Source organism: Amphibalanus amphitrite, unplaced genomic scaffold (genome assembly GCF_019059575.1).
Source record: "Amphibalanus amphitrite isolate SeventyFive unplaced genomic scaffold, NRLGWU_Aamphi_draft 000843F_arrow, whole genome shotgun sequence".
Classification (NCBI taxonomy): Eukaryota; Metazoa; Arthropoda; class Thecostraca; order Balanomorpha; family Balanidae; genus Amphibalanus; species Amphibalanus amphitrite.
In genome coordinates, this window is record NW_024882337.1 from 3,826 (window position 1) to 75,290 (window position 71,465).

At 50.8% G+C, this 71,465-nt stretch overlaps 3 protein-coding genes across 7 annotated transcripts in view; 1 reads left to right on the top strand and 2 right to left on the bottom strand.

Moving 5' to 3' along the window:
- Window positions 1-1,399, bottom strand: part of LOC122366990 (transcription initiation factor TFIID subunit 1-like) — a 5,199-nt gene extending 3,800 nt beyond the window's left edge. The window contains exons 1-2 of the mRNA XM_043339725.1: window positions 1,369-1,399; window positions 921-1,061 (exon numbers count right to left, since the gene is read on the bottom strand). Coding sequence (XP_043195660.1) covers window positions 921-969 — 49 coding nt within the window. The 5' untranslated portion in view covers window positions 970-1,061; window positions 1,369-1,399. The remainder of the gene's footprint in view (window positions 1-920; window positions 1,062-1,368) is intronic.
- A 2,601-nt stretch (window positions 1,400-4,000) lies between these two features.
- On the top strand, window positions 4,001-26,477 carry LOC122366984 (glutamine--fructose-6-phosphate aminotransferase [isomerizing] 2-like). 5 transcript variants are annotated; one of them, XM_043339715.1, is made up of 18 exons: window positions 4,001-4,141; window positions 9,775-9,865; window positions 11,035-11,138; window positions 12,138-12,284; window positions 12,601-12,767; window positions 16,405-16,546; window positions 17,982-18,038; window positions 18,836-18,847; window positions 19,340-19,378; window positions 20,463-20,629; window positions 21,795-21,921; window positions 22,252-22,367; window positions 22,750-22,948; window positions 23,285-23,529; window positions 23,794-23,949; window positions 24,293-24,421; window positions 24,737-24,871; window positions 25,254-26,477. In XM_043339715.1, exons 1-18 carry the CDS (start codon window positions 4,135-4,137, stop codon window positions 25,362-25,364), a joined length of 2,151 nt encoding a protein of 716 aa, XP_043195650.1. In that variant the 5' UTR covers window positions 4,001-4,134; the 3' UTR covers window positions 25,365-26,477. The 5 variants fall into 5 exon arrangements, with proteins under 5 accessions (XP_043195650.1, XP_043195652.1, XP_043195651.1 ...); XM_043339717.1 differs by lacking the exon at window positions 17,982-18,038; XM_043339716.1 differs by lacking the exons at window positions 18,836-18,847; window positions 19,340-19,378.
- Window positions 26,478-26,689: 212 nt separating this feature from the next.
- Window positions 26,690-59,938, bottom strand: LOC122366989 (CRACD-like protein). The gene is made up of 2 exons (XM_043339724.1): window positions 59,546-59,938; window positions 26,690-30,693 (listed from the first exon to the last, which is right to left on the bottom strand). Exons 1-2 carry the CDS (start codon window positions 59,817-59,819, stop codon window positions 27,641-27,643), a joined length of 3,327 nt encoding a protein of 1,108 aa, XP_043195659.1. The 5' UTR covers window positions 59,820-59,938; the 3' UTR covers window positions 26,690-27,640.
- Between the last annotated feature and the right edge of the window lie 11,527 nt (window positions 59,939-71,465).

Genomic DNA, 71,465 nt, shown 5'->3' on the forward strand with positions numbered 1-71,465 from the left:
GCGGTCGAGGTTTTACACAGAGTAGTAATTTGATAGATATCTTAATATGGACCTGCCTGTCGCCCATCCTTGGATTTTCAGCACATAGCTCGAAATAGAAAAACAGCCGATAGAGTTGGATGTTGGCAGCGCAAATTATTTAGCGCATGGTATGATCTTTTCCATGTGAATTATCATTTTTCTAGAGGAAATAATGATACGCATATCGCATAATTTCAGTGACTACAACACAAATTCCATTTCTAATTACAAAGGTGGCCCCTAAAGAAGAAAAATGGAAAAAGGAAGAAGGCTCAAGATCGGAATAAACAAATTGTCTCACTCAAACTCTGAAGGCTCAAAAAAGGTCGGCCACGATAATTACTGTTCCAGGCTAAAACATGCAACGCTACCGCAACATTGACGGTCGGAGCGACACTTTCCAACACCGGAGAGTTTATTGGAAAATGAAGCCGCTAATGTGACGAGCTATGCATATTTTGTCGCTACTGAAGGTCAACGTCATAAAAATGACCACAACCATTCACATCGGCTCGGATCAGCGGAAACATTTGCGGTGCTGTCCAGCCTTTCACTCACGATATTACGTGATGTTATGACGGAAAGAACCATCGATACCGACCTATTTTAGTTACTCTTCTAGCGGGATGGCATAGAGGAAACACTTCACACCCTGCAGTATTCTCTTCATGCGCCTTTTGAAATAACCATCTTGACTACCAACGTTCTGGCGACCCATCCAGCGTGGGTTAAGATTAGGTCTCAATGCACCCCGCTCCCCCCTTGCACCCACCGTCGTCCCCGCCGGGTTCCATGTTCCACCGGGTGTCCCCAGGTGCACCCACCGTCGTCGCCGCCGGGTTCGGTGTTCCACCGGAGGTCCCCCGGGTGTACCCCCACCCCGTCCCCGTTGCACCCACCGTCGTCGCCGCCGGGTTCGGTGTTCCAGCGGAGGTCCTCCTCCGCCATCTCGGAGATGTCCCAGTAGTCGACTGCCGTGGCCGACGGCACCGGCGCCGGGGCGTCATCCTCCTCCTGGGCGTCACCGGACTCGGCAGCTCCTGAGGCAGCAGAGGGGGAGTGATGGCTGGTCACTGGACGAAGAAGGTAGGGGGTACATAACTCCGGGGTAAATTAGAAGTTGATTGTGATCGCTGAGATGCAGACAATTAAATCATACTGGGCACTGCTTGTTTCTTGCTTACACTTCTAGTAACAATGATGCAGCTGAATGGATGCTTCATTTGAATTTGCAAATAGTTTCTCATTTCTTTTCTAAATCAATAGACAGAAACAGCAGAAGCTATGGTAGGCAGCAACAATGAAAGGTAGCAACAGGAAGATAGCAACAATGAACACATTTCTCACCTTTTCCAGTGTTGCCGGTGGAGGCTTCGTCTCCGACATCTCGCAGCAGCTGGCCCAGACCGAGTTTGCTGAGTCCGCGCAGCTGGGCTCGCGCCTCTGCGTCCAGCACGTCAGTCTCCAGCTGGCCAGAGCTGTCTATGTTGCCGAACAGCACGGCCGTCAGGTCCATGCCGCCCCCACCGCCGGCCTCTCCTCCGCTGTCCGAGTCGCTGTCCGACATGGTGGCGACTGGCGGTCCTCCTCTTGCTGCAGCAGCATGGTGGTGATAGGATATTACAATGTTAGGCTAAAAGCGCCGGAAAAACCATCTTTTTCTCTAACCATCTACCTTCCTGGCCCCTGGGTCTAGGCCACTCGGCAGTGTGGCATACTCTTGCCAGTTGCCACCTATCCTGTTTAATGAACTGGGTGAAACAGTGCGCACTCCACAGTGCACACTGTTTGATTGACACTGCCACGTTTTACAGTCTGAGTCCGGCTCATTAAAGCGCACTAGCCGCTAGTGAGGCGAGCGGGCGCTCTGGGGCCTGCCGCGCCCTGCTGGCCGCCAATAACACCCATGGCTCGGGTGCCAGCGGCGCGAAAGGGAAACTGGTTAGTAACTCGACCAGAAGGTTCTGCATCAGCGTCGCCTGCGGTACGCTATTGTACTGCGGCCCGCACCACTCCGCCTGTAAAAATTGTATGTTAAGTTGCCAAGTGCTTACCTACCTACGGCCTTTACAACAAATATCTACCTGTCAAATATTGGTTTATATAAGTGTTTTAAAAATATAATTCTCCTGTACCAACTACCATGTGACCTTGCACACACAAATCCAAAAGCTCCCAATACTGCCTATAATAAAACTATAGAATACATGCAGGTTGAAAAAGACTAATGCCTGAAACAGACTGTTTCCGCAGTCAGGAAATCGCATGCGAGAGCCTATTCAAATACATGGAAGCACGCTCGCATCAATCGCACGCACCTCCCGCAAGCGATTGATGCGAGAAGAATTATAATATATTTGAATAGGCTCTCGCGTGCGATTTCCTTAACGTAGAAAGAGTCTGTTTCAGCCTTAAAAATGGCAATCTAAGCGTCCTTGAGAGTCACATGGTTACTAACGACTAGCCAGCCAAGCTAAGTCTTCTCAATATAACAGAAAATCTCAGTAGTACGGCCCAGCTCAGCGCGTAACACGTTTGAGTTTTGAGAAGATTCCATCTCCAAACACGGGGCTGATTAACCTGTGATCTTTTCTGTTGGATAGCCCATCCCTTTTGCTCCATAATTGACAACTCTTAGGTCACGTAGGAGAATATTGTGGTGGCAGTGGCCAGTGCCAAGTGAAAACTCAATGGCATTAAAGTTGTTCTGCTGAAGTAATACTTTTGAGAGACCTACATCTCAGGAACCGCTTGGGTGATTGGATTGCTTTTTTTGTAGGGCAGTTACTTGCAGCCTGATATCTTCTCCGACTCCCTATGCCTTCAAAATCACTAGTCAAAATTTTGGTCACATGATCTGCAAAAGAAAAGTTTAAGAATCTTTGATGTTGTTGTTGGGTTAGGGAGCGTAGCCACAAGACCCAAGCCCCCAACTCAAGAATCTTGATCAAAACACCCCAGGCACCTGTTTTCACCATCCACCATTCTTACACCTAGCATTTTACCAATTTGTTTATGTAGGCCACATCAGCAGCCGATCATAGGCTCAGGCTGATGGGCCCGAAACATTTTAATGAGCCGAGACTCTGAGTCAGCCTCAGTAAGCCTGAAGTCTGGACCTGTTAGTCATGTTAGTCAATAAGATGAAGAAATGTAAAGCATGTTGAAAGTGCCATGCACTGTGGAAAGGCTAGTAAAAAAAGTCACAACTGCTCACAGAAAACAGGGGAAAACTTACCAAAATTGGCTGATAGCTTCAACAAACTTGGGCAATAAACTCAAATAAATTCATACATTGTGTTGCAGCCTATACTATCGAAATGATCGAAATGTACCAACATGACAGTACAACCATGGCAGTGTATATACCAATTTTTACATAATTTTCACAGCAAAATCCAGCAAAATCTCACAGCGACTCTGCGCTGGATTTGCCGTTTTCGTAAACGCAGTATGGAGCAGTGGAGAAAAACTCTACTTTACCGAAATTCAATCAGAAATCCCAAATACTATTTTTGAAATAAAAATTTGTTTTGAAATATTTCTGCATCCAGTATTGCATCTAAAAATTACATTCATTACGACATATTCAAAATTAGGGAGATTTAAACAAAAATGAACTTAAATAGAGAAAGGATTTTCTAAATTGATAAAATATGGTAGCAATATCAGAAAACCTAAGACAAATACTGCGCACCTGCGTCAAAAATGTTTATACTTTTTGGTTCCGGTAATTGGAACGAAAGCCAATGACGTCATTCACATAGAAGCATTGATAGTTGACCAAGTTTCCGAAAAAATATTATTTTTGATGCATAAAACGTCATTTGAAAGGTCATCTTTTGCTTTTCAAGTCAACTGAGGAAAAACTGGTTGAAAGTCCTGAAATAGGAAAGACACTTTGGTAAAACCATGCCATTCCCTTCTGATAAAATGACGTCATATAAAACAGCAAAAGGAATGCTTTGAGGTCGGAAACCAGGGAGCAATAATAGATCATGAGACATGATACCGAGGTTTCGTGAATCCGGTCTCACGCTGAAGCCAGCAGTCGCAACCCGGGCTCCGTGAGGATATCCGCCCTCATTTCGCGCAGCATCGACGCCTGTCATCATGTGTGGTGAGTGCTAAGTCATATTTTCTACTACTTTGATTAATTTGCATTCTGCACACTAACTGTAACGGTGACTTCAGACCAAGGCCTTCAGACTACTTCCTTTCGGTTATCGGTTATCCTTACCTAACTAAGCAACAATTAGTGTTTCTACTTAATTTATTTTCTTCTGTGGAAAAAATATGTGGTGCCTTCAGTTCAAGAGCTGAACTCATTTAGGTATAATAGGTATCACTCTTAGACAAAGGTTCAGCATTGTGCGACACTTCTTTGATTGAAACCTATGATTTATGAAGTCAAATAGAAGAATTTTGGGCAATGCTGTAGGTATGTGCCACAAATGTATTGGCCAAACATGACCTTTTGGCCATGTGACCTTTTCTGAGTAAGCTGTCCTTAGAGCCTCTGATAATCAAAAAGAAAGTGGCAGTTTTAATTTCTTACATCCTAGGAAAAGTGTACTTTGGAAATTGGAATTACATTTTTTGCAAGCAGCACCAGAGTGAAGAAATTACATGCTTCCACATTAGAACCATCATTAATTAATGTGCCCATCTTTGCAGATTCTTTGCAGATTATTTACTGAATTTGTTTTATTTTCGGTTCCCCCCCCCATCATTCATTAAGGCTCATGCATAGATAATGTTAATTAATTTACCTACTATGTAATAAACCAATTATGCCTGAAAGTTATTTCAGCTTAACTGTCCCTTCATTTGCGTGAAAGTTAAATGCCTAGGCACTGTTCCCATTTAAGCCATAAAAATGTCACTTTTTATGATACTGGGATTAGGTTATTTGTACATACTCCCTTCTCACAATAATTTGCTTCAGTGTTTTTCCACCAGAGGATTATCAAGGTGAATTTCCCATTTTAAATGAAATTTTGGTTCAGGTTTCTGTTTTGTAGTGCCAATAAACCATGTCAAAACATTTTAAGATTCCATAAGTAATCATGGAAATTGAAAATGCCTTTTAGGTTTTCCAAAGGATTTTCCTTGATTCATCCAGTCAGCAATATAGATTATATGCCCCTAGATGCATGGTGCACGTCTCGGTGCCCTGGTCGATCCGGCTCGGTCAGCTCCAGCCAGCTCTGTTCCCGGGAATTCATGGCCCCTGGGCGTGGCCTCGGCACGCCCCCCCCCTCTCCCCCCCCCCCCCCCCCACCCTCCACCGGAGGGGAGGGGAGGTGGTCGTCTCCGCAGCGGCGGCCCGTGAAAGTACGCGGCGCCGGTCAGCCCGGGGCGGGGCCGGTTCGGTACGGTCGCCCTAGACGGGCACGCGGACGACCTTGTCCGTCCCTCCCCTTTCCTAGCCGATCGGCTCCCTGAGCCACCGTCTGCGCCTCTCTGACGGGATTTCACGGCAATCGCGCTGTCCCTACCGCTCATCCTTTCACAGAAACATTATCCCGCTGGTACATCTCCCTCTTTGGATTCCTACGGAGTATATGCACCGGTCTTTCTCTCGCCAGCGCCAGCGGTCGGCTTTGAGCTGTCTTGTACCGTGTGTTGAGCCGTCTCCGAAGCAGGAGGTTCACGTGTGTCGCCACCGGCGGTGCGCTGGTTGGATCTCTGTTTTGCATAGCTTCTCAAAAGGATGAAACACTGGTTTAGATGAGTGAGGACTAAATGATGTCTCCTGGCATACGGTGTGGAAAGCCACGTGTGTCCGACGATCTGTCAGAATCCTACGACTTATATAAAATAATCTCCTTACCCCTGCCTCCGAGGGCGGGACCTGCTCTCATTTAGGCAGGTGCAATCCCGTCCCCGCCTTCTTCCTTCCCCTCCCGTACTGACGGCAGCACAGGTGTAGGTATGCCTCCACCGTCTCTTCACTCGCGTCACAGTCCGTTTAGTGTCCACGGGGAGACAGGCGCGAAGAGGATTTGTACTACCATACGGCTTATGGATCCCTCTCGGGTTGCAGTGAAAGGAACATATTCCGATCTGTTTATGATTTGGGGCAAGATTCGACTGATAGTTGGGAAACGTTCAGCGTGGCTGTAGTTGGTTCTCGGAGTGTAAAGTGAGAAAGTTTGATTACAATGACGGCCTATGTCGGTTTTAATGGTGGTCTTGCTTTTAGTTTTTTTTGTTTTATTATTCCGCTCTAAGATGCATGCTACCATTCGTAGGATAGGCCTATTTCCGTCATCAAGAAATGGACGTAGGCTGACAATGGGTATTGGTAATGCTGAATGCTAGCACTCAATAAATTGATAAGCTATGATGCAAGTCGACCGAACTTTAACCTGTAACACCTGTAGCACCTGCTCGGTTTACTTTACGCTAATTAGGGCTCGTGTCATATACCTATTCTGAATCGATTTTAGTAAGAGCAGCTGCAATTGGGACCAGTAGGTGTATACTCATATTTCAGGATGTTTGTTGAATCCCAGGACTACCTCATTTCTCAGACTTCTAATATCCCAATCTCGTGGACATCCTTCTGAGTTATAGGAGGCCCATGGTCCCTAGGTGCACTTCCACTTCCACTCTCACTTGGTGCCGTGGTGTCGGCGCCGCCACATTGCAACAGTCAGACTGGAGGCATATTACGTCACTGTGGCAGCTCGTTGGGAAACATGGGCCGGGTCAAACCGGTCCGGCGCTCGCCTGAGATGAACGGACACCACGAAACGCCGTGGAGCGCGATAGGGAGCGTGGTTTGAGGCATGGACGCTTCAGTGTCGTTTGACTAAACGACTCGTTTAGAGGTTTTGAAGTTGAGTTCAGTACAAACGGACTGAAGTCATCGTCGCACCTGATTTGTTTTGTCATATCCGGATACGCGAGTGTGTGTACCTCGTACCGCGTGGGCCGCCACCACCCACGTAGCCGCTCTGAAGTCTGACGTCATAGAGCTTCATATCATCCACCGATCTACCGGTGATCAATGGTCAGTGACTACCGTCCCGGACCGATATTCTATCGTCTCACCGGTCCGCCGCAGGACCGAGTATCCCGGGCACCGCGCAAAGGCCCTATCTCCGTGGCCGACAGGTCAGACGGACCGTGCACGCCTCGGTTGGGTGATCGCTGATCGGACGCCGCGGTAGATTTGCTATCAGACTTCCGTCAGAGCCACCGGTGCGATAACGCTGCACTGATGGACCCGTGATTTGGTTTTAATCCCGGCGTCTATAGTTTAATGGCTGCGATTAGCTAATCCGTCCAATTTACCCCGGCGTCTTCATGCCTTTCCGGATACCCTTGAGTGGTACCGGTTGCAGTTCTGGGTAGGGGTATTGGTGAACTCCGTGACCCGGTGATGGTCGGTGCGCCACCCCTCCCACTCCACCCACTCCATCTAATCCTTGAAGTGGTATCCGACTCCTGTCTGCCGTCTCCTCCCCTATTTGTTATGATAGGTAGTTGTCAGTCCTGAGTGCTGTTGCCGGTTGATAACCGTGCCTTTATGTTGATAACTGTCGTAGGGATGGAGGCGGTGCTGGCTGCGTTCAACAGCCTAAGTAAACATCAACGGACTGGTTGTAAGGAGATGCTGACATGATATGTTTTAGCTCGAGTCTAAAGGCTTGTGATTCCGATTGGACCGTTAGGAACGTGAAAAGACATCAGCGACCCGCAATGTTCCATATGACTCGAACAAATGGCCCTGTTACCAATGACAGCTCATCACTTCGATTGCGGACGAGATGATGGACGAGGGTGTCTTTGTCTGGAGGAAGTCATGCTCTTAGTTTCACCCATGGATGATACACGTTCTTCATGGGGCATCGTCAATGTCCAGCATCGACCCCGCCCCGCAATATTTGACCGCTGAACATATGTACTGAGGGGCCTGCCCGACTATTTGAATGATATCACTGGATTGAATGAAGGCACGTGCACTGTGCAGTGGTAGCAGTGGTACTGGTTTGGATCATGCGACATAAACTGCGCATTTTAATATATTTTCGGGCATCGCTGGACCATATCACACCGGAGTTTCGCAGCGTCCATGCGTGTTGAAGCTCCAAATTGATTACGATATTAGTTGGATCATTAGGATAAATTTGACGGATGTTTTGCATAGCGCTTTGAAGGGTGCTTGAGAAGATTATTGTAAGTGGTAAACTGTAATTGGTTGTGACTTTGATAAGCATGTATTAGGTGCTTAAAATTGGGATGCATGTCTTTCGATTCTGGCTAATAAATTAGACGTTACCGTAAAAGTAGGTTAATAGCAACGAGTGACAAATACTTGCGCTTTTTATGTCAAGTGATGACCGTTCCTGTTTCTGTGATCGTACAAAAACTTGTTGAACTTCGTACCCGCGCCCTCAGATGCGGGTCAGGTCGCATTGCGCCCATGTAAACAAATGCGTCTAGGTATGACAAATGATGGGTGTCCGCCCCGCTGGCCCGGAATCCTTGGACCCAATATGGGTCTGGTTTTTGGCGTTCGTCGGCGCCTGGGCCCTACTAACCCCATATGGGATGTGCTCTGACCTTTGTTTGAGGTCAGCCGCTGGTGTCCGCGCCTAGAAACCAGATAGAGCAGCGTGTTTAATCTGTTCCTCGTTCTGTTAATGTTAATGTGAAGGTCGCCCAGTAGCTGGTCACTGTGCTGGGCTCGTCTTGGATCTTAATTAAAAGAACAATGGAGCTCTGATGCATGATTTAGCTTCCTCGGTGAACCGTTAGAACTTAGAAGGCTAAGTGCGGAATCTAACAGACTGCATTTACTAATTGCTCTACCCGTCATTTGGCGTATTCTTTTTTGCCCCTGTTTGCTTCCTTGTCTGGAAACAATTTCAACCATTCTTCAGAATCGTAACCCGTCATTTTTGGTGTATCCATAAAAACCAAAACGCGTTTTTGCCAACATACTTCCTTACCTATGCTATGCACCATAATCACATCTAGATCCTCAGGGTCGCCAGACAATTACAGTTCTGTCTGTATGTCTGTATACCCCAGTCTGAGTACCCTATTATCTGCGGGGCGTGGCTCTGGAGACGGTCTGCCGAGCGGCTTGTGTCTGGGGCGTGTCTGGTAGCGGATAGATCCGCCCCTCCCCAGATGCCCTCCGATGGACCGCTGGAGGCCGCAACTGGTGAGGCGTTTCCCCGCAAGGGCAGTAACGAAGGACGCGTGAATGACATTCACGTGAGAACTCCCAACTTTGTGTCTGAATGCTCGCCGAAAACCGTCGTGAGCGGGGTCCTAAAACAGCTCCGAGACCTTGAGTGCGGGGAGAAGCGTCGTTCGGCTCCGCTAGGACGGTGGCGAAAGTATCTGGTGTTGGGATAATCACAGACAAGGTCGTGGAACGGTCCTCCGACCTTGGCGGGGCTGTTTCCACCCAGCTGAGCGCCTGAAGAAACAGTGGATGGGGGGGGGGGTGGACCGTGGAGGGGATGGGAACGGGAGATTACCTGACAAAGAATGGTAGGGAATGTGACATGAAAGATGTGATGTGTCTGTTGGATAAAATGGCATTTACGAATAAGTGTCGGAAGGTTGACATTGAAGTGTGACATTGAGGGGCGGCTATGTTTATACCACTTGCGCTCCTGCAGCCGACATGGTGTTCGTTACTGCTAGTCATGGGTCCGCGCCAGATGTGTTTATTCCACAATTAAACTGTATTAAACTCATGTCGGGCGGCTCTGTGTGTTTCAGGAATTTTCGCCTATCTGAACCACCTGACTCCGAAGGATAGGAAGGAGGTGTTTCAGATTCTGATTCAGGGACTGCAGCGGCTGGAGTACCGGTGAGTAGCCTTACGTCGGCCTCTAACCCTGGTCCCTGATCCTGATTCTAATCCTGCTCCTGGCTCAGTGGCTGCGCTAGTTTTACTGTTTGACAAAACACCCCTGGCTGAACGATACGTCTACCGGTAATGTGGCTTTAGGCGTGGTCGGTTATCGGTTATGAAACCTTGGCGAGTGGATCATCTGTGACGAAGGCTAGGGTTATTATTTATTTAGCCAGCTAGAGGAATCTAAAGAGTAACGCAATCCGTTTCGGCCGCCCGAATGTCTATCCGTGAGAATGGATCAGTGGTCACGCCAAGTCAATGTGTTGGTCAATCTGAACGGACTCCGTCGTTCCCTTTCACTGCCGACTTTGTCGGACAGGACGATCCCAATTGAACACAGAATAGCTGCCATCACATTGAAAACGGAATAATGAGCGAGCCAGAAATTCCATCCTCAAATTCCCATTGTGCTTTGTATCGTACTCGTGTCCCGATACAGTCTCTGATTGCTTTGAGCACCGACCATAGTTTGGAGCATGACGTGAGCTCTCTGGATCTCTGCTACGGTCTGTATATTTGCATTCATCGATACCCATTACCGATCCACTCCTTCCTGGTATGGTTAGGTCGCCCTTATCGCATTCCTGCTTCATTGGCTGGCTACAAACCAAGTTTGTTTTTATTAGGCTATGAACTCCTCTTTCACCGGCACTGCACACTATAGTCAAGAAGTGATTCAATTGGTTATTGCTTCGAGTATTTGCTCTGCAAATGGACACGTTCGATTGGCTATTACTTGTTGAGATAGTGTGCTTTCATATCAATCACTTCGAGGACCGTGATAATAACGTATCATTATATTCTTTTTTTTTCGACTGTGCCATAGCGGTTCTCGTACTTGATACTCGTACTGTTACGATGAACGAGTTACCTGTTAAGGCCAGTACTCCCATTTCCGTCAATATAAGCCAAGGGTTTGGTAGAGCCATTGCAACTAATACACTTTCCATCGATGCTGATGAAAAGAAGACACATTCAACGGTAACTTCTCACCGTTTTGAAACGACTTCCCCGGACTTTACTGTGCGTTACCAGTCCTTACCATTTAGCCAACTATCCTCTGTCCCTTCTCACACCAGCCCCGCGTGCTAACTGCTAACCCACCCCTCCCCTCTGCGCAGTGGTTACGACTCGGCGGGCGTTGGAGTGGACGGAAAGGATGGCTCCATCGAGATCTACCGGGCCAAGGGCAAGGTCAAGAACCTCGAGGACCTCATCATGTCCGGTGAGTGCGAGCGCGCGGTCCCTAGTTTTATTTCGGAATTTTGTCTCTGGGTGAAGCTAACTTTGTCTCATGTGTATGCGAGGTTCGTGCCGCCCTTGTTCAGAAAATCTATTATCATTTCTCAAGTCAGTTCACCGTTATTCAAACAGGAGGGCTCACTCGACGGACATTTAGAAGGTTGAGCTACAGTTGACGAGTGGTGACGACGGTGATCTATATACTCTGGTGACGACCCAGAGCTGTCACCGGTCCGGAAGACTTTGTAGTGCTTTGCGATCTTTGAATGCTGTATGCCTGCCTGATATTTGTCTCATGTCTCGTGATCTCGCATCATTCTACATATTCATATCACGTTTATGTATATCACGTTTTCCATTGCACGAGAGGTTTAAAATCCATCGTCCTGGCCTGTGTCAGAGCACCCAGCTGGGGCCGTTCCTTCGCGGTAACCCGATCCGATGATGCCATGCCCCAGGCTCTGTTTATATGCCGCGTCAGATTATTGGGGGCGGACGCGTGGTGGTATCCAGACCAGATGGTTTACCCGTATACACCCGTGTGCTCATTCGATAGTGACCGCAATTACTGGCCTCTGTTGAATGTTTACTGGTGTGCTGTTTACAGTATAAAAATAACGGGGCATTAGGGAGAGCTTCATGACATCGCCCATGAACACCGGGATTTTTTTCACGTACCGTGACATCATCATTGACGCGGTTGACATGTGTATTGACAAGCTGCATATCAGTATCACAGATCGTGTCATTCTGACAAGACACAACCGTAACCCAAACAAACGCTTGCCAAAACACGGTTCTGAACGACAGTAGTGCATCAGGTCTTTGACACATTATTTACCAGTCGATGCGGGGGTAAAAACCTTACCGTGAGCCGGCACCGATGACCGGCTAGCTCTGGACGTCCCTACTTAACCCCAATCTCTCCTAGCTCCATTCTGACTATAACTTTACCTGACCTCACGCTTCATATACCCTGCAGAGGACAACAAGCAAGACATGAGTGAGATTCTCAAGACGCACGTCGGCATTTCGCACACGCGCTGGGCCACGCACGGCGTGCCGGCGCCCGTGAACGCGCATCCTCAGCCATCGGATGCCTCCAAACAGTTCATCTGTGTGCACAACGGTGAGTCGATCAGGGAGGCCGGGTAGATTGCGGCGTGCAAGGGTTTTTCAGTTGAGCTAGCCGATGAGCTGTCAGCTGAGCTTTGGTTTGACGATTTTGTTAGGATGCTCTGTTTTGCTCTGTTTATTAATGTGGATTTTTATCAGCTGGTAATATATGGTAAGATCAGGTTCAGATTTTGTGCTAGGTAATGGAATCAGGCATGTAGCTCGCTAGAGGTTCAAAGCTGACTGCTGAGTGCTGATCTAGAGGTGAAGCTAGAAGTGACGCCTTTTTCCAGTGGTAGTTGTTTAACTGTCCTGTGTCACCTGCGCAGGCATCATCACCAACTACAAGGACATCAAGCAGTTCCTGATTGCCAAGAACCACGTGTTCGAGTCTGAGACCGACACCGAGATCATCTCAAAGCTGACGCTGCACATGTACCGCGACCACCCGAACCACACGTTCCAGCAGATTGTGGAGCTCGTCATCCAGCAGCTGGTCAGTCACGCCGGGGAACGAGAAATGTAGACACTACGGACATTTGATCCAGTGGTCTTGCAAAACCTTTGCAAGACTACTGGATTGAGAATTGGGCATTGGGAAGACTACGAGAATTATGACTCTTAATGATTGGTTCATTTTCCGTGACTTGGACGTCCGGGTTTGACGGTGAACGTTGACGAGCGGTCATGCCCGATCGTCGGCCGTTCTCTTGCAGCTATGTATTACTCACCGTTAAGTGCAAGTGATAGTGAGGTTAGGTAGGAGCGCGGCACATACTGATTGGGGTGCTGGCCCTATCCCCGGCGGAGGGTTGGGTGTAAGGGCCGCCAGGGTAATGGACTAGCAGGGGTTATCGGTAGTGCCAGTGTGTACTCAGGCGGCTTCACTGGAGACGGAGATACGGAGACGCTGAGACGCTTCACATACGGAGACGCTGGGCGTTACCGACCGCATCGCATGCAAAGCCGCCAATCCGGGACATTAGCCGGTTGTGCTGCCGGAGAATTGGCTACCTCGGCCGGACATGGGTTATTCCACTCAATCCTCTTCTATCATCGGCGTCTTGCCAATCTCTGCCGCGTCTACCATCCCATTTGGAAATTATTTTTCCTTTTCTCTTAAATTTTTCTTATTTGCTGTTTCTTATCTGCTGTTTGCGTATTAATCTCTGCCGCGTCTACTACCCCTTTAAAAACGATTTTGCCTTTTCTCTAAAGTCTTTCTTATTTGCCGTTTCTAATCTTTTTCGTCTTCTCGTTCCCTTTCTCTTTCTGTTAGTACATCTCTTCTGCCTGTTTTACCACGTCCATCCTTCTTCCATCACGCTACCCGCAGAGTCGTCCCTTCATCGTCTTTTTATCACGGTATCCGTTCTTATCCTTCATCTCCCCGGTCCACGATGCCCCCGCCACCGCGACCTGCCAGCGGTCGGGGCGGCGCCACATCAGCTGATAGCTGCTGACCTTCGGTGGTCCGGTCACTTTCTCCCGGCCTCTTCCCGTCACTTTCCTGGGTCTCTGTCTCCCGGTGGTATCTCTGTGACCTCTCCCTCCGACCTTCACAGTCGCCCCATGGACCAACGGTTCTTGGTACTGGGAAACATCCTTGGCAGATAGTTGTAAATGCATGTTTAAGTGCTCACGCACGCACACACGCACGCACCGCGCATATTCGGAGCTCACGCAACTGCTGGAGCGGTGGGATGTCGGAAGATTTCATCTGCTCCCGCGTACGAATGGTAGCGTTACCGATAGGCCAAGGTCGCCCGGCCTGACCGGGTCTCATCAGACACGATTGGGGCGTCCAGTGGGCGCCCCCGGGGGCGTCCGTTTCCCATTCAGCGCCCCAGGGGGGTGTCGGGACATGGCCCAATCGGCCGCGGGTGCTTGAGCAATCGCTGACTCTCCGTGCATGGATGTGTTACTAAAGCTGGCTCTGTGATGACCAAAAATGGGACGGGACAGTGGTCTCTGACTAGCTCGGGGCCTGGACGTTTCCCGTTAATCTCTGGGGGTTGAGTTTCGTGGTGTAATCTGCTGGCTGCAGTATATCCCCAGCTCTCTGCCGACACTGCAAGTGTTAGCCTTTCATCGCCGTCTGATTGACATTGATATCTGTTTTCTGAGAACAGTTTTGCTGTTGATGAGGTACTCGGTATCTCGGGGATTTCTGTCCAATCGCTAGTACAGCTCTGTGTACAGTATACGGGACCATTCACGGCGGGCCTCTCGAGGTCACTGACCGGCATTCACCACCAGCCGTCTGCAGCTGGGGCCGCGGTCGGGGTATCATCTCACAGATCCCTGCAATCGGCCCACCGCGGACCTGCCGACACCGTCAACACACCGATAGCTTGTGTAGGAAATGTCTAAGCCGGGTGAGGGATGGTCGTCAGATGAACTTCGGCAGGGTATGAATATTGAATGCTGCTATTCGCGAACGTCGTCATTCGATCCGATCGACGTGGGAACCCGCGAATGTGTGCCTACTGTATGAAGCCAAGTTGCGCAGCTGAGTTGAAATTAGCCGTGGTGACTCCTGACTGTTTACTTAGGAACATGTCCAGGAACTGCGACTCTGGTCTGCGAACAACCGCAAGTCAAATTGTGTTGTAGAACGTGCTAGAAGTGCTTTTTTATCTTGGTAGCATAGGTAGACTCATTTGAGCTGAAGCTAATATCTTTTTTTTCTACCAATACATCGCTCAGGATGTTGCCCTGCCCTTTTGGCACGTTGTTGTGATGTTATATCCGATACCTACATAATCAAAACTAACCGATTTACCAAACCCCCAGCATTTTGAATTTCATTAAAGCACGCCATCCTTCGAATACAATGCTCTCTCTGGTTGCTGGCTTTGCCATATAATCTCCATTCCAGTCCCCCCGCCACACCGTTCGGCTGTACCCCGGCGACTTTCTCTTCTGAACGGGTGCCTCCGCGTCATGGACAGACCTGCCCGGCACACGGAGCTATTGTCTGGCCGCTTATCGGCCCCACCCGCTGGCACCGCGCCTGGCCTCCAGGCCGTTTTGCAATAACGATGAGGGTCCTACGTGGCGGGCGGGCTGCTTTCCTAATCACTCTTTCGCCTTTGATTCTTCCCGCCTTGGCATTGGTTTGTTCTGGCCTAATCGAACTTAGCCTGACCTGATCTAGTTTGACCGAGGAACGACCTGACATGACCCGATCAGACGCGGTCGCATCTGTTTCGTTGGTCTAGCTAGATCCTTTATAATCAATTTGGCCTGGTTTAGCACGTTTGACTCTGTTTTGCCCTGTCTAGCCGGCCCTAATGGTTTTGTAGCCTATTGCAGTATACCCCTTCGTACCCCCGCCCTTTCCTTCCCTCAGACCATTCCCCGTGCCCATCCCCTCCCCCGCCCTCCCCACCACCACCACCCAACCGTACTACCATGGATATATCGACGAGCGGCGGCCGGTCTGTGCGATCGTCGCACGTACTCGCGCCCCGTCGGCAGCGGTAGCAACAACCGACGACGGAGGGCCACCTGCGCGAGTGTGTCAGTTATGACGCAGTCGGGACTGCGGCCGACACCTGCTTGTCGATTGCGACGGAAAGTCCAGTGGGAGTGACGTTGAATTGACGTCGACGGGCTTAATGCTGAGTGGATGATTGACACCGAGCACTAATGTCTATAGTCTATCGTTTCTTACGCTATCACCGAATGGTTTTCCGTTGTCCTTGTTTGGACAGGGAGTGAATGCTGATCCCATTGACACCTTTATTACACGTTGTGCGTATTTTCTGGGAATGTGACGTGGTTTTCTGACGTAGCTGATTTTGTGATTGGAGGTCAATGCTGGTCGTAAAATGACGTAAAGAACAGTGTAGGCTACATACCGCGTTTATAGGGATATATGAGAGATATCAAGATTACACAGAGCACGACAATAATATGCGTGTGTCCTTGGTAGTAGGTATATCGATTAGGGGTTATGGCTTTATGACTGCTATGGCTGTTTGCTTAGTTGTTGGGAGTAAATGCCTGTTGTTTGTATGTGCGTGGTGGAACTCGCTGGCAGTATATGAAACCGCTTACATATCAAACAAAGTAAGCGATTTCTATGTATCTGTTCGCTAACCGGCTTACTCTATCTCCGTTTTCAGGAGGGTGCGTTCGCGCTGTGCTTCAAGTCTGTGCACTTCCCGAACCAGGTGGTGGCTGCCCGGCGCGGCTCGCCCCTGCTCGTGGCCATCAAGACCAAGGAGCACCTGGCCACCGACCATATCCCCATCATGTACAGCAAGGGTACGTACTGACGGGGTCTGGGGTGCCCACCCATAGGGTGGTAGGGTGAGGGAAAGGTGCTCGGGTATGAGCGGTGGAGACACTGTCCAGTGTCCACCGACCGGGTACGTTAGGTGGAGGAAGGCAGGTGTAGACCGGTACATCCACCTTTTACCGTCCACATTACACGACGGGTGGACGCTAGTGTGGACACTGGTGAACCCACAGTCAAAAGTACAGACACTTTGTGGGGCCGTGTGCGGTGCGGTAGAGCTTAGAGCGCCTTCACTGACCAGTAACACCGGTTTGTCGCGCGGGCTGTGAGGCCGAGAGAAAGCGCCTAACCCCAACTCACACCGTGGCATGAATTCACAATCCCCAGATCACTTTCGTCGAGAGACCAAAATCCACCAAATCCAGTTGTTTGACATTATGTTACACAATCTACGTCAGGGTCGGTATTACTCCAAGTGTTATCATTCCCCCATTCTGCGTAACATTGAGAATCCTGATTTATTACATCGACCCTGGTCCTACGCGCGGTTTACGGTAGCGGCGTATGACACCATTGAGCACTCTGGCGCTATCTGTCCGCGCCTGATCCGATGTCTCAGTGGTCGCTCAGCCGGCCGGCGCGCCGCCGTCACTATCAGATCGGTGGTAAATCGTTTTCACCGTCTGCGCCCCGGCGTCGGAGGGATTTGGCGATAGGGCGCCCGGCGGGGGGAGGGGTCAGGGGGTCTACTGCGCAGCTAAGGTAGCGTGCTCTGAGGTAGGGTCTTTGGAGAGGGGGAGGGGATGGTGGTTCCGTCTACGCATGTGGGGTCTGGTAACTGGTAGCACGTCGGTGGTTGGACCCGGGGTGTGACTTGTTGGTTGGACTCTGGGTTGGGTCCGTTGGTCGAACCCGGGGTATTGTACGTTGATTGGACCTAAGGCTGGTCCTTTCGTTGGATTGAGGGTGGTGTGTATTGGCAGCATGACATGTGCCAACCGTCGTGTGGTGATTGCGTACTAACATGCCTTTATTCCTCGCCAATCGATCTTACATGCGATCCCTGATTTTTCCCTGCCTTATTTTGTGAGGTATGCCGTACTTCTGCCATATACTTTCGATGTTTTATATTACATTTTTATAACTTGCTCGGACGATAGTATTCGTTAGCGTTTGTAATTTATCTAATAATCCTGCCCATCGGTAGCCTGTTGGCTGTTTATAGTTCGTGAACTAAACCCTTTAAGTACCTGTCTGCCTTTGGCATATTCTGATTACCTCATTAGCTTTACCTTCTCAGCTTATCTGACCTGTCCCAAGTCCCGGCGTCCCTCCATGTCATCCTATCGGCTGATCCCGTCCGGCTGGTGTAACGCCGTGTGACCACTAACCGCACGCCTACTGCCCACGGGTCCCCGCCTGGCTGCATGCTGTTTAACCGTGCCCGTCTCCGCACTGAAGGTATGGGCGAGTCCACGGAACCCGTCAACCTGCAGGGTCTCAGCCAGGGCGGTAGAGGTACGTGAGCGGTACCGCGGGGTACTGATCGGTACCTCGTGAGTACTGATAAGTACTCTGCTGCCGTATTACGGCGCTATTCAATTTCCAGTGCGGTATGTGGTAGTACCGCCACTATTTTCCGGTCTTGCATGAGCTGTATGGCTGCTGAAATCTAGTTACAGATGACTAAACAGGCGTGTGACGCTGGCCATTGCATGCTATTGGTTGACCAGTGTTACACACTTGGCATGCATGCGAAAACAGAACAGCATGTAGCATGAAAACTACTCAAGTTTTTAACTTGCATGTACTCCTGTATCTTATTTGACGTATGTATTTTATTGCACGTCCTAAACTGTGCGTTTGATGCGTTATTGATATTGTATTTTGGCCTCAATGAGGTGCTTGTCTCTAGGTGAGCATGTTGCTGTTTTGTGGTATTTTCTGTTTTATTTTCTGTTTATTCTCGATTTGTTTTCCGGTCTTGTGCCGGGACTATCGCTAACTCGCAGAAAGCAGTCACGTGATATGGTTTCAAAACCATTTTCTTTCTTCGATGCATCCATTTCCTTAATTTTCTGAAATTGACACTGCTCTGCGGGTTGGCGATGGTCAGGGTCGGCACGACTGCACATTAGCACGCGTGTGGCCGTCTCTCACGGTATCTCTCTCTGTTTCTCTCTCTCTCCCTCTCTCTCTCTCCGTCTCTCTGTCTCTGTTCTGTGGCCGGCTGTTGGGCGGTTCCGTTCGGTCGACCGTCTCCGCATGCCGCCCCGTTCGTCTCTGTGTCGGCGCCACCTCCGCCGCCGCCGCAGAGGATTTCAAAGGTACGCCGGACGGAGGACACGTGCCTGAACACCCAGGAAGGGTCTGGGTGCCGGGCAGGGCGGAAAGTCGGCGCCTCTGAGCCCAGTCATTTACCATTTCTGTCGTTTTTATAAGTTGTGTTTCATTAATTTATTCAAAGTTAATCCTGACTTGAGAGATCGTGACTTTATAACGTTTTGCATCGGGTTCTCGGGTTCCACTGACGCGTCTTCCCGGATTCTTGTTCAATGACTGTATTTTTGAGTCGTATGTAGACGATTCGGTCTTGTCTTTACTCGACATGCTTCAAGGAACTTCTGTCCCTAGTAGATTTTAGTTGCTCCGCTGTTTTACGTAGTTTTTCTTTGCTCCTTGGACTTTAATTTTGTTTTAGCACTCGTCTTGATTTGCTGGCATGCGCTTGCTGTGTTGAGACTAGCACGGCAGACACCGTAGCTGTTTTGTTTTCACAACCAGCATGTTCTGTACACTTTTTGTTTGCTATTTTCTAGGCGAGAACACCAAGTCGCGGAAGATCAGCCCGGCTGACGGTAAGTAGTCCCCGTTCTTGCCCGCTCAACTTTCTTCTTCGTTACAGGATGCGTGCCGCCTATGATTAGCATATCATTTGTGCACTATTAGCATCCTGCATGGCAGTTGACATGTGTCGTCGGGGTTTTAAGGGAAAGAAAGTACCGGTTTTCACTTGTGAGCAGTGGTCAGGCGATGGTAGATGCTGATCAAAGCACTGATAGTGCTGTATCGCATTGGTCTGTATCGCTTTTCACTCTGTCGTGAAAGTAAATTTATGCGTTCAATGACCAAGTCAATGTAATGTTCTGATGATGCTTTGATATGTCGTATGTGTGCTTTTAGGTTAACTTGTGTGCTCCCGAAACTCTCCTTTACTGTACCTACTGCACCCCTTCTATTGTCCCTCTGATTATGGAAGCTGGAGAGAGTTTCATCAGAGATATGTGATTGCTGTAAAAGATCCTTCACATAATTTTTACTGGTTGATGTAAAAAGAAGGGTCGAATCTGGCCTTGATGTTCAGATACATATTTTGGTCACACCGTTGCCTTCTTTTGAAAATATAAAATATGCATTTGACATGCCAGAGCGTTTGGCAATCATCCGTGCTGACTGCTGAGGTCGGGTAAAAGTTCTGTTTGACCGTCACAAATCGGCCTCCCTTGACTGCCACGCCCGTAAGACTAGCCACCGTTTCCCACTGTCTGGCGATTTTCCGATGCCCGACTTATTCAAGTTCAACGGCCTCTCTCCATTTGGTTGAAGGATTTGTACAAACTCGCCGGCGAGTAATAAAACCTTACCGCCACATCTACATTTTCCCAAGCTTCTAAGCTTCTGTCACGCGTCCTCTGACTCATGCGTCGCTGAGTTCATCGTGTTGTTTACCCTCTTACGCTCTCCAATGATCCTTGCTTCTGGACCTCCCTACTCCCAGCTCACGTTCTCCAGCCCCTTCGCACTTTCCCGTCCACCCATGACCACGCCTCTGATGATAACACTCCCGCTGACCCCCTCTGACCTCCCGCTGACCCCTCTGACCTCCGCTGACCCCCTCTTCTGACCTCCCGCTGACCTGACCTCCCGCTGACCGCCCCTCAGCGCGTCACGTGCCGGCCGGTACTCACGGCGGTAACGTGCCGCTGATCCCGCGCACCGAGTCCACGGCTGAATTCCTGCCGACTGGCGACTCTCAGGAGATCGAGTACTTCCTGGCGTCGGACGCCTCCGCCGTCATCGAGCACACCAACCGCGTCATCTACCTGGAGGTGCGTGGGGATCAGAGAGAGACTTTCGAGGACGGAAAAGGGTACAAAGGAAATGGACTGTGTTTAGGAGGGGTGTCTTAACCCTCGCCCGTAAACGGCGATCTGCCACCTTCGCCCATGCAGGGGGGGGGGGAGTTGGTGCGACCCCCCCCCTTGGCGTTTGAAAACGGAGCGTCATAGAGCTTAGCGGAAAAGACCAACGGATTGCTCTCGCCGAGATCTCGCGATTGGTGGTATATTTTTTGGTCCTAGGTCAACATTTGACCTACTTTTGACCGGTCAAAGGTCAAATTTTCGGAAAAATAGACTTTTTTCAACTTTCGGCGGCGATTGCGGCAAAACGGTGGGAGATATCGACTTGAAACCTTCACTATCGTATTCCTTGATCAATTCTCTATCGTTTGGTATGTATTTCGTTTCCCTAGCTCTAAAAATGGCGCGTTGGGAGCGCCGGAAGTCGGCAAGGTCACAGTCAGCGGCAGAAATTCGAAAAATCAAAATTTAAATTTTTGAAATCTGATTGTATTTTTGGATTTGGGAGGTCCATTTGCTCCCTATATAAGCTAATATTGCTGCATATTCCCATTGAGGTGACAAGAATTAGCAAAATAGTGGTTCGGGCGCTTTTCAAAAATAGTACCGGACGCTGTTCCTCTTGTGACGTCATAGCTCCGTGACCTGTCCTGACCCGGTCAAGTTTCTTATACCATATGATAGCCAATACTTGCCCCAACATGCATGGGAAGTTTCATCACGATCCATCAACCGATGTCCGTACCATCGGCAGGAAACCTCGGGCGTTGGCACTCAGTTTGTGAAAATCCGGCCGGAGGCTGTTCCCTTTGTGACGTCATAACTCCGTGACCTGACATGACCCGGTCAAATTTTTTTTATCAAAAGATGCGCAAGGTTTGCCCCATAAGGTACCCAAAATTTGGCGGCGCTGCGCGCCGCCGTTTTTGCACTATTTCCGAAAAGCCTCAGGGGGGGGGTTGCACCAACCCCCCCCCCTACATGGGCGAGGGTTAAATTGTGTTTTGAAGCCACTATTCCTGTATGATGACTTATATTAATGGGAAATTTGTCTTTTACTATCCGTCATCACTCCCACCTCAACCTAACCCGGCCTGACAGCACCCCTGACGCCTCTGTTCCGCTCTCTCAGGACGACGACGTGGCCTGGATCCGTGACGGCATGCTCAGCATCCACCGTCTGAAGCGGGAGAGCATGGACGAGTGCAGCACGCGCGAGGTACACACACTCAAAATGGAGATCCAGGAGATCATGAAGGGTATGTAACGGGAGAGGGACAAAGAGAGGGGCAGGGATGGGATAATAGCGAGCATTGGAAATTATAACTGGTGTAACCTATCGTGGGTTGAAGTGAGTAGTGACCGTGGCACAGTAGCTCAGTGGTGCTCTATGTTTTGTGGTGCGGCGGTGTCGGTGTTAACTTGAACTTTGAAGCGTCTTTAGCTTTGATTCTAAGAGCTGATCAGGTAATGCGGAAACGGTATTGACGGTGTCGTCTTTTACAATTATGTTACAAGTCGGTCGTTAGTCTAGCATTGCTGTTTTGTCTCTGGAGTAGTTGTTGACGCGGTTGGTACCCGCTTCGCAGGCAGCTTCTCGTCGTTCATGCAGAAGGAGATCTTCGAGCAGCCCGAGTCTGTCGTCAACACGATGCGCGGTCGAATCAACTTCGAGGACGAGACTGTGGTGCTCGGTGGCATCAAGGTACGACACGGACTCGTCCTGGAGCTGATCGTGGCTGCTGCCGAGGGATGCAATCGTGACGGCATTTACTTTCTAGAAAGGATATCTGATGAGCTCTATTGTTATCTGTGGATGAGTGTAATACGAGACGCTTCCTGAAGCTGGCATCGTGTTTAGTTTTGTAATGGTGCTGTCACGGAGTACTACAGCACTAACCAATTAAGGGCGAAATCTACCATTAAATTGGTAAGCAATATAGGCGACTTTGTGTCTCAAGCCTGTTAAATGCGCTTTATTCCAATAGTGTAAAGTGGTTATCTCCGTCTACCCTCGTCAGCAGCTTCACCGCCTCTGCCGCCTCACTCATTTCTAAACCCCTCGTTTCTCTGCCTCCTCTCCACAGGACTACCTGCCGGAGATCAAGCGCTGCCGTCGTCTGATCCTGATCGCGTGCGGCACCAGTTTCCACTCCGCCATCGCTACGCGCCAGCTTCTGGAGGAGCTCACCGAGCTACCCGTGATGATCGACCTGGCGTCCGACTTCCTCGACCGCAAGACGCCCATCTTCCGCGACGACGTGTGCTTCTTCATCTCGCAGTCCGGTGAGATATAGGGGAGGGATGGAGCGCACGGCGAGGGATGAGTAGGGATGTAGGAGATACGGGCAGGAATGGAGAGATATGAATGTAAGCGTGAAGAGCGACGAGGGGCGAAGAGCGATTGGGGAAAGAAGGATGAAAAAGATGCTTGAAGCTTGCGAAGAGTTGCAATACTGTAAATAAAAAGGAATATTCATCGGTCTCAGCTAGCGTCAATTATTTGGCCCCATTACCGTGGCTTACAAATCACCCTTCGCCACTTTACTTGCCATCTCCATGTAGTAGTGTATCCTAAACACCTTTAACCTTCCTCTCCCCCCCCCCCCCTTCCATCGCCAGGTGAGACGGCCGACACGCTGATGGCTCTGCGCTACTGCAAGTCCCGCGGCGCCCTGATCGTGGGCATCACCAACACTGTCGGTTCCTCCATCTGTCGCGAGTCGCACTGCGGTGTGCACATCAACGCCGGCCCCGAGATCGGCGTGGCCTCCACCAAGGCCTACACGTCCCAGTTCATCTCGCTGGTCATGTTCGCGCTGGTCGTCTCCGAGGATCGGCTCTCCATGCTGCCGAGACGCCGCGAGGTAAGAGAAGGGAGAAGAGAGAGGGAAGGAGGATGAAAGGCTAGGGAGGCATAAGGACACGAGGATGGAAGTTCATAAAAAAATGGATAAAACTTAATTTTGAGCCAAAATGAAGCATGTATAATGCATATGTGCTTGTGTAGGGATTGGAACGCGAATCAGTGCGGTAACCATTGTTACTCATGCCCCATTACCCGTCTCTGGTGTGATTTTCGACCCAACCCGTGCTGACCTCTGCGTCTCCCCGCCCCCCCCCCCCCCCAGATCATCCAGGGTCTGAAGGTGCTGCCGGAGCTGATTAAGGAGGTGCTGGCGCTGGACAGCAAGATCGAGGAGCTGGCCACCGGTCTGAAGGGCGCCCGCTCCATGCTGGTGATGGGTCGCGGCTACAACTACGCCACCTGCCTCGAGGGAGCCCTGGTCAGTAGCACAGGGGTGTGGGTTACTTGGGGCTTGCTTTGGTGTGGCTGCTGTTTGGTGGATATCAAGTTTTGTTTGGAAATGAACTTACCCCTTTCCTGTTATGTTTTGCGTGATGTTTGCTTTGTTTCACGACATTTAAGTAAGTAAATCGTTAGAATGTGCTGACATATGCTGTCATTTTTGTGGTAGGCACAGCATTTCTCTGATAATTGGTTCCGAATTTCTCTGATAATGGCTTTCATTACCTTTTGGGTTTAGACTGTCGTTACATCTCCCCTCATCTTCTCTCATTATATGACAACCTACATCTGACTACTCTCCTCCCTGTCCGCGCTTCCAGAAAGTGAAGGAGATCACGTACATGCACTCGGAGGGTATCCTGGCCGGAGAACTGAAGCACGGCCCGCTGGCTCTGGTCGACCCCGGAATGCCCATCGTGCTCATCTGCACCAGGGATCCCACCTACGTGGTACGTGGCTACGGTGGTGTTTTCTACAGCCATTATACGTCTCCCAGTATGCGCATGTGATATTAGTCGTAATAAGTGTGATTACTGGTTAGGGCACTTTAAAAAGAACCAACCACGAGGTGGTAGTGCTTGACTGTGTACGAATCTTGTGAGATGAAATCAGCTGCTGGTCTCTTCTATCGCAAACGGTCGTGCCTCACTACATAATTAGCCCCGACTATTATGTCTGACCGTTAGCATCATACCACACACCATGCGTCCGCTGAATTTCATTCTACGTCCTCTGATCTGACCCGTTTATTTTTTTCTATCCAGAAATGCATGAACGCGCTGCAGCAGGTGACCGCCCGCGAGGGCCGGCCGATTCTCATCTGCAGCAAGGGCGACACCGAGCCGGCACGCTTCTCCAACGCGCTGCTCGAGATCCCGCACGCTGTCGACTGCCTCCAGGTACTGAGTGAGGCCGGGTTGTGGTCGGTGAGGGTTCAGAGATGGGGGGTGGTGATGTGGAGGGAATGTGTCGCTTTGAGGCTCAACCCATGCTACGGTTGTGCTTTGCGGTAGGTCATTGGAATGCTGTTGTTCAAACGTCGATCCTAGCTGCTGCCTGTCGTACCATTTCCCTTTGCCTTTCTTGTCTTGCCTTCCTTTCCCATGCATTGAGTGGTTGCTAGTCGCCCTCTGCGTAAATTTCCTCGCAGCAGTCTAGCTTCGTATATCCGTACCTTAGCTTGTTCCGCGCGTTCCTGCGTTTATGCCACCCGCCCCGTCAGCGTCCCGCCCTTCCTCTTTTATAGTCTCTTGTTCTGACCGTGCTGTCTCCCGTCGCCAGGGCCTCCTGACGGTCATCCCGCTGCAGCTGCTCTCCTATCACCTCGCCGTGCTCCGCGGCTGCAACGTCGACTGCCCGCGCAACCTCGCCAAGTCTGTGACGGTCGAGTGAGCCGACCGGCGCGACACCTAGGGATCAATTCGGGAACCATAGCTGCCGCCGCCGCCCACAGGTGGCGAGCCGGCCGAGCCGGCTGGCGGCACAGTGCCTTAGAGATTAGCACTTGAACTTTAAGTGTTGTGTATTGCATTTATGTGGATTGGTGATTGCTTGCCAAACGCTGTCGATATCAGCGATGTGTCCTGGTGTCGGGTCATCATGAAGTATAACTTCCTGCAGCCGACAGTAGGTGGCAGTGCGTTCTAGCGCTGGCTGGCTTTGAACAGCCTTTTATATCAACGGACGAGACGACAATGTACAATTAAGATCATAGAGAACCCTACGAGAGACCTAGTGGTCATTGCAATTCCAACGAAGGGACCACAACCCTAACTAACCATGTCAGCCATGCGCGTTAAAGACGGACTTTAACGCCGCAATGTCCTCTGAATGCCATGGAGTAACGGAGGCGAACTAGGACGGGAGGAGTGGAGGATTGGAGGAGTTAGGAGCTGGTGGAATGGAGGAGAGGCCAGGGTGGCGGGGGCCTTATGTAGCGGGACTGTAGGAGCATGATGTAGCACACAGGTGGTAGCTAATCGGGGCTTCTCTGGGATTTCCACGGGCTAAGGGTGGGCTGGTGGGTGGAGGCTTCACTAAAAATATGCTGCTCTCTTGGGATTTCTGGGATTTCTATGGGATTAGGGACGGTAAGGGAGGGAGGGGTGGGGATTCGGCGAGTGACTTCTGTGATTTGTTAGAGTAGTAATTTTGTGAACGATTATATGGCACAGCTTCGCTGAATTATTTGAAACGGCCTTTACGTTTAAGTATTGAAGCTTTTGTTTCAGAAAATTCAGCACTTGATTGTGATATTATGTGCAATGCTTAGTACCTAAGCAATGCGAAGCGTTGTCGAACATTGTGATGAAATTCCTAGCAGCGAAGCTATGTCATATTTTCCGAGGTGAATGGACTTCTTACTTGTTCTTTATCATGTGTGTTGGTCACGAAATCCAGTACTATCATGGTGCGATTTATTACGGCATCAATTTTTCCCCAACGATTGTACTACTGAAGTACTGCTCATGAATTTCTTTGGTAATAAAGGTATATTCAATCATACGTCGTGTGTTGTCTGCTTCGGTTTGCCGTGACTTTGAACATCGTATTATTTCCTAGCGCGAGCACTACATAGCGCTCAACAAAACGATGGAAATGCTTCGACGGTTGAGTTTATGTTCTAGACCAGACAGCGCTGAACGAATCAATAAATAAATGTTATTGGCTTATTGTCATATCCCAGTCCTGTGGCATCACTTTAGTAAAAGTCGAGGATTGCGGGTGTGCAAAGGCATGTATTTGTTGCTCAATATACAACATAAATGGTCATTTCATGTGCTAGGCTCAATTCGTATAGGGCAATAGGCACGCACATTGTACACCACGAGGCAAGAACGAACAATTAACGTGGAGCGGTTTGAAAAAGGCGAAGTTTGGATACACGTTACCTCAATCAATTATCTACTCTATTGTTCCATTTGCACTATATTACAGAGCTAATCGTGTGATATCTACGATCATAGAGCTGCCATTTTATCATCAGGAACTGGCACTGGGTCACACTAACGAATACTGACTTGCTGAGCAGTTGAATAAATCACGCACATTTAGCAGCGCTCTGTTCATCTTTGATATCCGACACAACTGAACCGACACAACTGCTCGATCGATCGACATCTAGTCACAATTCCTGATGGCGCCCTATTTCAACTCGACAGACTCGATCACAGCTGGTCGGATAGGTACCGACTCGGTGGGAGCTACAGACATATTCCATTCCTGACGGGCGACGCGCCGGAGGGCCCCGGTCGCAGTTTGTACCTCGCTCAGCAGGGCACGGGGCGGCACACGGAAATACTCGCGACTTCTACATCAAACGGGGCGGCAAATGTCGAGAGAGCACAGCTCAGCCGACTGACGTGGTACAGCAGTTGTAAGCCGCTTGTCTCTAAATCTAAAATGTGACATCTCGCGATCACATGTCACGGCATAAAACAGCTGACTGGTAAGCGTTCATCACGCCACACAAATCAATGACAATCTGTTCCTCACACAAATCAGCCCCGCACGTTTGATTCGATTTCAATTCGGCTTGATTCCCAAATCTTCACCAATGTTTCTGCAGCGACCAGCGCTGAGGCCACTTCCAGCATTACCCAGACTCCAAACCACACCTTTTCAGCTCACTACATCACACATCAGTCACATCACACATCACCATACCATCACACATCATGTTCATCGGCCGACATCTCGTGCAGGTCGTCCCCGTACGCCGACGGCTGGAGTCTCTGCACGTACAGAGGTTCCGCCGGCCGGGCGAGGGGGCGCGCCGACGGCCCGGTGCCGCGCGAGGTCACTGAGGTCATCTGCTGCGCGGCAGACGGCTCGTACCACCGCGCGGCACCCGGGGGCGCCGGCTGGGCGGGCCAGCCGCCGTGGTGTTGGTAGGAGGACGGCGGGTAGGGCGGCTGGGGGCCGCTGATCCGAGGGTCGGTGCCACCCTCCGCCGGCCAGCCCGTCACCGAGGCCTGCGAGAGGTTACTGCCGAGTCTCTGGTGTCGCGGCAGAGAGCCGGTGACCTCCGGCTGGGCGGCGAGCCGGCGCGGCAGGGTCACCGCCCCCGCCCCCGCCGCCGCGGGCGGCGCCGTGACGGAGGGCTCACAGAAGCGCGCCGGCGGCTGCGGCGGCTGCGGCGGGGGCGGGGGCGGCGCGGCGCGGTCCTGCGGCCACTCGTAGGCGCGCGGCAGGGCCAGCGAGGCGGGCCTGCCGACCGCCTCCAGTCGCTGCTGGGAGGCGCTCCGCTGCCGACTGGTGCGGAAACTCTCCCGCTCCCGGCTGCCCCGCGCTCCGCCCCCGCCGCCGCTCGGCAGCCACGCCGGGGCGTTCCAGTGGGATACCTGGCGTCGACTGCTCTCGTCTGGGAACCCGACGGTGACGGCGGGCACCCGAACCATGTGAGCGTCCTGCAGCCGTCGGATCTGCTCCAGCTGCTGCTGGCGGGTCTGACCCATCGGCAGAGGCCGTGGTTGCTGCTGCTGAGACTGCTGGTGCTGCTGAGACTGCTGAGGGAGCTGCTGCTGAGGGTGCTGGGGCTGATATTGAGGATGCTGAGAAGGCTGCTGAGGATGTTGTTGAGGATGCTGGTAGTGCTGCTGATGATGTGGTGGCGGAAGCTGTGTCGCCGGGTTTTGGAAGCCTGATCTCGACTGTGTTGACATCGAAGGCTGGTTGTGGTTAGGCACAGCTGTCTGGTACGCATGCATGACGGGGATTTGAGCGGATCGTAGCTGCCCTGGATCTTGAGGTCGACCCTGAGCTGGCATCTGCTGCGGCATCGGACCTGGGTACTGGTGCATCGGTGCTGACCGCTGCTGCATCGGCACCGGCTGCTGCTGCTGCTGGTGCTGTGCTGGATACTGCTGCATCTGCGCCGGCTGGTATTGCCTGCCCTGCTGCGGTGGCGCCATCTGCCTCGGCGGCAATCCCTGTGCCAGCCTCTCAGGTTGCATGTCAGCCGGCCTCACGGTCGCATACATCTGCTCGTGCCGCTGCGGGTACTCGCCCTGCGCCGGTGCTGTCCTCTGGTGGTGAGGCGCGGGCTCAGCTCGCGGTAGGTGCGGCGCCGACTGCTGCCGCAGCTGGCTGCCTGACTGGGGCGCCATCTGTGCCGGCTGAGCGGGCCGAGGCTGGAGGGGAGCAGAGTGCTGGCGGTGGAGCTGAGAGTGCTGGGAGCTGGGCGGGAGGGGCTGCTGCGGCCTCTGCTGGGGGAGGGGCTGCGGCGGCCGCTGCCAGTACGCCGGTTGCTGCTGCTGCTGCTGCTGGAGTTGCTGCTGGAGCTGCTGTTGCTGGAACTGCTGTCGGTTTATCTGCTCCTGCTGATGCTGGTAGTGACCGGTCGGCGGCTGCTGAATCACCACTCCTCTTACAGACGGTCGCCGGATGAATCCCCCGTCCTCCGCCGCCGCGTACCGCCGGCGCAGTCGCTCTGTCCGAGCTGCCTGTCCCTCCACAAATCCAGCCAGCTCCTCCTCAGGACAGGCTCCCTTGGAGGAGACCCGATCCTCCTGGCGCGCGGGCTGCTCCTCCTGGGCTCGGGGCTCCTCCTGAACAGCGGCCAGCGCTGGTCCGCTGAGAGGCGCTGGTCCGCTGAGCGGTGCTGGTCCGCTGAGAGGCGCTGGTCCATTTGTTGGAGCTGGTCCGCTGAGCTGAGCCGTGCTAACCGGCGCAGCTTTCACCACCGGTGAGGGAGGCTCATCCCTCAATGCATCCTCAATATCATCCAGAGAATACCCATCGTCCCCGGAGACCGGGGCAGGGGAGTCGGGCGGGGACGGGGAGTCGCGCTGCACTCCCGGGGACGGCTCCGGGGGTCCGACGGAGGGAGGGGAGCGCCGGGGAGGGCTGCCGCTGGGGGAGCGGTCCCAGGCGGGCGGGGACGAGCTGGCCGAGGAGCCGGACGAGGTGGCGGGACTCGCCGGGAAGTCGGAGCGGGTGCTGGAGGACAGCTTCCAGAAACGGTCCGAGGAGTGGGATAGAGCGGAGAGATCCGTGTCGCTCGAGGGCGATCCGGGCTCCGAGGGGTCCGATACGGAGTTACCGCTGGTGTTCAGAGGGCCCAGAGGAGACTTGACGAAACTGTCTGCCGAGATTTGAAGCCCAGAAACTCGGTCGTTCGGTGTTGCTTGTTGGTTGGGTTTCGATGGTTTTCGAGGAGAGTCGACTGCATCAGAGTCAGTCTCGTTGTCGTTGATCAGCACGGAAATGGGCCTCTCGGGCACGATCTCGCTAAATTTCGGAGAAACGGGCTCGGAGACGGAAACGGACAGTGCCTTGTTCGCCGGTACAGATGTCGCCACCGGCGCGGCAGGTCCCGAACGTCTTCCCTGCTCTGGGCTACTGTTTTCTGAGTCCGTACTCGAACCATCTTCTTTGATGACACGGAACGTGTGGGCCGTCTCCTCTGCCGTGCCGTCTTCGGCTGGAGGGGAGCTTCTCGGTTCAGGGGGTTTAGTAGGAGAGTCATCACTCCTGCCACTATCCCCTTCCACACTCTCTGTCACCAGATCTGGCAGGTTGTGTCGCCAGAACTGATGGTTGTCCTCCCTCGGCCCCGAGGTCGTCAGCGCCTTCAGACTATCCGTCAGCAGGGCGGTGACCAGTGTCTGCGGCGACGGCACCCTCTTCTGGTCAGAGTCCGAACCAGTAGTTTCCTCCCCATCCGCTGGTGGTGCTGTGTCCGTCACGGTCCTCTGCGCGGTCTCGTCATCACGGCGACCTGAAAAGGACAGAGAGACTCGGTCAGCGACCACGGCAGAGTGACTATCTCAGCGGGAACATCCGGTCTCGGCGCCACACCGCGCTGATACCATTAGGCTGCAAATGATCCGTAAAGACGCCACCAGTTCCGCCGTAAAAAGCGCCGACTGACGCGTGCGGCCGAGGTAAAAACTCGAACAGCGGATGAAACGATGAGTAAGCAGGCAGAATAGAGACCTGCCAGCTCACGAAGCGAGTCACCGCCGGAGCTCGGGATATTCGGATGAGAACTGAGCTCCGGTGACACAGCTCGTTTGATTGCTAAGGAATCCAGAAGAGATCATCGCTCATGACCGTTTTTGCTGTTAGTGTTTACAATCGGGCCCAGGCATTCCAATTAGTAAATAATTTAAGGAATAAAGGCAATAAATGAGAAGGTAACGATGAATTATGAAGTCATTCAGCTTAAAATATTCAGCGGGAATCTGCAGGATGGGCTGGAAGTGGACAATGATGCTGAATTCCGGAAACGGAAAACAAGAGAAAAGTAAAAGTTGTTTTGTCTGTAATTCTGGCTTCCGCATTCATTGTCACGGCATTATCGTGTTCCCTGGAATTCGTGCTGCATTGTGAAATATGAAGTAAAGCCGATGTTCCTGAGACATATCACATAGGCAGACAGTGGTGTGCTGCGAATAGCAAATACTGAGTCATTTTTCTTTATTTCTGAGAGATCATAACCGTATTGGATCGCAAGAGCTGTTGATAAGCGATAAACGATCGTTGCCGCACTCTATAAAGCTGCCCTTTTTTCTCAATTAGCCACGGAACTGTCGATCATGCTGGCCGTTCAGGAAATTCGCCCAGGCAAAATCGTGAACCATGGCTGCATACCAACCTATATGTAAAACAAAACAGCGCGGTCATAGCCTAGCCACCTATATTTGTGCACAACAAAAAACAACTAAATATATGTGCCGTGTCTTCAAAAGGCAAAGACGTGCGTCTATGCCATGGATCATCAATATGCAACTCAAAGTCGACGTAATTCCATATAAATGCAGCTGAGGACATCACATAAATGTCACAACCACCGCATTCAACCTTCACGAGTATGCACGACCCCATGGCATCACTGTCTCCCACAACTTCCCAGATCGGAAGCCAGCCGGTTTCACTATACCCGCACTGAATCATGGCAGTTACAACTCTGCCACACGCCGGGACGTCTACGCAGTACGTCCAGGGGCCGGAGGGGTTCTGGGAGGGGGGGGGGTGCTAAGGGAGGGGGTTGGACAGGTTTGTCTGCAGGGCGCGCCTGCCACATACCGGCGCGGCGGCGGTGACGGCCGGCCGTCCAGGTAAAACCCGTACGGCCTTCTGGGAACACATGTCACAGGTGGTATCGCGGCGCCGTCACGGGGCTTTAATACGGGTGCCGTCCCGCCGTGGTGGATGGGGTCCCGTCCCGCCGCGCCGGACGGGGTGCCGTCCGCGCTAGACCTGCAGGGACTCGACGACCGAGTAGCGGCGAGGGACGGCCGGTAGACAGTTTACGATGTGGAATGGCCACTCGGACAGACGTTAAACAAGGCGGATGAGATATATTAGCAGGGCAATAGATGATGCAGACAACGGTGCAATCACTGAGCCATTGGCATAAACATTGTCTTACTGAGATGTTTAATGTTAACGAGTTGGTATCTCTACCAGCAATTAGCATGCCAAGGAACTTATACGGGTACAACGTACAGACCTACCTTCTACTAATAACTAGATACCTGATTCATGAATCAAACACATTCGATGTAAGTTAATGGAGCTCCGCACCTTCAGAAGATCAGTAGAATCGACATAAGTCATTGGACATCACGGGTGGAGAATGTTTGAAAAAGTTACCCCGGCCGGCGACCGAAAGTCAGAAAGACGATGATGCTCAAATATTTGTCAACGGTTATCAACAAACCCCTATTCTGTGGCATAGAATAATGGATGTCTGCCGTTTGTACGTTTTTAGGGAAAACTGCTGCACGCAGGTGACGGAAGATTTCGTAATTGTAACAACAATTTTGCAACACGCCTTAAAATTTCGGACGCATGTCACCTAGTGCTAGCCGCTAGGTCAGGTCATCAGGTCAAATTTGCTGGATGATCGTGCTAAAAATGCCATCATGCCCTTTGCAAAGCTTATTCCGTGGAAGTTGCAACCTTCCCACACAAAACAAAATGTCAAATTTGACCGTTTTGACCCTCTTATTGATTTGAGCTCGCACCTGAAATATTATTCGCGACCGAGCCTTAAACGAGTAATCGAATGTTTTGTTTGCAGTGTTTAAGCTCCGTTATGTTCATGAACTGTGAGAAAAGTTGTCGGAGAACGCTAAACTCAGAGAAATTTGGCTTTTGATGATCTATTGTGATTTTATTTTTGAGCTTGCCTAAAACATGACCAGATTTCTCTGATCACGTTTGTCGCTCTTTCAAACGTCGTTTCGCTTCTCGCCTCGTAGCCCGGTAGCCGAGTTAGAAGGAGCGTGAAAAGCCCACCTCTCGACTCAACGTGTTACGATAAGGCCACCACCCTGGCGCGGTTAAGTTGGGGGAGCCTTGAGCCCCAGCAGCTCGTCCTTTTATCTTACTGATATTACCCTCGTCCTGTCTTGTGATGTTATTACAGTGCCATCTTACGATAACGGCCCTTAACCCTCGCCCGTAAACGGCGATCTGCCACCTTCGCCCATGCAGGGGGGGGGGGGGGTTGGTGCGACCCCCCCCTTGGCGTTTGAAAACGGAGCGTCGTAGAGCTTAGCGGAAAAGACCAACGGATTGCTCTCGCCGAGATCTCGCGATTGGTGGTATATTTTTTGGTCCTAGGTCAACATTTGACCTACTTTTGACCGGTCAAAGGTCAAATTTTCGGAAAAATAGACTTTTTTCAACTTTCCGCGGCGATTGCGGCAAAACGGTGGGAGATATCGACTTGAAACCTTCACTATCGTGTTCCTTGATCAATTCTCTATCGTTTGGTATGTATTTCGTTTCCCTAGCTCTAAAAATGGCGCGTTGGGAGCGCCGGAAGTCAGCAAGGTCACAGTCGGCGGCAGAAATTCGAAAAATCAAAATTTAAATTTTTGAAATCTGATTGTATTTTTGGATTTCGGAGGTCCATTTGCTCCCTATAGAAGATAATATTGCTGCATACTCCCATTGAGGTGACAAAAATTAGCAAAATAGTGGTTCGGGCGCTTTTCAAAAATAGTACCGGACGCTGTTCCTCTTGTGACGTCATAGCTCCGTGACCTGACCTGACCCGGTCAAGTTTCTTATACCATATGATAGCCAATACTTGCCCCAACATGCATGGGAAGTTTCATCACGATCCATCAACCGATGACCGTACCACCGGCAGGAAACCTCGGGCGTTGGCACTCAGTTTGTGAAAATCCGGCCGGAGGCTGTTCCCTTTGTGACGTCATAACTCCGTGACCTGACATGACCCGGTCAAATTTTTTTTTTATCAAAAGATGCGCAAGGTTTGCCCCATAAGGTACCCAAAATTTGGCGGCGCTGCGCGCCGCCGTTTTTGCACTATTTCCGAAAAGCCTCAGGGGGGGGGGGGCTGCACCAACCCCCCCCACATGGGCGAGGGTTAAATATGATTTACTTCTGTTTGATGAAACATGTCGGGCTCCGCGATGAAAAGATTTAAAAACATAGAAGCTTCAAAATGAAAATAAATTAAATTTTCAAGAACTTTTCAAGGTAGATAAGAATAATGAGAGACGCTTTTATAGATGGCAGTTTTTTTTTGTATGGAGACAGCTTTTAGGATTTACAAAAGTGGAAAAAGTTACCCCGGCCGCGCCGGGGTCGGCTGCAAGTTACTCCGGCCACGGCCGGGGTGGCCGGGGCAGGTTCTCCACCCATGTTGGACATATAGGTATATCTAACAGCGACCGTTCGGTTTTACAACGTTTGTATACCTGCGACCCTAATATACGGCCTTGCCTGCGACCCCGCATAGACGGCTCAGAGAGGCAGACGTCGGAGGAGGGTACTTACAACGCAATATAGACGTGGGCCCCGCACATTCCGTACCTACGTAAGACGTCAAGGAATGTCTACTCGAGATCGAATCACCTGTTTCAATGAAAGGGGCCTCATGGGGCTTACGGGATGTTCTATTCATGCAGGGTTTGATGACGAAAATGTGTGAAAAGTGGGACAAGGTAACCGCTAAATCTATTTGATTTGCACTTCGTAAGAAAGTTTCTTTTCAAATGCCCACAAGAAGAAATAAGTCAACGGATCTCATACTGGGCATTATTTAATAATTCGTCAACAAGTCCCACTGAGAACATACGAATGTATTTGAAAGATATAGGCATGACATTCTTCCATCAAAACCTTGCATGCAATAGTCGTCATTTCATTGGTCGATTTAGTGGGAAAACAACTAGAGATTGGGCCATTTAATACTTTATCACGATTACACCCCAATTCGCGTTACCGTCACGCCCTTTCAACAGACCCCAATCCGACAACAGAAACCAATCCGACTAAACAAATACCACGATCTAAACAATATAAATCGCATCCAGACGTCACGAAACACCGGTACTCCACTTTCCTTTTCCTGTCACGGGATGTTCAATATAGCAACATCCCAGGTGGGGCCCGTAACAATAGCACGGAACATTGTTGTGTGACAAAAGTAACAGTGTCGGGCCCGTTTGCCAGGGGGAGCGACTTAGGGATGAGCACGCGGCATCTCAGAAGGGGCACACCCACTAACGGTACTGTTCACAGGTGCATCGTGAGTCGTGACATATGGACAGAGAACGAGGTCCCGGATCGGTTCAGTTATGTCGAGGTCTGTCTACAGAACAAATGCGGCATATAACGGGACGAAAGTGCGACCAGCAGAGGTAAAAACATGGAGGACAGGCCTGCCTTTTATGACAGTAAGGGCCCAGCAGTATGTAGCTGAGGAATGCCAGAAATGGCATTTCCTAAATGCGGACTGAATGCTAGTTTCACTTTCGCTGCTGGCCTGTCGGCTGTCAGAGATTAGCTTCCAGAGCGCAGCTGGCGAATAAAACCTCAACGGCATTGCCCGTAACGCTATTTTCGTAAATCCATGCAGCTTTTACTTAAATGAGCTATGCTTAGTACCGCTTCAAAGTTGCTACAACACCGATGCTCGAGAGGATATCGGTAGGTATGTATAAATATCACCGATGACAATTAAACGGCAAGGAAGTTTTCATTCAAATCAGCAGCACTTTCAGACAAGATAGTGTTCTGTACCCACAACTATCACGTTCGTAGCAATGCATTTGTGGTTTTTTAATGAGCAGGTTCTCTTCATACAAAGCGCTACTCATCGCCAGCAACTGACGCAAGTGACCGCAATAATTTTCCGCACTCCTGTGTTTCCACAAATCCCACATTATTTCCACACAGCTATTCTCAGCTCCAGACCTCCAACGCAACATAACGCGAAGCTTTTCGCTCGTCCACAATGTTCTCGATTCTTACGTCGCCTCTCCATTCGCAGACCTTCACGCTCGTTTACCCCTGTTCGCTGTTTATCAGATGACGTAATACGTGCCTGTCTGCTCTCCTCGGGCCAAAGCATGCATTCCACATCTCGATGAAATCACTTCTCCGACCGTGAAGTATAATGAGAATGACCAGTCGGAGACCTACACAGTACGCAACTTATCTCGTCTAAAATGCACAATGGGAAGAGAAAAAGAGGCGAAACCATCGATGTTCATCGATGTTCCACTTTATTCCACTTGAATGGAAAAAAATGCTGGATTACAGCGAGGTGTCACCAGCCAAAGAGCTTGAAAATACGTGATGATCGAAACCATAACCCCTCCCCGCTGTCTCTGTGTCTAGCTGTGATACTGACTCGGTGAGACGGACCGATTGTTCTGACCTACCCCTAAAAAAATTCCTCAGACGAGGCCCCATGGTTCCGTACCGCCGCCCGGCGTCGCGACGCCACCCCAATTGAGCACGTTCCACTAGCGCCGGCCGCTGGTATTTCGACCTATTACTGGCTGTAATTCGAGCGTATCGGCCGTAATTTCGATAGCTCGCGCGATACCGGACGCGACAGCGGCTGTGGCGGCGCGGCTGCGGCGATTGAGGAGCGGCGGCGACATACTGGCGGGCGGCGGCCAGCGCGCCGCAGAGGCACGTCTCAATCTGTTCGGCTAGCTGAGGCAACGGTACCTGACCTCCGTGGTGAACCGAAACATGGAGACTTCAGACGGACGCACGAATGTGACATTCAATGAGGACTAATGATATAGATTGAGTAAGTGGTTTGAGTTACTTGAATAGCGATGGAACGTATAAACACAAAGTCAGACCATCATGCAACACAAAGCTCAGACCAATGATCCCTCGAAATGATCAGTCGATGACCACTCGAATCAGCAATCATCTATCAGATATACCTAAAATGACTCAGTCCGATATCAGGGTTCCCAAACCAAAGCCAGGAAGCCAGATAGCCGGGCAACGGTCGACATAGAGCTTTGCAGTTATTCAGCGGCTAACCCGTGCCATACTGAGAGAGAGAGAGAGAGAGAGAGGAGAGAGAGAGAGAGAGAGAGAGAGAGAGAGAGAGAGAGCGAGAGAGAGAGAGAGAGAGAGAGAGAGAGAGAGAGAGAGGAGAGGAGAGGAGAGAGAAGAGGAGAGACGAGAGAGAAGAGGAGAGAGAGAGAGAGAGGGGCGAGAGAGAGAGAGGAGAGAGCGAGAGAGAGAGAGGAGAGAGAGAGATGGAGAGAGAGAGGGAGAGAAGGAGAGAAGAGAGAGAGAGAGAGAGAGGGAGGAGAGGAGAGGAGAGAGAGGAGAGAGAGAGAGGGAGAGAGGAGAGAGGAGGAGAGAGAGAAGAGAGAGGAGAGAGAGAGAGGAGGAGAGAGAAGAGAGAGAGAGAGAGGGAGACAGAGAGAGAACGCGTCATCCTCTCTCCTCAGCCACAGCCGAGCGGGCGAGTGACACGCCTTACGACGGCACCTTTCACAACAAACGCAGTGATGTGCGGAGACTGTGCAGTGTGTCTGAGAGCGGTGCAGCGGTGATACTCAGAGACACGCAGTGATATACTCGGGAGACACGCCACCAGACCGCCATCCGTGTGGGAACCTGCGGTCAGTGCCGCTCACCGTACGTCGGTAGCTCAGCGCCCGATGGCTGTGCTGAGAAGTCGAGCGGCACTGTTTTCCACGTGCACTACTGTTCGCTGAAGCGGTCATTTTTATCTCGGAGGCAGAGTAAGCTTCCCCGGCTGACTGACATGCTAAGCGCGGCTGGGAGCGCTCAGCTGCCCCGGGAAGTGGACGAGTCTGGTCCACTGTGGACCAGTCTGGGGCTTACGAGTCGCTCGGGGCGGGCGCAGGTGGCAAATGGTTCTTCACACGGTCATGGTGCGGGAGTCGGGCAGAGTTGGACGTTGGACAGTCCAGAGATGCAGGTGGTTGGCCGTCAGTCGCTACTCATTTAGGAAATTCCCTTTGACGGATAAACTGTGCATAAGTCACGAGCATCCGTTTCAGTCAACATCGACTGTATTTCGGGTTTATCCGCATTTGATATCAAACTCACAGCCGATCGCAAAACGATGCGAAGCAAAAATTAACCCTCCACGTGTTGCGGAAAAGTCGGCCGTTCGAGGGCTTGCGATAAACGCTCGCCGCATCCGCAAGCCTTTCCACTGTTGAAAGCGAAGTGTGCACCGATTAGGACAAATGGCGCCTTTGTCGATAAGCGTCCAACCTGCATATCGACAAAGGCCGCATACAAGGGCGGATCGGGCGGCATCCGCTCAACACGACCCTCACAACTTGCATGTTTACGCGAGCCTTGACCTGACCGTAATCGCATACCGAGAGAGTAGAGTCTCAGCGCCTCCAGCCGGGCAGATGAGCCAGCTGTTGGTGACGTCATAAGACGCGTGTTGGTACGGAGAATCAGCTGTCGATCAGCCCACAAATGTAATTGGACGCGGCCGTTTTTACCGTGGATCTATCACCTCGTGGCACCGAGATAACGAGCTGATCGAGTGGACGGGCCGATCGGAGGGCTCTCCATCCCGTGGTGTCATCGGCAGCCGAGGTAGGTACCGTAAAAACAGACGAAAGTGCCGACGCTCGGTACCCACTGTTTGGTGTTTGAACGTCTGAGGTAAAGTGAGCAAGCCGCCGCATTCCGAGGCATTCCCTGCAAAATGGACGCGACTACAAAATAGCCCGGCTTAGCAGAGAACCGTTATAAGACAATTTCGTCCGAGATATTATGCTGTGTTCTATTATTTAAGCTCTTCTCTGCTGTCAGTGAGCAGCACGAAAATAAATTCAACTCCACCGACGTTCCGTATCAAGGAAAGGTCACACAGAGGTGATCGGTATAAAAAACGGCACAGACGAGCCCTTGTATCAGTATCTTCAAGGCAACTCCATGGCTTATCATGAGCTCCGGTTAGTGCAATGATAGCTAAGTACGGGTGGATTACGCTGTGGCCACGTCCTCAGTCCGATAGGGACACTTCGATAGATGTGCACTATTTTCCCAAGTTGAAAGTCAGCCGATATCGTTGATCGAGTCCTTATAAAGTAAATCAACAGGCGAAGTCCATGGATCACCAGGTACACACTTCACAGGTTGGCGATTTAAAATCAATGTCTCCACTGCTGGTTTTACGGGGGCCACTGATGGAGGAACGCTGGCAATTTTCCGGTGCAGACCCGTGAATGATTGAATCCCACCGAAGTTCCGCACTCTGAGCTAATAAATAGCACCTGTCATCTTCCTTCCGCAGAAAACAAATGACGTGGTGGGGAGATTGGGGACTGGGGAGAGTGTGAGAGGGAGGAGAGAGTGGGATGGCCGGGGGTCGGTGTTCCATCATCACTGACCACTCTGAACGGTCTCACCACTGACCGGTCTGAACGGTCTGACCAGTTCACGGCTGACGGCGCGGCAAACAATGGCGCACCCGAGACGCGGCGGCGCACCGGACGGAACTGCACTGACCGCCCCTCCCCACCCCTCCCCGGCCCTCCCTCTCCGAGCATCACTGCCGGCCCATGGCTATCCGGAACATCACACAGACCCACCCACAGTCGGCACACACCGGAAAATTGCACGAGGGGGTGATCAGAGGGGTGCGCATATAAAAGAACTAAAACGCAGCCGCAGGATTGCCGGACACGAGAGAAATCCATGTTCCATTGTACCAAACCGACCATGCTCCTAATGACAATTCCGGGTGATCATTTGGGAATGAGATAAAGTAAGTGGCACGTGCAGATGTATTCAATAGCACACCAGACAGAAGACACGTCATTAGACTCGTCATCGTGGGACATTTTGTACTGCACACTATTATACACCTGCAAGCCACTGTTCATCTACAGCAGGTGCTCAAAGTGGCCACCCCCTTCTGAGCGGCACAGCTCAGCCCGACGGCGTGTGTGACGCGCCATCTTTCGCAGCTGCTCTTCGTCCATGTTGCGGGCGAAGTCCTCAACCAGTTCCTTCAGCTGTTCCAGCGTTTGGGGCTCGCTGCGCACGATCTGAGCCGTCACCAATGACCAGAAACAAAAGTCCAGACAAGACAGGGGGACTGTACGGCGGCCATCGGTGTTCACTGTTCCGGGAGATGACGCGGCCGCCGAACTTCGAGTGGAGGAAGTCCATCACGGGAGCAGTGACGTGCGGCGGCGCGCCGTCCTGCTGGAACCAGTACTGGTGGCGCGTCGCCCGAGCCCTCACCGCAGGCCACACCACCGTCTGCAGCATCTCCAGGTAGGCGTCGCTGTTGACGGAGCCAGTGAACCAGTGAACTGGCAGGCACTTCCCATCCACCACGCCCACCCACGCCATCACCTTCTGCCCCTGGGCCCTTGCATGGCACGAGCTTGTTCGGATTCTGGCGACCAGCACACGGTGTTCTTCTTGTTTGGAGACGGATGCAGAACAAACCACTTTTCGTCACTCCAAAGTACACGCTCAAACCACTCCTCATCATGGGTTAGCCAGAATTCACAGGAGTCCATCCTGGCCATCCGCGTCATCTCCCGGAACAGTGAACACCGATGGCCGCCGTACAGTCCCGACCTGTCTTGTCTGGACTTTTGTTTCTGGTCATTGGTGACGGCTCAGATCGTGCGCAGCGAGCCCCAAACGCTGGAACAGCTGAAGGAACTGGTTGAGGACTTCGCCTGCAACATGGACGAAGAGCAGCTGCGAAAGATGGCGCGTCACACACGCCGTCGGGCTGAGCTGTGCCGCTCAGAAGGGGGTGGCCACTTTGAGCACCTGCTGTAGATGAACAGTGGCTTGCAGGTGTATAATAGTGTGCAGTACAAAATGTCCCACGATGACGAGTCTAATGACGTGTCTTCTGTCTGGTGTGCTATTGAATACACATCTGCACGTGCCACTTACTTTATCTCATTCCCAAATGATCACCCGGTAATAGAAAAACCCGACGCTATGTGAAATGTGATTCTGGGTTTAGGCAAAAGCATCCGTTTAATAAAAGTGCAACATTAAATTAATTTATCATAATGTTAATCGCGCCTACCGTACGTAAATGTTCTATACCTATCCTGCATTAATTGTGTAATCAAAATAGCCAAAATTCAAACAATTTATCCTAAAATGTTACAAATCTCAGCTATGCGGGCAAGTGCTGAGGTTACTGAACTCATGAAACTGAAGCATATTTCACGAAACTACCCAATTATTCCCAGAAACGGGATCGGCCAGGAGCCGATCTGAGATCGTTCCTGCAATCCCCATTATCTCCAGCACGCCTGGCCGAGATCGTGACAACGCGGCAGGAAGCCGTCGTCACCGTAAACTGACGCCGTTCAGCCGAAAATCGCCGGATTATTCACCGCTAGCCGTATCCCTGATGACGTCACAGTGTTTGGTGGCCATATGACGCATATTTGGCCATCGATTGCGCTCCAATCACGGAGCGTGCCGTTCTGCGTCACAAAGACAAAGGCTGCGCATCAGTTGCGATTGGTTGCGCCGTGTCAGTGACGTCATCAGGGCAAGGTTATCAGGTTCGTCATGCGACCGGAGGTGCGTCGTGACGGCGATGGGACGGTTTCTGACCCGCTTCATGGGAAGGTTTCTGACACGGTTCACGGTCGCAAGCCGCTCAAACTGAGCTCAGTTCTGCTAAACGACAGCTTGTAATGCGTACAGGCTCTGCGTAGTTTGGCCCAGTGTGGTCGCATTTACCTTTACGTTTAAGAGAATCAGTAAAAAAAAAAAAAAAACAGAGACGAAAACTCATTATCTCACAAGTCAAATAAATAACAACATGTGCAGTGTGCACATTGATTGTGACGATCCTTATCGCATTCACAGTGGCAACACCAAGGCCGCTCCTCTCAGCTCGTAAAATATATACCTCCTAATAACCTCTAATAACATTTCACTTTTGGCAGCCCCGACACCGATTTTTCAACATTTCCCCAGCCTACAACTCGTAATGAGGTTGATCAAGGCTGATTAACATTGCGCGGTTCTCAATATTCGGAGAATATATGACGCAGCGCGCATTCCACCGGCCTGATTGACGCTCACGCAACTCTCAATCCGACGGGGTGCGGTGAGTCCTGCTCGGCAGCCGCGCCAGCGGATGTTGTTGCACACGCAAAACCGCCGAGCAAAGCTATCATCATGCAAACACCTTTCCGAACGTTTGGCATGTTCATTGGGCAATACATCGGGTGACGCAAGCGCGTATTATTTCATTGTGATTCACTACTGACGAGCTGGCTGTTTTGAATCTCGCCGTAATGCGTGCCTCGAGCAGCTTGGATGGGTTGGCGGGTGAGGGAACTCCTTTCGCTCGTGAGTGGCTGAGAGGCCCGTGCCGTCCGCGGGAAATTGAAACAAATTGGTGGAGAGCGTGTGAACGAGAGTATGAAGCCCTGGCCGCCGCGTCAGAGCCACTTGTTTCAGCGCGTGGAATGGCCGTGTGATGCTCTCGCGCGCTCCTCACGAGTCCGACAGCCCGCAGCCGAGGCGATCCTAGCGCGGCTCAGAGCCCGAGATAGAACACCGGGCCATGGTTACCCAACATTCCCGTCAAATTCCGCAGCCTCGGCGACCACAAGCCGGTTTTCTGGCGATGGCTGTCGCCGCTAAATCCGCCGGACAGGAAACGAGCCGAGCTCCGGCATTACAGAAATAGTTTCATCTTCCAGTCGGCTGAGCAGCTAATCCGTTTCCATGGAAACGACTCTAATTGAAAGTGAGAACAAAACGCCATCTCTGTTGGCCGCTGCTGATAAGGAACTACAAGAAGGCACACACAGGAAAATGGATTCGATAGCGTGGTCAAACACGAGCTGCGAGACGACAATGTCCCCGATAGACGTGAGTCAATGACGATTGCGCATTGAAATTCCAACTGCAGCCTGCCGTCCAAATTCAGAGAACTTCCACCCAACCTTTGCAGATAAATTTCCGGCCCGGTGCGATATGCTATCTGCTCCAAATACCAGCTCGGTTTCGTTTTTACCTGTTGCAGGTTAGGGAGTATATTCGGCCTCAATCCGATACTACAATGGCCGGCCGGGTACGCTCGGTTCGGTGTGGTCACCGCTGCGGGTGCTGCAGGAATGTGAGTTATGTGGTGGCCGGGGAGCTGGGGCTCGACTGTGATACCTGATAACTGGCAGTGCCAGGAATTTCCCTGAGCTGGCTGGCCGGGGCTCGGACAATGTGCTCTGGACACTGTTACCTGTGCAATGTGCAGTGTGAGCAGATCGTGCACACAGCCTGCGGCAGGTAACCGTTCGAGCATTTGGGACAATATAAACACTTATCTCAAAAAAGATAAAAAAAATCTAATGACGACGACCAAGACCTTCTCGGAGGTGCATGCAATATAAATGGACAAACAAGCATACGCACCTACATAATGAAAATATCAACAAAACCATAACCCATCGGCCAACTTTAAAAAAAAAAATGTGGTAATGTGGTAATGAGTGCCGAGTGGTATATGTATGTGGTAATGTGCGAGAGCCGAGATAATTGATATTCATCTCCGTACCTAGGTCTCACCGATAATGCTCAGTGCTCACGCCACGACCATTTCAGTGACGCATCTCGGGTGTTGTGCAAGCCGCGCAACGAGAATCAGATACTGAATTTAACATGAACCGACGACGCATGCATCGAGCATGCTTGCGTGCCAGGTATTGCTTACGCAGTTTCAAACACAATATGACGAATGGAATGCGCAGTTTATAACTAACCACAGATATGTTGCACACAATAACACGTGAAAGTACGAGGAATCCAATAACACGGAGGAATCCACGGGGTATTTAACGTAAAGAAAGAGCATCCCATGAGCTGTTAAAAATTTATTATTGACCTATTTAGCTATATCTAAACGGCAATTCCACCTTTCAAAAAGCGAAAAACGTTACCCTTTGGGAAAGCTTTAGATGCTCAACCATCAGCTTAAAAGCAGCAAGAAAACAAAACAAAAACAAAAACAAACAAAAAACAAAAAAACAATATTACTTCGTATGCACACTTGTTCAAATATACTCCATTATAGTTTCCTGTATCGGCCCGCTGTGTAACATACAACCCTCTCTATAAGAGCCACTTTCGGTGTCGCTGTCGATTTCGATCCATGTCTACCCGTTGAAGCGGCCGTGCCAGGAAAAATGCCAGCGCGCTCGCGCCGCGCGCGACTGGAGGTCACCGTAGCCTTGGACATCACGGCACCTCTGCAAACCCGTTCCGCGCCGGCCAGCCGGCCTATACGGCCCAACCTGCTCCGACATTCAGACACCTCATGTGTCGGAGCGGCGCGACAGGCATGCTGTCGGCCTATTCCCTGTCGAAATGACTAAACGATGATAAAATTCCTGCCGGGGCGGCGGGCCTGTGCCATGGCAAATCGGTACCGTTACGTGGCCTTATAAGTGGCAGGAGCGGTAATGCAGAAAGGGCGACTTTCACGGACCGACAGCGGAGGGGTGTGTCCGGCACTGAGACGGATGTCAGGACAGAATGTGATGACATATGGATGATAATCCGATAACGGCACAAGACAAATGGTGATGTGTTAGCATTGGACACGGGGAGAAATCAGAGCGGTACCGAACTAGTGCAGGCGACGGGAGGTTTGTGTTTTGTTCGATCACTATGTTTGGATGTGCTGTACTCGCAAGCATGATGTAAGGACTAAGGTGATGTGGGCTTATTGCTGAATATGGGCTGGCTTATTCAGACAATACAGAAGCAGAATATGAGGCAGGTTACATTTGCATCGGACCATGTCGCACTCACGTCCTTTTTATTCACCTGAGTAGGTATCATGACTGACAATTTTAGTGAAAACTTTCGAAGCACTGGGAAGAAAAACCACCACAAAGGAATTGATAGCATTAAAGCCGCATTACTTATATAGAAGAAACCCTGAATGCACACGCTCCATTTCCTACTGATGGCTGATATATGTACATGAAGTATTGTCTGGAACAAAGGGTCAAGGATGGTAATAAAAATACAGGTTAGCGGTAATCGCATGCGAGGCGATTATATTCCATAACAATGCGTATCCATCCAGCCCTGATAATAATACAGCCTACAGGTACCATGTCGTCATTTTTTGGACCTTCAATGTTAATTAAAACAAAACGGCGAACAGCTGCAGAACGTTCAGTTTACTGTGGTAACTGTACTACCATATATGCACATAGTCGTCACAAGCACTGGAATTTACCTACAGACAAATGGCAAGTAGTCTTATGAAAGAATAAAATGCAGGATGTAGTCCTTATGTGTGTTTTTACAACAAATAAACAATCAACGCGTAGAAACTTTCATGCAGATTAACCAAATGAACTTCAATTTTTAACCCCAAACGACCGAATTAATTGGAAGACGCTATGGTGCAGCCCGACACAGACGTCTATAGGGTCCATGCCAGTCTGAGTACACCTGAAACACGCACTTTTTCACCGCCAGCTTTGAAACCCGGAACACCCGGGCCCGATCCGTATCTGACCCAGTCTTAGTCGGCACACCTGTGCCCCCCCCCCCCCCATCCCTTCTGCAGCTGACAGTGTCCCCAGCGCAGTGCACACTGCAGAGTGTCATGCGTGTTCGCAGACCAGCCGCGTTCTGCACAGATGCTGGGCACGGAACAATGCAGGAGCCGTAGCTGGGTCGGTGTCTGTATAATCCGACAACCACACAACAGAGGAAGGGAGAGGGTTAAGGACGGTTGGGAAGAGAGCAAAGATCGATGTGGGGTACACGTAAAACGAAAAAGTGAATGGCGGCTATTTTACCACAAATTGGAAAACAAACTGCATTGCAATATTTCCCATCTGTTGTTTGCAATTTTACTCGCTTCCAACGTTAGTAAGTGCAGTTATACTGAAACACGCTTGCATTTCACACGTGCCACACCTTGGCCAAAGAAAAAAACAACAACAAAGATTCACTTAAAAACATGACATGTCAGTTGTAAAGAACACGCTACTAGCTCGCTTTCCAGGAACTCAATGCCACGTTGCATCTCTTCGAACCGTCAGGATACGGAAATTTCGTCCATAATTTTCCAAAACCAGCTTCGAGCTGGCCCAGCCACCGGTTGGCGGTTCCAGCGGTTTGCAGAGAAAGCGCGCACGGTCTCGGCCAATTACCCCTGAGCGTGGTCCCGGAGCGGGCACGACCGACCACTGCGTGACCACTTTTGGGACACCGGTGCCATGTTCGCACTTACATACCTACAAAATACCGGCGGCACTTTCGCACTTACATGCCTAAGCGCACGCGCCTACGGTAGCTGGTGTTTTATTGCTTATGGATGAGCAGAGAACACCCTAAACGCCTAGCTGGGTGGGAATCTGCCTGCGCTTAGTAACTTACTTCTAGGGAGGCAGTCTCAGTAGCCGAAAACCAGAGCTATAGTGATGTCAATAAATTGGCAAGAAAAACAGCACAGATTTTTCATCCTCATAGAAGGTTTCTCTTGTTTCTAACGGTCCAATTTAACATTATTGTGCTACTGGAGTGATGCCATTAACTCCATTATTCGAGTAGACAATTGAATCTGAGCAAAAAATACCACTCCGAGCAATGTTGATTGGTATTTCCTTCCCCTATCCACTCACTGCTTCCATTGAAACACAGCACTAATGATCTCGAATAATAAACGACAATACCAAATAGGACGACCAGGAAATTATCCGTCGCATGCAACGACTGTGGAATCTGTCCACACAACACTTTTCAGTTGCGAGCTCTGAACAAAGACGACCACAGCCCAGCAACACTCCCCGCTTGTAAACGTCGACGTCAGCCGAACCGAATCGGAATACAATACTCGTCCTCCGAACGCCAATCGAACCAGGAGGGAACCTCAAACCGCAGCGTTGCCAGGGCTCGGTTACCCCGCACCTGGGCTCAGCTTTCAGTAGCCGATACGTGACCGCGACCTAAAGCTCCAGCGGGCGGTTGGCGGTGCCGATATACCCAAACACGACCGGCCGTCATCCGAGCTGGGCCGCACGGCCCGCGTCACTGATTCATGCCGGACACGTCATAAACGTCACGTCACGGCCGTCACACGTCACGTCTCATGTGACACGTGTCAGGTGGCATACTTTGCATGTCAGTCGTCTTATTTAGCGCCGCAGGCCAATATGAATAGAGGCCTACCCGTGATCTTGGTCACGTATCTGTCCGCCGGCGCGTTATTGCAAAAATAGCGGAGCACCGTTTCAACGGAAAGCGCACAGGCCGGGATATCCACATTCCACATGGAGGAAGGTGCTGTCAAATTGTGTGCCACCTAAAAAATGCATGCCTCAATTATACTGACAATGGGTTGCCGATGGCGGCAATCAACCACTCAACCATATGAAGTCATTACGTATAAAAATCAAACATTACTTTTGACATTTTTTTTTGTCTTACAATCCTTCACCACCCTTAGTCAAAACCAGCCATAGCTCGCCTGCAGGTGAACACAATTCTACCAACCGAGTACCGACAGGTGACTATTACAGTGACACCTGTTTTCCGTTAGAAACCTCCACCGCGCCGTGCCTGGGCACAGGTGCGGTCGGCCCGAGAGAGGTGTCACACGGGCGGGACCTTCACCCGTCACACCCGTCACGTGACGTGACTGCAGGTGACGCCTGTGTGACACCTGCTGGGGCGGCAGCGGCGCGCTCCCGTACTCCGAAATCACGGGCTCTGCGGGTTCAGCGGCGTGAGTCACGAGAAAGACGTGACGGTGCGGGTGGGAGCGGGAAGTGGGGGAGGGGGAAGGGCGACCGGCTGAGGGATTTTGAAGGGGGCGGTGGTGCTATATGTATGACAACACTGAAATGATACTTTTCAATGACTATTGACCGATGAGCTTGCACGTAGTTTTATTAACATCCTGCCCATGTATCTCATTACACCCAAATTTCGCACACGATGTCTGATTCACTTACCTATAAGCATGAGGGCATGTGATACTGATAACTATATTGCAGCGTCTACGGCGTAAGTGTGATGAAAACAATGTTTTCCTCGGGCACGTAAGGCCGAGAGCCAAGTTGCATAATCAGCCTTTCCTTCCGTGAAACGTTTCCAATAAACAGCATTTATCAGTCACATATTACCTCCTTCCTTATTGCTCAATGCTCACTTCCTTCTTGCCCATCGATTATCGAACCTTCTTATTCACTTATACTATAAATCATCCTTATTTCTCCCAAGACATAAGTGGGTGTGTAAGCAAAAGCACACTGAGCTGTCTCAGCCAGCGTCGCAGTATCACGGACCTCAGGTCAAGCACTCGCAGAGAGCAGATAGGGCAGAGCTCAAACGTCCGATAGTGCCATATCTTATCGGACCGAGTCAAACCGTGTGGGACTAACGGCAAGCCGTGTCAGAGAGAAAGAGAGAGAGAGAGAGAGAGAGAGAGAGAGAGAGAGAGGGGGGGGGGGAGAGAGAGAGAGAGAGCGGATGGTAAGGTAGAGTGGGGGAGTGAAGAGAAACGTCTATAATTACGGATACACTAACCAGTAAAACGCCTTTTGGGGCGACCAACGGAGCGAGCGAGAGGATGGGCCTTGCACGTGCGAAATTGCGAGGGGGTACCTCCAACTAACTTGTGCACTGCACCCTACTAACCGGTCTTTAGCGATGTGCCAAATTTCAGCGCAATCGGCCCAGCCGTTCTCGAGATCTGGAAGCGGCACACTGCACGTGCGCACGTGCAAGCGGGGTCCAAACTGACTTTCGTACGGCACCCTACTAACTGGTCCCCAACCATGTACCAAATTTGAGCGCAATCGGCCCAGCCGTTCTCGAGATCTGGGAGCGCCCCCTGCACGTGCGCACGTGCTGTAGCACCCCAACCTTAACACATGCAGATGAATTATCTGATGGAGATCTAACTGTGTACCGAGTTTCAATTCAATCGGCCCAACCGTTGTGCCGTTATTGAGGTTGCAATTTTGGGGGTTCTTAAAAAATGTCCAACTTTACCACGCGCCACGTGCGGTGGTTGGCAAGAACGCATGGTGGCCATCACACCACAGAACTTTTACGTCCAAGTGACATTCAGTAAAGAAGACCGCTTGTCAATCGGATGTCCCGTTCCTAAGATATTAGCTTTTGAAGAGCGTCCCCACGGCCGGCCGGCCATACTCAGGATTTTCCCTTAATTCAGTATGAGACTCCGCTCGCTTCGCTCGCTCCGTAACAAATTTAAAGCAATAAATATAGGGGAAAAGTTTGGGTCGGTGAGTAGAAATATTTGATGAATATCTTATGGATTTCAAGTTATATGCCATAATACCTTGTCTAGGTATATGGAATGACGGAAGACACATGCTTGAAACAACAGTGAGCTTGAAACAACTGTCGTCCTCAGTTAGGTATCCTCAGAAATAACGGTAGTCTCTGTCGAGCTCTGTGAAACTCTGCACCTGTGTCTTTGCCAGTTTTGTACGTTATCGTGAGCAAACTGTGACGTTGATTCGCCTGTTCACTTTCTCAGGACCGCTGGGTTTTGGGCCACAAAATGGCGCCGATTGCGGCAGGACTTGGAGCGGTGCTGTAGCCCTCTTATCGCAGAACAAAGCCGCTGTTGTAATGCGGCGTGGCATGTTGGACGGCGGCGTTCCATGCTCTACAGACGGTACCGAGAACACCGACCGACTCAGGAGTATGGGAACTGGGAGGGAAGAACGGACTTCAGTCGAGGAGAGCGAACAGAGGAAGAACTACGATAATACCTACATCATGGTACACACGGATAAAGTACACAATAAGTGTTCGTTAGGATAGCATGTGTTGTTATGCGCCTCGTAAAATAAATTGCACCTCCTGTAACTAAAACTAATTTACACCTTAAGTGATAGCTCAACTAACTATTTTTTCACTACAAGTGTTCAGAAGCAGCCATATGCTCTCACTTAGTAAACATGAATGTCTTGATCATGGCATTCCATCCAACTTAGACCTTAATTCGGTGTAACGGTCCGTACACTACATGATTATCTATTAAGTAGTGCACTTGTCCAAACAGACTGCACTTTTGCAACACATAATAACCAGCTACCTGTTTTCACCAGCCATGAACCAGATAGCGAAAACACACGCAATGTGCACGTGCGGCCACTAATGAGACAAGCATGCACAACATTCCGCGGCGGCGGAGTGCAGAACAGGTCGGTCGGCGGTGACGCTGCAAGTGTCACGATAACGTGACCGGGTGATGTAGCTGCCTCTCGCTACAGACCAGCTCGCTATATGGGCACGTGCGGGATGGGTTCGGGGCAAGGAGAGGTTCAGATGGGTTTGCAGCTATTCACATGTTTTGATGCTTGCGTGGTCTGTGATGGGGTCGCACGAGCGGTGCTTTACGACAAAGACTGGGATAGCAGCGGAAATCCAAACATAAGCAACGAGCAGGCGAAGAGAGAATTCATGATCTAAGAGGAATAAGAATTAAGAAATAAGACTATCTTGATCAACAGGTTGTCATACCAAGAAGGCTCTTGGAGCCCATTACAGTACCGAGAAGAGAGTACAACAACCAGACTACCACACATTCAACACCTCTGCAGATTCTCCGCATTTGAGGAGATGCTGCAGATTATCCGCGACAAAATCCGCCGGTCGATAAATCTCCCCGCCCACCAGCCTCCGATGGCGCCAGTTCTCGACTAGCAATCGCAGTGATAATTCACAGCTGTCAATAAGACGCTGTCAGTTACTGGAACGTCTTCATGGCCACTGCAGTCTGAGGTAAATGTCAACGAGAAGCTGAAACAGCCGCGACTTATACAGAATCGGAAACCTTCGATGAATGAATAAAATAAATGAAACAATGAACGAATGAAATACTACCAAAGGAAACGTTTGATGAATGAATAAAATTGAAATGAAACAATGAATGAATGAAATACTACTGCAGGACAATTTAAATCCATCAATCTAGTCGTAGTACAATTCACCGACACGATATTTCAACACGCTCATTCCTCGAGTAACCTTCAGGTCGTCAGCGGCCTTCCTCGCTCTCCCGGCTTCAGTATGCACTAAGTTCTGGGTCAGCCGCGGACACTCCTTCAGCCTCCAGCAAGAACGAACACCAGCCCCCGGTGTCCAGACCACGGCGGACCAGCCGGCCGGGTCCTACCGTTACCGCGGGGCGGCGCTCTGTCAAACTTACGGCCCTTTATGTGCCGCTGTACGGGACCCGTCGTTAACCCAGCGCCGTGCTGTAAAGAGCAGCCTCCGCGCTCCGCGGTGAGGGTAATGATCCCCGGTAATACAGGTTACCATGGTTTGAGGCGCAGGTTACCATGGTTTGCGCGCAGGGTAATGTGTTCGGCTATGTAAGTTACGGCACTTTGTGTTTCCAGGCGTGTTTTCGGTCAGACTGGTATCCTAGAACGCACAGGAATGCGAGGAACATGCCCCAGCGGTCCCACAGGAAGAGGGACCCACCGCGAGGGTGCCCTCTGTCTCCTTCTCCCTCCTACGAGAAATAATTTGCCCCAGTGCCCCACTGCACCCCTACTCCATGTGTATCTGTTATTTTGGCAGCGTTTCCGGCGGGTGGAGCCGGGCGTCGCCACCTCACGTCAAGGTCCACAGGGTGTGGAGCGTCCCCTGTCCACAACTCGACCTCCAGATGTCCATCTCCACCCAGCGGTGGAGCTTGACTATCACAGTTGGAGCTAAACCATCACGGGAGCTAAAACATCCCGGCCAGCGAAATGGTCCGACAGCTCAACATTCGCCCGGATTTGGAAAGTTTACGGCGTGGGCTGTAAAAAATTATTGCATGCTGGTATTCATGACTGTATAAAGTGATGCTTCACTCGTAGTTGCCCAGAAAGAGGCGGGTGATGCTTTACTCCCTAACATCATTTTCTAGTGTGGACTATGCATCGCTAATGTCTTTGGAAAGGAAATGCCTGCTAAGCCAAATATCACAGGGGTCATCACAAATTCAGACTGGTACTGGCGGCTAATTATCAAAGGCGAGATAAGAAATAATTTAAAGCTCACCGCACACGGAACAGCGGGGGGCACTTTTCGGGTTGAGTTTTGTGATCTGAACGCGATTACGTGGGTTTCAAGTCGTCGAAGTCGAAGACGAATGCCATTTTCATTTCAATAATTAAAGCACCGGATATCAGGCTCACGACAAAATTTAATAGGCTGCCCTCGCGAAAAGGAAGCTAGGAAGCTGGTCAGCTGAACTGCACTCCATCAAGTGAGTTTCGTGTGTTGCGAGCTCTGTGGGCCTGAAGGAGTGGCCACGGCGGCGGCACGCCATGAACCAACACATCACGGAAAACGGACCAGACCGGACCAGACCGGACCGGACCGGACCAGACCGCCGTGTCGCCTGGACCGCCGTGTCGCGGAACGAGCCTGCGGAATGTGACACAGCCTTGTCCCAGCGGTGTTGCCCGTCCCACGGCCGGCCGGGTGCGGCCTGAGCCGAGTTGTGGACAGCACATGTCGCCGTGTTTTCCTGGCGGGCGGCAGCGGACAGCAATGGACAGTGGACAACAGCTAGACAACAGACAACGGCCAGACAGCGGACCATGTCCGGCGCTGCAGACAGCAGAGACCTGGCGCTCTTTGAGACAATAATTCAACGCAGAAGCAGGTAACTACCTGCAATAGGTTGCCGAACATAATCCAATGCTCGGTTAACTACCAGCAGATCATAAGACTCGAGCCAGGGTGGGGAGGGTGTGGGCGAGATTGAACAGCTGGCTGTCCATTTGGGGGCATATCCGCTCACAGTGGGTCATTGGCTGGTCAATGAGGACCAAAAACCCAGCCGCTGCCCCGCTGCGGTATGGTCATGGCCCACTCCACCGCCCGCTTTTACCTGCACTTTTTGCCGTCCGTCCGGCCCCATTCACCGTCCGTCGAGGACCTTGGAGGATCCTTATTGGGAGCGCGGACGGCCGATAGGAGGCTCTTGTGCACGCCCGATAAGAAAGGATGCTTTAGCAGCTGTGATGGGCGTCAGGCTGGCTTAATGACCCACTTGGCTCGGAACAATCCCGTACGGGACAAGGCTGCTTCTGAATGATGAGGTCAAGAGGCTCCGTGTAACGCGAATAGAGAAATTTCTGCTAAGAAGGCGTCGTTATCTAAGAAAGTAAGAGGCTTATTCACTGCTGCTCAAAATGCAATCACGTGCAGATGATGTAGATATAAACCCAGCGGTACTCACAAGGAAAATGAAAATCAACTCGCCTGTTGTACCTCCATCAAACTGACGTTCGCCTTTAGTATTTCATTTATCCTCGCCATCTTTCAGACGCCCGAGCCTGAAGTAGATTGATCGCTACTAACACATTTACGATATCACTCTATATTGGGCGGTGTTGTGTCACTAGTTTGAGGCTTTCATGAGGCACATGGGTTCTGGAATGTCACAAATCGCGTGCGCAGTCGAGTCCTCGCGACGTCACAAATCGTGGCGCCCCGGCCGCCCGGAGTCACGGCAAAACACGACGGCACGCCACGGACGCCAAAAGCGGCCCGGCACTGATAAAAAACTCCAATCGCTCATCAACACGTCTCTGCCGTTTAAAAACCGAATGAATCGCGTCAGCTGGCGGCTCGTGTATGTAAATACGCCCGATAAGCTGCACCCTGCGGGGCCTCCGTGAGCAGACTCGCTCCCGGCTCGGCTGCTCGTGTACTGGTCCGTCCTCACGGCGGCCCCGGAGCCTGCCGCCGACAGTCGTGCAGGAGCCAGCTGCGGATAGTGGAACTGAGATACTGAACCCGACACGGTCAAAGGATTGAGGAGACGAGATGACTTTGACCTCAGGACGGCTGAATCGAGACATCAGGGCACCAGGACAATTGAATCAAACAGTGAGCCGATTCAAGCTGAAAAACGCCACTGTCAGAGCTAACGGAGGCAAACGATGATAAGTTATGGGGTTATGCCTCCTTCTCTGCTGCTCCGCCAGAAGTGTTCCGAAGCCACTGAGTTCTGCTCTGCCGAGTCGCCGCCGCTGCCGCCGCCGCTGCCGCTGCCGCGCCCGTACGGTGTACGGCCACCGTTCCGCGGCGCGTCAGTGGACCGCGTCCCATTCTCTCATCACAGCCGGGCGCCGCTGACTGGCGTGACCCAGAACCGAGCGTCCTTTCACGAGCCGGCCGTATAGTGGCGGTCCGTCTGGGGCGGAAGCCCCTCAGGGGAGCGGAAGTCGCGGCCGACGGAGGGCCGCCCGGGGTCCGGGCGGGGGCGGGGGCGGGGGCGGCCGCGCTGTCTGAGGTGCCGGTGGGCGGAGCCGTCCCTCTGCCAGGCTCTCGGTCTTATCCCCGGTGAGTGAGGGGTGTCCCCACCGGTATCCCCGCCGCCACACCCACTGTGGTCGTCTGTGCCGCTCCCCGCGAGTCTACCGTGCCTGTATGGTAATCCGGAGCCGTGCCTTCGTCTGGTGCGACGCTGCAGACTGGCTGGCTGAGGATGGGGCCTTTTACTCTCCGACGGACTGAATGAAGATGCTCGGAGCTTGGTCATCTTTTTTGTCAGCTTTAATATTGGTGGTAATATGGTGACGATCAACAAGCTAAATCTGTGGATATTTTGATAAGATTTTAGTAAAATCACCTTATCCGCGTTTCGACTTAAGAATATATTTTTTAGGGGAAGCCAGCCATTTACAGCCTAACTGATGCTCATAAGAAGAACGCCCACAAACGTTGATGAAATGAAACCTTCTTTTGAGTCAGTGCCGCCAGGCATGGAGCCTTTTTTCGCGCGAGATTAATTCCAGACGGGTCGCTGTCCGCGACGGTGTCTGGCGAGACTTCGTGAAACCTTTCAAACGCCGTCTTCTGGCGCAGCTCCAAATATCAAACGTTACCTTCTGAGCCGTCACTTTCATGCAAGTACCTGTCGATAATATGCCACGGCACGTTCCGTTCAAAGTTCGTTGCTGCACCGGAACGCGTGGGTATGCTAGACCATGCCCGACCTCGTGTTTCAGAAGCGCCGCCGCCGGGAGTCGAACGCCCCCCGACAGGCGTTCGGTTCACAAAGACACACATGTCGCTCTCGCTCTATGGGGGCGTGTTTGAACCCACGCCGAATGTTGGCCCGCTGCTGTGCCGTTGTTTTGTCTGACTGAAGGTGGGCGTGAATATGACACATGCACGCAGTGTTGGTAGGCGAGTGGCATAGCATTACACCGTGTGCCGCAACCGGGTGAAGAGTGCGCAGTGTCAGGCCAGATCGTCGTTCTTTCTGTCATCCTACCGTCACGCGAGGCGGACAACATGGACTGACATCAGGCGGTATCTGATCGCACCGAGGGGAGGCGCACACCGCACCGACACGTGTGAACGTGGCAGTCAGTGGGCTGAGAAGCTCAACGCGCACTTCGCTACGGTGGGGGCTCGAGTGGCGAACGCATTGGAGCAGACTCGGAATGGGGCGGACCGACTGCCCCCGCGCCCCTCCCGCGTGGTGAGCGGTGCGTTCAAGGTGCGACCGGCAACTCTACCGGAGCTGTCAGCAGCGCTCCAGCGAATGTCGACCTCGAGGGCGAGCGGGGATGATGGGATTACCATTGAGATGCTGCGCATGACATTTGAAGTGACTGGGCCGCATTTACTTAATGTCGTGAACTCTTCCATTGTGTCGGGAGAGCTGCCAGTGTCGTGGAAAATCGCAACAGTTTCTCCCATCCATAAAGCAGGGAGTACAGCAGACCCCAGCAATTACCGGCCCGTATCAATTTTGCCGACCGTCGCGAAGCTGGTAGAGAGTGTTGTCTGTCTCCAACTGATGTCGTATCTACTGTCACACAACATACTCTGCGATGAACAGCATGGGTTCCGGCCGGGCCGATCCACGGAGTCGGCGATGCTGGACGCTGTTGGGTATTTAATGGACGGCATGGACCGTGGGTTCATTGGCTGTCTTACCACGGCCGATACGTCCAAGGCGTTCGACAGCGTTCGGCATCCCCGGCTCCTGGAGAAGCTCGGCTGGTACGGGATTGATACCCACTGGTTTGTGAACTGGCTCGGCGGGCGCAGACAGGCTGTGAGAGGTGGTACAGGTGACACGCTGCCCATTACGCATGGCGTGGTGCAGGGGTCCCTGATCGGCCCAGTGTTATTTTTAATTTTTACAAACGATTTAGTGTCCTACATAGACACAGAGGAGTCCAAAATAGTCATGTACGCCGATGATGTCCAGTTTTTGCACCGGAGTAGACCCGACGATCTGTCTCAACTGAAAGCGAGTGTTGAGCGCACCGTAGCCGCCGCGCACAGTTGGTTTAACGAAAACAGTCTAAAAATTAACCCCACTAAAACGGATCTTATTCTTATCAAGTCAAACAGGAGGTTGTTAACCTCTGAATTTTCTGTTCAACTTGGCGATGCTTCAATCAGACCGTCTTCAACGGTGAAAGTGCTGGGGATGGATGTAGACGCAGGGCTGACTTTTGAGAAGCATGTGTCTGGCACAGTCAGACGCTGCTATGCCACACTCGGAGGCCTATCAAAAATGGCTGGCAAATTGCCGGAGTCTGTAAAGAAAATGATTGTAGAAATGCTCATCTTTCCACATCTCGCCTACTGCTCTACTGTATGGGCTGGTTGCAACGCCACCCAGCGCCATCGGCTACAGAAAGTGGTAAACCACTGTGCGCAGGTGGTGAGGGGGGCGAGGAGACGCGACCATGTCACGCCGTTGTTAGCGAAACTGGAGTGGCCGTCACTCGACAACCTTGTGGCCGAGCGCGACGCATCGCAAATGCACTACTTGCTCAATAACGACCAAGCGCCAACCGGCCTCACGGCCCAAATCGCACACCGCAGTGACGTCTCCACCAGGGACACGAGGGGCTCTCTAGCCGGCTCGCTGCAGATCCCTCGAGTGCGCAGTGAACACGCACGGAAGTCGTTCTTTTGTCGTGCTGTCTCACTCTGGAACCGCGCTCCTGCGGAAGTGAGAGAGTCCCGCTCTGCCAGAGTCTGTCGGAGAAGGGCGAGAAAGTGGCTGACGACCTCCACCTAAATAGGACACTGATACTTTTTTTTTAAAATGGTGTTGATAACTTTTAGGCGTGTTTCATGTGTATTTTAATATTTTTAGTGTAGGGTGCAATCTTACTTTTATGCTGCATATTTTACTTTTAATAGGTACCTGATTTTATGTAAACCTGACACTTGTTCCGAAAAGCCATCGAATGTGGACGAACATAAGAATACATGATGATGATGATGATGACGGACGGGGGCGAGGGGGCGAGGGGGCGAGGGCGGCACCGCATAGCTGAGAGTGCTGCAGCGGCGGCGGCGGCGGCGGGGCATTAGTTTACAAACGCCGGCTGGCCAGATGTTACATACATGCCGACACGAGTCCGGGCGCCGGGACGACGTGGAAAGTGAGAGTGATGAAGGACCATGGAGAGGGAGGGAGAGGGAGAGGGAGCGATGAGGAAACGAGAAGAGAGTTATGTGGTGCGGAGGAGGAAAAGAGGGAGAAGGAAAGGGGAGACGAAGAGAAGGAGCAAAACAGGGATGAGGATGGGGTGGACTGGAGGATGAGTCTTGGAAGAGAGGTAGAGAAGCAGAGAGAAAGAGAGAGAGAGAGAGATTCATGGACCTTATGGCGCTTAGCGCCTCCACAAGCACCTGAATTAGGAAATCCTCTCATTGCCGAAACAGTAGTCGTCTGTGGAGACATGAGTGATGGCCTGTTCCGACGTTCTTCCCGCTGCGCCATAACCTTGTCCCGGTTCGGGGACGGCCTATCCTCGGGTCTATCCCTGTTTCGGCGCGTTAAAAACAGGAAGGACACGACAGGTGGGGCTGGAAGTGCTCTGAACGATGGCCCCGCGCGGGCGCGACAGCAGACTGCGCTCAGAATGTAGATGGGACGCGACTGTGAAACGCGGCCTTGGTTCGCGAGACTTTTTCGGAAGATACCGATGTTACAAGACAGAAGACATCATAGGAATGCATGTAAAATATCGCCGTGATAGCGCCACATTAGCATCACAAACATGTGTATCAGCGCATGATTTAACTTATCGGAACAAAGTTGAAGGGTAACAGCGAAAATAATTGTCTGAGCGCGATTAAACGGGCAACTTTGAACATGCAAGAATCTTGCTAGATATTTCACGAAAGGATGAACGTACAACAGGAAAAACACCGGGTTCTGGTGTCAGTTTTTGGCCCGGACCGGCTTCACTTTCTAAGCCTCGCGGAGGACGAAACAACACATAACCAGTGTCACATTTGGAGAGGCACATATGTCGATCAGAATTCGGGCTCCATTTCTGTAGTGCATGAATAACTCGTCCACGACGAACTGTTCTGTGGACTGCTGCAACACTGCAGTCCTGAGTGCAAATACTGATCAACAAAACAGCAACAAAGCGCTTTTCCTGACCGGCACAGCTTGTCTGGAAACTCGCTAGAGTGCATAGTAAACCACCGATTACCTGGCCTGAAGTTTAAACCAGAAATATCTGCCCGATCCAGACAGGACTTCATGGGGCCCGCAAGGGGTCCAATCAGGAGTTCAGTCTGGGGGCCTAGTGGTAGGTTCCTGCCAGCAATCCCAAGCTATAGCGAGGGTCAGGTCCAGGAGGTGCCGTAATGGTCTAGGAGGACCCAGTGGAGCCCAAGAGGGGTCGAGGAGGGCGGGGCGGGGCCAGACTAGTGTTAAAGTGCCCATCATCATCCAGTCTCAGCTCTCAAGAGGACCGCTTGCAGCCGCCGCCATCGACAAATGCCGACATCAGCATACTCGCTGCACCCCTGGACTCTGACGTCACATCATTGACGTCATGACACCAGTGACATCATGACATCATGGCAAAGGTACTGCTCGGAGTTGTAACGTAACGATCACTGATAGGAAGCCGTCAAAACAAACGTGGCGGCAAATGCAGACTGACGTCAATGATGGACGGCCCTGATAAAAGTTAAAGGGACGGCTGAATCAATATTTGCTTATTTCTGATCAATGGCAACAATCTGATTATGACCGACAAGCTTCAATTCCGTTGGTAAGGATTGTTATATCTATGCAAACACGGGTGAAGTAGAAACAAACGGCGGCATGTAAGAGATGCCTAGTGATATTGTCTCATGAACCGTCTATAACGCTAGTCAACTATGTTTACCTGGACTATAAACAGCAGATACCTGCCGGACTCGCATCTCATCGGTGTTTTATCATTTAAATGACAGACGCGCACAAGACGGAAGACTCAGCACAAAAGGTATCTGCATCAAATCACTTCGGAACTTACCGTTCAGCGCTCCTGTGCTCTGCGGCTCCGTGGGCGGCATCAGTGCCGTCATCATCGCTGTCGACGTCGCATCGACGGCGGCCTTCTGCTGGGCGGCCTTCTTCAGCGCCAGGTCCCGGCGCCGGGGCAGAGGCACGTCCTCATAATAAGTGGTCGCCTCGCAGTAGGTGTTACGCGCCTCGTCAATAACCACCTGACGCTTCCTCCGTGTGCTACCCTTCTTCAGCGCCGACTTGAGGCCGCTGGCGGGCGGCTGCACCACAGCGCCCGCCATCACCGGGCAGGGTCACTATTCAGCTCTGACCTGACCGTCACAGGGCACCGGACACCTCACTGGGTCTCTCTCCGCGCTGCGGGCACTCCGAGCGGGCCAATCCGACCACCACCGCCGGCCGTCACAGGTGCTACTGACGACAGCGCCGCGGCCGGCGCCGCGCGGCCGGCACCGACTGTGACGTCACAGCCCAGTGCCCCCCCCCCCCCGTACGGCGGCCGTCCCGCCCCCATCGCGGGGACTGTCGGAAGCGCGGGTGTGTCCTGGGAGGGGAGGAAGGGACGGGAAGTGATGGAGAGGGGGAGTGACGGAGGGAAGAATAGCGACAGGTGGAGCGGAGGGGAGGGGAGGCGCCGACCCGTCGGGAAGCGGCTGAGGAAGCAGCACGCGTACCGCGCAGGGTCACAGGGCCAAGGTCATGCTCCTCATACGCACCAGCGTAGAATGACGAAGCTGCTCAGCGAGAGACTCGACAAATACGGAAAGCGCTGCACGCTGCCTGAAGTTGTTGTTTTCACCGGAACGAAAAGCGGTGGCTCGGCGTCGACTAGTCGGCTTTCCAAAGCGGTGGCTCGGGTAGCGTCCCTAACCGAGCGGTGGTCGACCGGGCGCTGTTGAACGGTGATTGACCACGGTTCAGAGAATCACCAGTCACAGACGAGCGCCGAGACGGAGCCCGCCGAATCGAATTGGACTCAGTCAGAGTCATCACAGTGTGAGAGCGCTCATTATGAGCCGGCCGCAATTGATTGGAAGTGCATCGGTGAAAAAGTACTGTAATGACGGCGTTAGATTTTTGCTCTGTAGATCATTGCACTGCTTACCTTGCATCAACATATGACACTGTGAGGGATAGGATACTTGAAAGATAAAAACTGCGTGAGTAATTTCCTCGTTTCTACTCACATGGAGTGGGCTGTGTCGATTGCAGGTGAATTTGTGTGCAGGTACCACGAAATAGTTGGAAATAACAGAGGCGGGGCCATGAGTTGCTGCAACAATATGAAAACACGAGTGAAACTTCCCTCGAAAGTAAGGCTTCCAGCCGAAAATTCCGGTGAAATGCATCCACGCAGGAAAAGACCTATACTGCGCTCATGGAGCAAAAATGTCATGGACAAATGCTTTAGACGCACACGCTAAATTCCTACGTACAACATATCTCATTTACCTATATAACACTGTTTCAGTTTTCCGGTTGCACAATTTTAGCTTTCCGGGCTAAGCGTCATAATATATAAAAAATAAGCGTAAGTACCTAATCTTTACTGCAATAATATGCTTTGGAACTTTGATGAGTTCGCACCATCGTGCAAAATACGGCAGAGACACACGGAATACATAGGTAAGGCATATTAATCAGCTTATCAGCCACATGCCTTCCTTATATAAATATACATGGTTGGACAAATACCAGTTCTGTAGCGCCGTCTTTTCTCTACACGACCACATAAAGAATTTGAAATTGCCTGGTAACGTATCTTTTGTGAGCGTTTCAAGATTTCATGTCCTTTGCTCATTTTTGCTCGAACATGACCTCAGTTTGACCTCAATAACTTCTGACCTAAGGTGAGCTAATACTTGAAATTTTTTTGTGTAGGTGTGCAGGTCCGACAAGATACTGAAAATTTGGCGGCGCTGCGTTTTCTTGCTATTCAGGAAAAACCACGGGGGGGGGGGCCAATGCCATATTGCCCCCCCCCCGAACGTGGCGAGGGTTAAAAAAGTTACACCGTCTGTCTGAGTGCGTGACTAAATCGTCAAGACTCAATCCAAAACAGATTCCATCATCATACCGATCCTATACAATCGGAACCACTTAATTCTAGGACCAGCATATCACGCATCTAATGTTTGCTAAACGTTCAAACCAATAGTCCAACCGCTAATTATCACTACAATGCAAAGAAGAGCATCTTTTTCTTCGTTTTCAGCAGTCCTGCGCCTATATCCGTTTTTTTCTTTTTGTCTCTATTCGCAGTGCAACTCGGTTCTGCCCGTGGTTTCGTGCGTCCTTCGACCCATGGCTTTAGTCAGTATAGCCACCCCACGGTCTACAGGACTAGGCACGAGTAAGTCTTCACAGAGGTGAAACAAAGGCCGAATCTTCCACCGACAGCATTTCTTCCACCACTAGATTTCCACCAAGTTCCCACCATAATAGGTAAATATAAAGTGAGCTGTTTCTTACTACCGCAAATGTAAAAAAAAACTATTTCGTCCATTTGATAATATCATAGGCGGCGAAACTGGAAGGGCACAGGGGCACCGTGCCCCCCTTTGATTTTGGCATTTTAACATAAGCCCTATGGACGTTGCATAGAAAGCATGGGACCAAAAGTCGTCAGTGCCCCCCCCCCCCTTAATTGAAGGTGTTCTGCCGCTACTGGATAATATGGTGATACTTGAACGATATACCACTTATTATGCTTTATCGACATTATCACCAATCTAAAAATGATTTAATGACAAAAACGTTTCTCGGCGATGGTGACTTAAGAAGCTGAACGTTCACTGACCTTCTTGTCAGTTAGGTGCTCGGCACGTCATTTTGTCTCATTCGAAGTAGCCGCTAACACTTCAGTATCTTTAGCGTCGTTGTGTTTTTAGTGATGATGGCGACACCGCCATAACCGCAGCCATCTGGACGGTCCACACGACTGAGCGAGTAGCCAGGAATAACCAGGAGGCTTTTCGGGGTAGGCGGGCGTAGCCCATGTCTCGGAAGTCGGAAAGCAGCATTGCGTCGTAGCTGAGGCGATCGAGTTCACACTTCAGACTTGAAGTTTTGCTCTTGATACTTTGGATGTTTAGGGCGCCGATTAGTAATTTGAGCGGGTCAGTCGGCCGACTGGACTGGGGAGTCCGCCGTGCGGGCCGGGGTCCACAAGCCGTTTCTGCTGGGATGAGGGGGCGTGACCGATTATGACGGCGGAGGAGATGGGCGGGAAGACTGCGCCGGATAGTCTCGGCTACTTCCCGTGTGTCGTTGCTTAGTCGGTCGCCCACGGCCACCGCCATCAGATGTGCCAGGTCGTATGCAGTGTTCGCCACGGGCCGGGCCAGCCCAACGGGCCATGGGCCGGGCTGGGCTACGGGCTGGGCCGGGCCCCCAAATATCATTAGTTAGCGGGCTATGGCCGGGCCGGGCCAAGAGCTTTGTGGACTATGGGTTTTGCGACTAATGTCAATTTAAGAAAATTTGGAAACTGATGAAAACAAAACCCACTGGGAAAATACTAAAACTAAACCAAATTTAAGCAATGTGAAAGAAAACCTACTTCATATTGAATTTTGGGAATCTTGAGAACTATCCAATATCACATCATGTCACACATAGGAGGGTTTTCATAAAAATTCCGAAACCAAAAAGATCAGAGAATCTCTAGCATCATTAGTTTGTTAATAAAAGTTAAAATGTAGTTATCAGAATAACTTACTTAGCATTATAACTCCAAAAACTATGAAGCCACTCAACAATGATGGGCTACAGGGCTACATTAAGTTTAACACTTATATATGGCGATAGTGAGACAATTCCAACACAGTCTTTTTTCCTTCATTGACGGCTTTTTAACGAACAGAACCTTAAAAGGATACTCACGAAACACACTGTAAGTAACGTTGAATTCTACAGAGTATTTCGCGATGAAAGCTTCCTTAAATGTCCATAAATTTGTCAAAATAATTCACAACAGCAACACAGCCCTGCAAATGGCGCTATGTTTATGTGGCGGCATCTATAGGTGGTAGTATACACCAAGATTACTTTACTACTCGTATACACAACAGTATATCAAAAAATACGTTTTTTAAGTTAATATCAAGCTTAAAAACAAAATGAAACAAATAGAAAATAAAACCAAGATCACAAAGTCTAAAAACTCGAACGAAAAACAAAAATAAGAACTTGATTATATATGTTTTATTATACAATTGGTTAGAATCGCTACCTGCCGCAGCTGCGACAATCAAGAAGTGTTCGCTCATTTTCAATTGATGATGATGATGCGTAAAAGTCGCAAAAGTACCAAATGACATTTCAAACTTACCATGTTTTCTGCTTACGCTGCTAGCGATATCCATATCTTGAAAAGAGCCTTACATAAAATAGCAAGGAAAGCAGCAGATAGTTGTCCACAGAGATTCGGTTGACACGTGGGCATGAATTGAAAATAGATTAAATCAGTTTTGCTGATAAATGGATGGATTTTCTCTTTTTTGGAAGACAGTGCTAAAGCTAGTGTCACCTATTCTGTATGCTTTCTCAGGCTTTTGATATTGCAGCATCAATGGAGTGAATTTAACAGCAAGGTCAATCCCAGACATGAGACAGATTCATCAATTCCCATAAGTCAAGCTTTTTTTCTGCTGGTAAGTGCTGGGAAGTATAGAGTAAGTTGCAAATACTTCCTTCAAGTATGCATTAGAGTCACCAATTATGCATGATAATGTTCACACACATCAGCTTGCAAGATAACTTTACCCATAGAATGTGGTTAATATAATCATGTTAACTTTTTATAGGTGTGTAATCATGACCTAATTGACTGAGGTGCTTGCTGTTACTGTTAAAATTTGTGCCATAGGTACTTGAAATGATTATATTCATTGAAAAGAAGGGAGTCATGATTGTCATGTTAATATTCATGCAATTTGAATTGTTCTCAAAATAGTGTAATCAATCATGCTTATTATAGCAATAGACTAAGACAATTACTAGATTGCTATTTTTGACGGGCCAGGCCGGGCTGGGCTTGGACATTTTGCCAAGAGCGGGCTACGGGCTGGGCCGGGCTCTGAACCCATGGGCCCGGGCCGGGCTGGGCTGGGGATTTTGGGGCCCGTGGCGAACACTGGTCGTATGCACGTCTGGCAGATGCAGCAGTGTGGTCGTCCCGTCGGTGATCGTTGTCCGGTGCTTAGTACTCTACTACACGGCGAGACCCGTCCGGGGCCCGCCCCAGAGCCGGAAGCAGTGAGCTGTCGGCTGCCATGTCCCCTCGCACGCCGAGCGCGACAGCCCGCGCGACGGCCGCGCCAAGCGGGCCGCCGGGGCAGGGGGAAGGGTCGGCCGGCATTGTTGGTTTAGCCGGCTACCGGCGTCTCAGGCGCCGGCCGGCCCCGGTAGGGGTTGGTCACCATGACAACCGAGGCGGTTGGCAGGGGGAGAAGTAGTAGTTGAAAGCTTCCGCATCGGGAAAGAAAATAGTCCTGCAGATATTGACGATTTTCTTGCAAGCGAGAGCAGATAGACGAATGAAAATAACACCGTTGGATGCGTCTTTCAAAAATACACAAATCTTTACTTGGCAATGAATACATCTCCACAATGAATTTTCTGATGGCTTCACGACAGCAGCACGGGCGACGGGTACCGAAATTTTAAACGGGGAATAATATCCAGATCAGTTCACTCACAGTTATGGTGACTTCAATTCAGATACAGGGCAAGTAGTAGAACACTGAGTACCTGCACTTATCCACTTCTTCGCTTCAATTTATCCGCCAACCTTTCCCACCACACCGCAACTCACTAATAACACTCCGCGCCTCGAACGCGGCCTTGAACAACGCGGAAACCAGTGGAGCTCCTAGTGCTGTTCAACTGTTGAGCGCTTATGCATGAAATAAATGTTATTTTATTAAACAGCATAAAAATACATACAAATTTAATACTTTAGAATGGTGTGGTATAAACAAAGATTTTGATGAAATTATCGAATCTCAGAATTTCCTAGTCTTTTCAGTATTGCTCTTCCACCATCGTCGGCGCGCCGTCGCCGGCCGTCGGCAGCATTTCATCACTAGCTTTTTTCAATAAGGCCTCAAACTAAAGAAATAATGAGTTATGAACAAAGTAAAAGAGGTCATCGAGATCTAAAAAATCCCATCTATATTTGGTGGCAGTATTGACGCATTTAACGCAGCAGTTTGCTTTATTTTCGTCTTCCACCATCTTCCACCAACCAGAACTTCCGGCGAAAAGTCAGTGGATATAGGGAATTTCCAAGAAATCTGCTAAACACCTGAATATTTCTCTAAGGTTTTAAAAGTCTTCATAATTCTAGTGAAATTCAGGAAAAAAAAGAGATAAAAAGTATTAGTTTTGAAAAAGACATTCCTTTTTAAATTTTAGTTGTTTTCCTTAGACATCAGAAAGTCGCATCGGGTAAACCAGGCAGAGCATCGGTGGCGGCATTTTTTCCACCATCGAGGATCGCTGGCTTGTTCGATTTTCCACCGCCGTGCGTCTCCGTGACGGCACTTTATTTCACCTCTGAACTGTCTTCATTCGCCCGGCGCCGTACACATTCCCGTTCGGGCCGAACACGAGGTCGCCGGCGCACGTCAGGCGCCTGACGCACGTCGTGCCAAACTGCGTCACCTTCCGCCTCGTCTGCGCCGTGACTTGTCTCGCCAAAACCGAGACATTGTTCGACGGCCACCGGCCAAGGTCATGGCGCTGCAGGAAATACCGTGATCTGTAGGAAAATTCCGGAAGCTGCACACAAGTACAGGAGTTTGCCGTTGTGTGGCGGTAAGGTGAACACCGCGTACAACTGCACATGGAAGCGGGTTTCAGGAACTCGTTAGCAACTGAGTGGGGTGCACTGTGCACTGCAAGGCCATAGAACTACGTACACTACGCAGTGTGCACTGTGCGTTGAGCATGTGAATTTGTATGGGTCTTTTGCATGCAGCTTTGGCCTCGTTAGGCAGATACGAGCATGACATTTGAGTCGAGTATCTCATTATTTTTGTAAGCCACTGCAATTTGAATAAATACGCCATTTATATATAAATCACTGTGACAACTGACAAGCACAATACCTACTAATTACCAAATTAGATATCTGAGGGCTGCTAACCAGACACCTATCAATCCTATGCATTGACGCCACTATAGGTACACGTAAGATTCACTTATTCTATAGAGTATAGCCCGTACCCTGCGCTTTACCGTACCATTCCTTTACGCAAATGCGTGAATCCAAAGCTGTCCGTTACATTAGACGCATACCCAGAAAGCTGACTAACACACGCTCTTATCCTGACACATCGCGACCTTCCCTACGTAGTGGAACGGTCCGGCGCGTCCTATCGGCGCAGAATCAGCTCCGTGTCCGCTCGGCACCGCTGCAGTGTCTGCGTATGGAGATGTCGCCGCTCTCCGCCGCTGCAGCCCGCACATTCGTCACTATTTTATGAATGATACAGTCACCGAGGCTGCAGTTACGCACTTTTGAGGCGTTCCGGCGCCGCTCGCCGCATTCCTGCTCATCTTCGGCGGCGATCCTGACCTTGACATCAATGCCACAGCGACTGGTATATACCTACCTACTCGTCCAGGTTTGGAGCTAACTTCCCGGCCGAACTGGCAATGTGCCACCACCTGGCTGACCGCGGGCTGTTCTGCACTTTGTGCACTCTGCACATTGCATGCAGTGCACACTGAAGTGGTGTACAGTTGCACAATGTACTGTGCACAGGTGCACTCATGACTACGGCCGGTCGCGGAAAAGGCAAGGTCATACGCCACTTCCACCTCCCCCTCTCCCCAACTAACCAAAGCTGTATACATGTATTTGCGTACATATAGAGCTTTCGTACTTACTTATTTAAAAAATGCATGTTTACATATCTACTTATGTAGATACGGAAGCATTTACGTATCCCCGTGAGGTCATCCGTGACGAACTACCACCGGCCGCGGTCGAAGCTCTGATGTAGTACCCAGACAAGCTTCACAAGCCCTGACTAGCAGTGATATCATCAAGAATTCATGCAGACGAGACGGTATTACAACCCGTGACGTAGACTCAAGGGGCTTGGCAATCGGCTGTGGCCGTATTTAACGACCGACCGACCAAAACGACAGCAGACTGCATGCTAATGAAGTTCAAGCAACTTCGACGATGCACCTCGAACAACACACATGCAGTCAAGTAAATGTTATGATAAGTGACTTATTATGCACACTATCAAGAAGTGCTGACAGATATTGCGTGTGATTTGGTTCCTCACTGGTAAGCCTACTTTCCCTCTGTCATTGCCGTGAGAAAAATCTGGCTGAAAATTACCCAGTGCAAATAAAAGCGGTAATGGAGATGCGCGAATTTCACACAATTTATTTTCCGAGAGCATTACAGGTGTCTGGACGGCACGTTAGGCAGGCCGAACTGCAACTGCAACCGAACTGAACTGGGTCGTATAGGTAACGGACACGTGGCTAGTGTGGCAGTTAGAGGGTGACAGTGAAGCAAATAGCCGACAATTTTATGTCCTGTCTCTTTAGATCCACAGAGAAGTACTGTCGAAATGGCCCGCCCACTTTTTAGCCAGCTTCGCTATAAAATGTTCCAATTACATTTCAGATGCACATTTTATAACAACAGAAAGTCATGAGAGAAGAAATGACATAAAACTGTAATCAATTTATCGATGGGCGTTGAAAGTATCACAAAATGATACCAATTACCTCTGTCTCCATCCCGCCTCTCGGTACGTTCCTACCTCTATGCGTGATGTCATCATAAAGAGCCTTTCACCATCTGTCTTACGAGCATAAGATTTTAATAGTTGAGTCATTAGTGTTCCAGTCCTTCCTTTGCGTAACAGCCAATTAGTAACACGCTTACAACATAAAATACCACGTCATCAGCACGTATCTTGGTGGGATAAAAGAAATTCTAACGCTACCTGACCTTACACAATCACACATGCGAGCTGAACCTTCACATCCGCTTCCGTCTCCTATCGGTTATGATTCACTCTACCAACTGATAGACTTCTTCCCGTTAGTTCCTGGGCTAAATCACCACGGTATTCCCGTACTATATGGTCATTGGTCAGCTGTGAGTAGTCATGGCACTACCTATTTCAGCCGTGCGGATAACACTGGCGTATCCTTATTCATCATACATTGCCACCATCGAGATACCTTCGCTGACCACAAGCAGTCAGAGAGAGCTATCTTTCCCAGCGGCTGATCTTTATCTCACGTGGTCTCTTTCAATGACATCACGATATCACGCCTGACTGCGTTCGTCTACGGGAAGACATGGCATGAGATGGCGATGAAGTGTCCTCCATATGTCCTCGGCCCCCGCCACAGAGACAGGATGGCCAGGTGGGCTACACGTGCCGAGGACGATTGAGATGGAGATGGAGATGTGGATTGAGGTGAAGATAGAGAGAGATAGAGAGAGATAGAGAGAGAGAGAGGGAGGGAGGGAGAAAGGGATGGATGGGGAGAGAGAGAGAGAGAGAGAGAGAGAGAGAGAGAGAGAGAGAGAGAGAGAGAGAGAGAGAGAGAGAGAGAGAGAAGTATGTGAAAGAAAACGAGTGCGACGATGGAACAGGAACGAACATAAATGTTGGCCCCTCTTTTTATGACGAGCTTCCGGTCCGTCCACACTCATCATGACCTTATCTTTCTGTCTTTTTTTCTAGTTCAGCTGAATGTCTGTCAGCCCGGATCAGCTGTGTTTACTGTTGTCAAGGCTTAGTCAGCTGTTCGATAGCTTTGAGCCCACCAGATCGATTGTCACAGCCGTTGGGTCACCCTTAGTCAGCCGCGACCCGAGCATGATTCAGTCGTCGGTGACACACGGCTACTGACCGGATGGGGATAACGGTGACAGCCACGAGCTGACAGACGAGGTTACAGGTGACGTGACAGGCGGGGTGACAGACGGGGTGTCAGGCAGGGTAACAGGCGCCGTGACATACGAGGTCACAGGCGCACCAGCTGACCTAGCCTGCTGCTAGGCGCCCTCTGCGCGTTACTAAGAGACTGCTGCCTGTCAGAAGAGGTTCCTGGAATTTAAAGGGGCACGGGAGTCCTAAGCTCGTGACGCCGTATGGCTACTGCCCGGTAGCTGTGGGCTGAATCGAGGTTGTGGAACTGGTAACGTTGTGCTGCTGTTTTTATGGAACAGTCAGGTGCCAGAGAGGACAGGTAGCAACAAACGTCGGAACGTCAATGCACTCGATTTCTGATTGACAGGTCAATGGTATTCTGATTGAAACAGCACCAAACAGCAATGCTGTGACCTCAAACAGAATCCGTTTCAATTTTCTAATTTGAAACATAAATAAAACATGCGCTTATGTACTTAACCTTAAATGCTACAAATTCCCTTCCACCGTTATTTCAGCATGATCCAAATAACACTTCTCTTCCAGCCGTGTGGTGGTTGGCTTCATACAAACGACTGCGGGCTTACTTTCCTGACAAAACACATAGCTCTCCAATGCATCGTTGGCAGACCAGCAGGCGGCAGCTTTTCCGAGTCAGTATCGGATACAGCACAGCTGTGCCAGCCGCTGCCGGTAAACGAGACTGATCAGTGAACAAACCGAGCTCTCTTTCCTGTCGCGGAGTAAGCTTTGATCACGGGACTGGAATGTCAGCGGGTGTGGTCATGTGGTGCTTGCACTGCTGTCATGTCCATTGTTCACAAGTGTTCCGTTTTTATTCCTCCTGGCCTTGCACTTCTTGGAGCATGCATTCCGACAATGAGATCAAACGTCACAAAGGATGTTCCTTGTTAAAGTCTGGCAGTGTTCGTAGTGCTTTCCTTGACTCAGTTTCGGTTTTTCTTCAGCGTTTGTGTTGAGGAATTCTCTCGTTATGTGTGTGTGTGTGTGTGTGTGTGTGTGTGTGTGTGTGTGTGTGTGTGTGTGTGTGTGTGTGTGTTGATGAAATGTCACCCACAATGACGTTTCTAAAATGATTCAGTCCTGGGGTTTCGTAACAGCTTCTTAAACAGCATTCCATACAACGGGCGAATCACACCTAATGACCAGTTGGGAAATTTATGTCGTCACGTACTTGGAAGAAAATAATCTTTGATACCATTTGATATTGTTTTACTGCAGTTTTTGTGGCAAACTGTTTTGTCACCATCATTGGAAACTAAGTTAGAGTTAAGTGGCTTTCCATTCTTTTTCCTTTTTTGCATTTTTTTCCTTTAGCTGTTAAACGTAAATGTTACAGATTGCGCGATCACCCACCTGCGTTTCGCTGGCTTTCAAACACTGTCAGTTTATAAGCATCCGCCTTCGGGCCATAGAAGGGCTACTGTGTGTCTACTAAAGTGCCCGAGGCAATGGAAGGGCTAACGAGTGTACTCAATTGGCCTGAGGCGTCACACAACACGCCAAATAAACACCAATTGATGTCATTATCTCACCACAAATCTGCCGAAAACAGCGTTGTTTGCGTCTACGGTTGACACTTTCAAAACACTGTTTCCCAGTTTGGTGTCATTTTGTGACGATGTCGACACGTCAGTGTGTGTATTTCTCGGACCGAATCGATGCCTGTGTCAACGCACTCGACTTACCGACCGTGGTGGCAAATATCCCCCCCCCCCTCCCCCCAGCCTCCACTCTGCCAATTCAGGCACCGCAATCCAAGGGCACGGATGTCAGATTGAGCGACTGCGCCGACCACTAAGCCACTTAGTGTGTCCGTCCTCGCCACCGTTGGTTGGCCGCGTGGAACGGGGACATGAGTCACACCTGACGTATCGGTGTACCGCGCACAGTGGAAGGTCAGAGGTTATCATAGTCATTCATCGGACAACACGGCAGGATGTCCGAACTATCGGTTCACAGTGGACATGTATGGTTAAC

Bases quoted from the DNA above. Each gene is read 5' to 3' on its own strand.
- LOC122366984 (XM_043339715.1), top strand. The intron at 11,139-12,137 runs GTGAGTGCGAGC...TATACCCTGCAG, and splicing joins CGAGGACCTCATCATGTCCG to AGGACAACAAGCAAGACATG. The intron at 23,530-23,793 runs GTAAGAGAAGGG...CCCCCCCCCCAG, and splicing joins TGCTGCCGAGACGCCGCGAG to ATCATCCAGGGTCTGAAGGT.
- LOC122366989 (XM_043339724.1), bottom strand. From the start codon at position 59,819: ATGGCGGGCGCTGTGGTGCAGCCGCCCGCCAGCGGCCTCAAGTCGGCG. The intron at 30,694-59,545 runs GTAAGTTCCGAA...TGTCCTTTTCAG, and splicing joins GAGCACAGGAGCGCTGAACG to GTCGCCGTGATGACGAGACC.